Source organism: Phalangium opilio, unplaced genomic scaffold, assembly GCF_054372755.1.
Source record: "Phalangium opilio isolate 3A_F unplaced genomic scaffold, DU_Popi_V2 ptg000042l_1, whole genome shotgun sequence".
Lineage (NCBI taxonomy): Eukaryota > Metazoa > Arthropoda > Arachnida > Opiliones > Phalangiidae > Phalangium > Phalangium opilio.
Genome location: NW_028324166.1, coordinates 4,924,192 through 4,996,280, shown reverse-complemented (window position 1 = coordinate 4,996,280; position 72,089 = coordinate 4,924,192). Strand labels below are relative to the sequence as shown.

At 35.6% G+C, this 72,089-nt stretch overlaps 4 protein-coding genes across 4 annotated transcripts; 1 reads left to right on the top strand and 3 right to left on the bottom strand.

Moving 5' to 3' along the window:
• Window positions 1–25,643: 25,643 nt before the first annotated feature.
• Window positions 25,644–26,717, bottom strand: LOC149678591 (cholesterol 7-desaturase nvd-like; the record flags this gene model as incomplete). The annotated part of the gene is made up of 3 exons (XM_089835894.1): window positions 26,690–26,717; window positions 26,313–26,504; window positions 25,644–25,822 (listed from the first exon to the last, which is right to left on the bottom strand). Coding segments are annotated over exons 1-3 (399 nt in total), but the record flags the coding sequence as incomplete, so codon positions are not given.
• Window positions 26,718–34,733: 8,016 nt separating this feature from the next.
• Window positions 34,734–53,817, bottom strand: LOC149678590 (cubilin-like). Its single transcript, XM_089835893.1, has 25 exons — window positions 53,796–53,817; window positions 52,227–52,538; window positions 52,036–52,161; window positions 51,120–51,377; window positions 50,930–51,046; window positions 50,181–50,432; window positions 49,432–49,557; window positions 49,088–49,366; window positions 48,199–48,579; window positions 46,879–47,307; window positions 46,066–46,228; window positions 45,718–46,001; window positions 45,528–45,653; window positions 45,194–45,457; window positions 44,997–45,116; window positions 44,038–44,319; window positions 43,691–43,819; window positions 43,102–43,626; window positions 37,979–38,152; window positions 37,787–37,918; window positions 37,558–37,718; window positions 37,225–37,417; window positions 37,014–37,154; window positions 36,082–36,402; window positions 34,734–35,965 (listed from the first exon to the last, which is right to left on the bottom strand). The coding sequence occupies exons 1-25, from the start codon at window positions 53,815–53,817 to the stop codon at window positions 35,712–35,714; spliced, it is 5,571 nt and encodes a 1,856-aa protein (XP_089692019.1). The 3' UTR covers window positions 34,734–35,711.
• Window positions 53,818–57,535: 3,718 nt separating this feature from the next.
• LOC149678589 (uncharacterized) lies at window positions 57,536–59,767 on the top strand. The gene is made up of 2 exons (XM_089837182.1): window positions 57,536–57,948; window positions 58,028–59,767. The coding sequence occupies exon 2, from the start codon at window positions 58,446–58,448 to the stop codon at window positions 59,673–59,675; it is 1,230 nt and encodes a 409-aa protein (XP_089693308.1). The 5' UTR covers window positions 57,536–57,948; window positions 58,028–58,445; the 3' UTR covers window positions 59,676–59,767.
• Window positions 59,768–59,852: 85 nt separating this feature from the next.
• LOC149678588 (uncharacterized) lies at window positions 59,853–70,443 on the bottom strand. The gene is made up of 3 exons (XM_089836954.1): window positions 70,304–70,443; window positions 64,400–64,718; window positions 59,853–59,890 (listed from the first exon to the last, which is right to left on the bottom strand). Exons 1-3 carry the CDS (start codon window positions 70,421–70,423, stop codon window positions 59,853–59,855), a joined length of 477 nt encoding a protein of 158 aa, XP_089693080.1. The 5' UTR covers window positions 70,424–70,443.
• Window positions 70,444–72,089: the final 1,646 nt, after the last annotated feature.

Below are 72,089 nucleotides of genomic sequence, written 5' to 3'. Positions count from 1 at the left end.
CAGGCGTCTCTTTACGAGAATCTGTGACGTTTCTTGCACGTCACTTCATGACAAGCTATCAGTAACCAGTGACAAATTTATGAAACATAACATATGAACTTATGTGAATCTGCAATTTCTGCAAATTTCAATTTCAGTTTTCGAAATATATTTGGTTAACAAAACTTACTACTCGTATTTAAAGCTAACAAAGTCTCTTATTATTGTAGCCATAATTAAACGCTATTATCCCTTAAAAAGATTAACAATTGATAAAGACTTGGTTAACACTGAACCAAGAATTTATTTACTATAAGAATGCCTAAAAAGGCGTCCGGCGCGCGCGTGATAGTCGACAATCCCCCCTCATGGGTGGGGGGAGGCTAGAAACGGAGGCGGGACTTAATATTTTATCTTACTAGATGTTTTCCACCATCTATCTCTTTTACCTTTTCGTTAAGCCTTGGTTTGGTTTTTGGAACTCACGAAATCATAAGCATAGTACACTTGATTCGATTTAGAAACAATCATAGAACTAACGATTTTCACATAGAGACACGTATTCAAAATCCATTAAGTTAGGTTCAAAACCTTTAACTAACTTGTTAATGGCAATTAAAAACCATTCCCTAACCGTTTCAGCACCGCTGGTAGTCTCCATTTTTTGTTTACTTTGTTCGAGGTTTTTTTTTCTCTATTCGGAATACCGTGTGTATGACCTATCCCCACGGGATCCAATAGAAAAGCGCAGAGCAATGACGGACATGAAAGGGGTGGGGCTTATTTGTCCACTAACACCGGCGTAAGAGTAGAAGCGTAAAATCTCGCTACTTAGGCATTCTTATAGTAAATAAATTCTTGACTGAACATTATCTTTCTGGATTTTAAGATAATTTGATTGAGAAACTTTTACCGAGTTATTAAATATTTGCTAGGAGAGTACAATTTTACCAGTCCTATTAAGACTAGTGCTTTGGATAGAAATAGGGCTTTCCGAGAATTATCTACCAAAGTCTGTTTTCGTTCAGTCGATATTAGGTACATTTAGCAAAGCACACTATACTCCATTGTTATTATTACATTAATTATTTATTTATAATAGCAACCCATTTTTACCTCTACGGGTGAAGTAATATACGTAGAGGCTGTGTATGTGTGTGTGTTGTCCCCAGGGGACTGCGTTTGCAGCAGCGAGAATTTATAATAGGGAGTAGAAACTGAGGAATATTATGTAGCTCAAAAATCACGTGATCTACAAAACTGGCCAGGTACTATTTTTTGTGGCCCCTCCCTCTAGGGTGGGTCTAGAATGTTGCGGGAGGTTCTAGGGGAGATGGACACTACCTTTTTAGGGAAAGGGAAACGTCTAACTTAAATTAACTCCAAATGGCGCCAGTCGCACTCGAAATCGCAAACCCTTATTGGCTAATTGTACAACCAACAGTGATTGAGGGAAAACTTTAAAATTAAAGGAGAGTCATGTGACCGGAAATTTACCTGGCCAGTTTTAGCGTCGCATCCTACTTGTTTGAGCTACATTGTATATAGCACTGTCAAGGGCAAGAGCTTCTACTCCCTATTATAAATTCTCTGTTTGCAGTTTGCGAAACGGAGCAAACGTGTTCGCAATTTCAGGGCCTCATTGAAAGTTCACGGAAATTTGGGAATTGTATTTCAGTACGTTAGATATTCCACCTTATTCCAACTCACAGTTTTACTTTACACAAGCACTCTACAGCGGCATTTAAGAGGACAATCATGATGAAAGATGAAGTTTCATCCTTCGGTTGGAATTAGTCCATTTAAAGAACGTTTTCTTTCATAGTTCAAAAAGTGAAACCTTTGAAAATAGCCTCTAACCAAAGCTCTGATATTTATTCTAATACTTTTCATGCTAACACTGTTAATACTAAAGAGTAATTTAAAACGAATACTATATCCTTGCACCTCCATCATCCTAGCAAAAATAATGCAAAATTTCACGATAAAATATTTTGGACAAATGTAATTTTCGTGAAAAAACGAAGATTTATATTAAAATAATTGTTTTATAATCATGTCTTTAACCTGAAAAATTATAATATCTGGTACTTCAGTCATTCCGTTTTGTTTTCTTATCATTTACTTTGGGGTTGGACATTTCGCCATCCTACTGATGGTATCTCAAAGTGTACGAAAAACACCATGATGGGTCCCTTTGCTGCCCGTTTCAAATAACGCATAATATAATAGAAAAACATACGAGTACATATATTGTTTAGCTTTCGAAATAATTTATATTCGCTTGAATTTTCAACAACGACTTGTTCTGACATATTTATTTTTCATAAAAACGAAGATTAATAACAAATTTCGAATAACAATACGTTTTTTGAATTAAAATGTCTGACAAATGCTAGCTCGAGATTAAACAAGACGGCCCAAGGGCTCGTAATAGTAGGCTCATCGTACGAGTGAATAGCCCCTCTATACCCTACCCTAATGAGTGGATAACCCCTCTATAACTTACCCTAATGAGTGAATAGCGCTATCTTTTACAATGCTTAAATGATTTACCGTGTATAAAATCAGAGTTAATAGCCCCTCGATGCCCTACTCTAAACAGTGATAAAATTATAACCGTATAAACTTACTTACGCTGTAATTCTAATATTCCGGCGAATCGAAGAACAGATATTTATGCCCAGAAACGTTTGAAAGCGAAAGTTTAGTTATAGTGAGTATCCCCTCAAATTACCTTTAGCAATGCTAAAATGATCAAACGCGTAACGCTCATTTAACACTATGCTAGCTCTATCTAAACCCATACCCCAAAGATACAAGTTCAGAAGTATCCGACCCCAAAGATACAAGTTCAGAAGCATCCGACCCCAAAGATACAAGTTCAGAAGTATCCGACCCCAAAGATACAAGTTCAGAAGTATCCGACCCCAAAGATACAAGTTCAGAAGTATCCGACCCCAAAGATACAAGTTCAGAAGTATCCGACCCCAAAGATACAAGTTCAGAAGTATCCGACCCCAAAGATACAAGTTCAGAAGTATCCGACCCCAAAGATACAAGTTCAGAAGTATCCGACCCCAAAGATACAAGTTCAGAAGTATCCGACCCCAAAGATACAAGTTCAGAAGTATCCGACCCCAAAGATACAAGTTCAGAAGTATCCGACCCCAAAGATACAAGTTCAGAAGTATCCGACCCCAAAGATCCAAGTTCAGAAGTATCCGACCCCAAAGATCCAAGTTCAGAAGTATCCGACCCCAAAGATTCAAGTTCAGAAGTATCCGACCCCAAAGATTCAAGTTCAGAAGTATCCGACCCCAAAGATTCAAGTTCAGAAGTATCCGACCCCAAAGATTCAAGTTCAGAAGTATCCAACCCCAAAGATACAAGTTCAGAAGTATCCGACCCCAAAGATACAAGTTCAGAAGTATCCGACCCCAAAGATTCAAGTTCAGAAGTATCCGACCCCAAAGATACAAGTTCAGAAGTATCCGACCCCAAAGATACAAGTTCAGAAGTATCCGACCCCAAAGATACAAGTTCAGAAGTATCCGACCCCAAAGATACAAGTTCAGAAGTATCCGACCCCAAAGATACAAGTTCAGAAGTATCCGACCCCAAAGATACAAGTTCAGAAGTATCCGACCCCAAAGATAAAAGTTCAGAAGTATCCGACCCCAAAGATAAAAGTTCAGAAGTACCCCACCCCAAAGATACAGGTTCAGAAGTATCCGACCCCAAAGATACAAGTTCATTATAGTGATTACCCATTTTAGTGATTATCCCCTCGAATTACCTTTAGCAATGCTAAAATGATCAAACGCATTACGCTCATTTAACACTGTTAGCTCTATCTAAACCCACATTAGAATTAACCGCCAAAACGATCCAGTCAATCATAACATAGATGGCGATAGCTACCGAACGAGAACGAAACGGGGAAAATCGTTATCTATTTAATTAGCACATAAATAAAAAGAAAATAAATATAAAAACTCCAAACATACAAATTCATAAGTATCCGACCCCACAGATTAAGAGGTACCCCACCCCACATCACCCCGACATTTTAGAGATAAAAATAAATAATAAAAAACTCGGGGTTTCTGTAAAGTCTCTATGGCTCAATGGTAGAATCTTTGTTTACCACGCCAACGACCCGGGTTCGATTCCCGGCTGCGATCCGAAAGAAATTTTAATTAAAATTAAATCTCTAACCGAGCCCAGTTACCCCTATGGGTGGGTTGTGGTAATGTGGAGTTCCTTTTAAGCCAAAAAATAACGATAACGAAAGCGAAAACTCCGGCCACATGTACTACTACTACTACTACGGCTCGGGTCAAACTAAGAGCCTCATCGTATACTACGATGTGGCTAAAAATGGAAGAGTGCACGAGTCGACAATTTTTCAACGGCATAGTAGCGTTACATAAAAAGTGACGGTGAAGCATCTTCGAATCATTTTCAAAAGAAAAATTATACTCGGATTTGGTAAACAGATCGTATATTCTATAATATATGTATTTTATATTTGGTGATTTTAATATTATTATTTTCGAGAAGAAAACACGCCCTCTATCATCAGCTCAGATTCTATTTTATCTTCTCATACAGTTAATTTGAAAAGAAACTCTTTCAGAAAACATACTGTGTCCTGATGAAACTCCCCTGATAGACGGAGTGTGTTTTTGCAAAACGAGAGAGGATTGTAAGAACATAAGTTAATTATGCCTCTAAGTACACAAATCGCTTCCACTTCTATGGCAATAGTGTTTGTCTGGCTCCCTTTAATGAAACCCTATACTCTCTCCGTATCATTTATCACCTCAACTTCAATACAAAATTGTACCGCCTAGCCTAGCGTTTCTTTTATCCCTTTTAGAATGTTTCATGACTGAAACCGCCTCTATCTCACCAGTAACGTAAAAATCTCCTTTATTCCACTGGATGATTTTTTTTCGTCTCGACCGCTTGGTGGCTGCACCGCGACAGAAATTTCAAAATTTTCTCTCTTCGGATCTTAGCGCTATACGAGTTCTGACGTCACAGAAGCCTGCAGAAGATGCCCAGTTTTAACCCGTATTTGTGTACTTAGAGGCATTATTAACTTATGGTAAGAATTATCCGTGCGACAGAAAACGATCCGACCCATCCTGCGGCTCAGGCGTAAAACCGGTGGGGTGTTTCTGCTGGTCTAAAGCTGGTAGAATCCAACCCGAGGATTCTTAAAGAATTCCAATCATTTTAATATATTCTATGTAAACAAAGAATTATATTATTAAGAATTATTAAATAAAGCATTGCATTTATTATTATGTTTAACATGCAGTATTAAGTTATTCCATTTTGTTTTCCTATAGTTTTATTTCTCTAGTCTTTGTCCACAAAGACATTCTAAATTAATTTATTAATTTATTTTGGGGTTGGACATTTCGACATCTTATAAATGGTATCCCAAAGTGTAATAACTGTAACCATGATGGGCAACTTCGTGTCCCTTTGCTACCCGTTTCAAATAAGGCATAATATAATGGATAAACATAAGAGTACACATATTGTTTTGCTTTCGGAATAATTTATATTCGCTTGAATTTTCTACACCGACTTGTTATGACATTTTTATTTTTCATTAAAACGAAGATTAATCAAAAACGTTTTTTGAATTAAAATTTCTGACAAATGCTAGCTCGAGATTATAAAATGAAAGAGTACACGAGTCGACAATTTTTCAAAGGCATACTAGCGTAATATAGAAAGTGACTGTAAAAAAATAATACTTGGAATTGTTATACAGGTCGTATATTCTATAAAATGTGTATTTTTCATTTCGCGATTTAAATAATCGTTGACGCCATCTTGTTAAAACTTACACCGTTATAACGTCGTCCGGTTGCTTTCTGCTATAGTTTGGGCTCACACAAGACAAGCCAGATTTACGAAAAAGTCAGGTACAAGCTAAATGTTCTCTTCATTACAAGGTGAAAACGTTGTGACATTATGCCTAATCAGGTTTACGCCTTGAAAATTCTTTGATTTTTCTACTAACAAGCCAAATTTGTTCACTGTTTAAATTTTTACATTTTCAAATTCTTATAACTATCAAAACCTCAATCAAAATTAAACGCAACTTGCCCTTTAAAATCAAAAATTTCTTTTAAAAAATACCACAAGATAATAATTCAAATCCAGGGGACCACCTTTCTCTTGCATTAACTACTTCTGATAAATTTATTGTAGAGGTTGCAGCAATCCTATAGAGAATTTTATGAATGTCAATTTGGAAAATTGTTGATTTTAATTAATATTTTCGAGGAGAAAACACGTCCTCTTTTATCAGCTCGGATTCTATTTTATCTTCTCATACAGTTAATTTGAAAAAACTCTTTCAGATCTCAAACTGTGTCCTGCTGAAACTCCTGTGATAGACGGAAGGTGTCATTGCAAAACGACAGAGGATTGTAAGAATTATCCGTGCGACAGAAGATATTACTTACCATCCTGTGGCACAGCCGTAAAACCGGTGGGGTGTTTCTGCTGGCCTAAATACCAAGCCAACGATTATTAACGAATCTCAATCATCTTAATATATTCTGTGCAAACCAAGAATTATGTTATTAAGAATTATTAAATAAAGCATTATATTTATTATTATGTGTAACATGCATCATTTTATTTTTACAAACAAATAGAACCGGAAGTATATCCTAAATCCTTACTAATGTTATAAAGAGGTATAATGTGTTTGTTTATTTGCATGTATAGGTTTGGTTGCGCTAGGGTAATGTATGGGTTAGGGTTTGTTTTGCTTAAAGGGAGGGTGAAGTAGAAAATCAAGAGATTTTTAATCGATTCTTCTACAAATTATAAGACCAGTCTGCATAGTGAAACATTCAGGAAATACTTCTGAATTATTTTAAAATTCGAATTAGGTTCAGATTTTAAGGATAATATTTAAGAAGGACCTCCGACCAATCGTGTAACGCCCTGCCTTTTTATTAACAAAATTCTCGTTGCAAAATATCATGATAAATATTGCAAAATATCATGATAAAATATTGCAAAATATCATGATAAATATTGCAAAATATCATGATAAAATATAGCAAAATATCATGATAAAATATAGCAAAATATCATGATAAAATATTGAAAAATATCATGATAAAATATAGCAAAATATCATGATAAAATATTTTGGGCAAATATCGTTTTCGAGGAAAAACGAATATAAGTATTTTATAAAATAATTTATGATTTATAATCATGTCGTTAAAGTGAAATTTTTAATATCTGTTACTTCACTTATTCCATTTTGTTCTCTTATCATTTACTTTCTCTAGTCTTCGTCCATTAAGACATTTTAAATTAATTTATTAATTTATTTGGGGTTGGACATTTCGTAATCTTGTAAATGGTATCCCAAAGTGTAAAAAGAACACCTTGATGGGTAACTTCGGGTCCCATTGCTCTCCGTTTCAAATAAGGCATAATATTATGGATAAACATACGAGTACACATATTGTTTGGCTTTCGAAATGATTTATGTTCGTTTGAATTTTTAACAACGACTTGTTATGACATTTTTATTTTTCATTAAAACGAAGATTAATCATAAATTTCGAAAAACAATACGTTTTTTGAATTAAAATTTCTGACAAATGCTAGCTCGAGAATATAAAATGAAAGAGTACACGAGTCGACAATTTTTCAAAGGCATAGTAGCGTAATATAATTAGTGACTGTAAAAAAATAATACTTGGAATTGCTATACAGGTCTGATATTCAATAACATATGTATTTTACGTTTCGCGATTTGAATAATCGTTGACGTCATCTTGTTAAAACTTACACCTTTATAACGTCGCCCGGTTGCTGCTGCTATAGTTAGGGGTCGCAAAAGACAAGCCAGATTTACGAAAAAGTCAGGTACAAGCTAAATGTCTTCTTCATTACAAGACGAAAACGTTGTGACATCATACCTAATCAGGTTTACGTCTTGAAAATTCTTTTCATTTTCAACTAAAAAAACTAATTTGTTCATTGCTTAATTTTTACATTTTCAAATATTTAAAACTATCAAAACCTCACTGGAAATTAAACGCAACTAGCCCTTTAATATAAAATACTTCATTTAAAAAATACCACAAGGTAATAATTCAAATCCAAGGGACCACCTTTCTCTTTCATAAACTACTTATGATATACTTATAGTGGAGTTTATAAAAAATTAAGTCAAAAACAATGCGAAAATTTTTAAATAACGCTCGATATTCTCCTTGCTACGTCACTCCCGGCATCTCGCAGAAAAGCCAAGCGCGTGCGCCCGAGACTCGCGAGTATACCAATGCCGCGCGAATTTGAATAAAATAGGCTTAACGCGGCGCTGAGACACTTACAGGCGTCACGTGAGCGACATCAAGAGAGAAAATTTCTCCTTACTACGTCATCAAGCGAAACAAAATTTTAACTAGGCCTTTTCCAAACACAAAACTTTGATTGCAATTTTATAAATTTCTACGAAACCAAATACAAAAGTATTTTTTTCGTATTTTAAGTTTGTGGATGACAAAAATTATGGCACTAACTCTTTAATTTATTTGTTTAATGTATGTATGGGTTTGTTACGCCAGTCTAATTTAGTTTAGGTTTAGTTATGCTTATGCTTAAAATAAGGTTAGACTTTCTAAGCAAAATTTAGATTAATTTTTAAAAATTACACTTGTTACTTCCTCAGTAATTGAACGCCTTTTCCAAAATAATGATGGTTACATTTAATTACTTTCTTAATAACTTGACGCCTAGGTTAGTTAAGGTTGGGTTGATAAACTAGAAGGCTGGTATAGACGGACTATATTCTAAGAAAGCGGTAGTTTAGACCGCAGAACCAAAGCACAATACAGCGACGTTTGAAAGGACAATATTGATGAAAGACGAAGATTCAGCCTTCGGTTGCAATTAGACAATTGAAACAACGTTTTCTTTCATAGTTAAAAAAGTGAAAACTTTGAAAATAGCCCCTAACCAAAGCTCAGATATTTATAGTAATACTTTTCATGCTAGCTCGAGATTAACACTAAATCGCAATTTGCCTGACAAAAACGCGATTCAAATGGTGAAGCAAAACTTCTGCAAAAGCGAAACTCTTCGTCAGTTTTCAAATTCACTTCTCGCACCTCTTCACGCTCTTATACTTATAAATATCCTTAAAATCCTGATAAATAAATAAATTATTCCAAATTATCAGAATATATTCTGTATTATAATAATATAAATAATTATAATATTAAAAATAATTAAATGTACATTGCATTCATTATTTTGTTTTTAATGGATCATTTTATTTTTACAAACAAAGCGAAACGGAGGTATATCCTAAACCTTTACAAATGTTATAAAGATGTAAAACTTGTTTTGTTTGTATGTATTAGGTAATCTCAGGAAGGTACTGAACCGATTCTAAAAATTATCTAACTAATAAAAAGATACTACGGTAAAATAGGCTTATTTTAGCTATTTAACAGGCATTGATGAAGAAGAAACAGTTTAACACCCGCTAGCTGGAAATAGGTACCATTTCTGGTGCAACGTTCCACTGCAAGGATATTGAGTAATCGGATTGCCGTACTTGTTCAAGTTTCCGTACACCTCTAAACACTGACCACTATGTTTTGCCCGTATAGTTAACAGACCGGAACCGTTCTCGTATTCGAGACGCCACAGTTGATGATCGGCTCCATTTCGTCCCCAGATGACTGCACCTACATCTGGTGATAGTGAGGCTCGGATAATATCCATTACTAGTTGCGATTGGTAGTGACGAATTTGGTAGTATCCATTATACTCTCTGTAAAACTGCCATTTCTGCCAATTGCTTTTCTTGTAAGGCCAGGTCTGTACGTTGGCTCCATGGTGAGTCTGATAACCACCAACTTCCATGACTTTACCATTTGAGGCGGAGTAAATGAAGTATGGCGTTCCTTCACTTGGATTGTAGAACGCAGCGCCGGGAGATCTGGGTGGTGTTAAAACTAGCTGATTTTTCTCGTGCAAAGAAGTGTCGTTTTGATTTCTGAAAAGATAGATTATTGCTACTTCTCTACATTATTTATGGAAGGGTTGAAGTAGCTCCAAATTGCCAACAGCCGAAGTGTCTAATTTTAGCATTATGAAATCCGAAATTTGAAACAAAAACATGTTATTTTGAAATTCCTGTTTAGCCATAACGAAACTCATTGTGGGTGGAGTTTTAAACTCCTTACGTGATAATCTAAACGCTCCTGATTGGCTGACACAAAGAATAATAAACTCTCAAATTTAAGACTAAAGGCTCTTTCAGACAATCCAACTAAATGAGTCATGTAGATGAGTCAAAAAGTTGTATCAACTTGTCCAACTTGGGAAGCCAAAATTTCCTTTTTTTAAACACTTTGATTGGCTGAAAAGTTGAGTTCGCAAAAATTGGATCAGTGATCCAATTTTTCCACGCCAACGTTTTTGGTGACGTAACTTATCCAGCTTCTATTCGAACGATCCAACTAGTTGATTCAACTCGAGTTGACCCATCAAGATCAGTCAAAAACTTGGATCGTCTGAACGAGCCTTAAGATATCTTTGTCAAAACTTTTATTCACAAAAAATATCTTCTTCGAGACAACCATAAAGACTGTACGCAATTTAGATGTACATTTTAATTATATTGTAACATAATACTTACATAAACCGTAACTTTCTTGGATCTGGAACTGCACAAATACACTCTATGAGAAGATAGAAAATGAAGACGACTACGAAATTTCGTAGACACTGCAAGTTAAAGATAACAACACGCAGAAATTTGAAAGTTTACATCAAAGTGCACGTAAAACGTCCCTCTCTTATTAGAAAAACAAAAATCAAAAGTAACATATAATCTTACCATTTCCAGATTTTAAATGAAATCTGTATTTAAAAGAATTGAAGAGCTTCCACTATTTTCCCATAAAATTAATCCTTTCCATAAAAATGTATCTGATCGTCTTCACAGAAAAGAATAAATCCATTTATCATAATACTTGTTTAAAACAATTTTAATCTAATCTTACCTTGATAATGAAATATATTACCCTTCAATTTATGGATTAAAATCAAAATCTTTTGTTTTATAATCTGATTTTATTCAAAAAGTACGTTTAAGCTCGTTATTCAATGCTGTCATTATTGATGCAAAAACGCAATAGTTCCTGGTGTCATATAACCAAAAGTACATATATTAAAACAAATAGTTTCGATGAAGCAGGTACAATAGGGTTTCAGGTCATACCTTAAATACTCATTTCCAAATTCCCTATCCCCTTTTATGCCCTACCGCAAATTGATAACCCGTCACCGTCTGTACAAACCTTACTCCTACCCAGATTCATTAAATAATACTTAGCACTTCGTTCGCTGACACTCAGTACTGGTCTGCATTGGATTTCGGGCTACACATTCATCCTGTAGTACAAAGCCTCACGGCTATACGCTCTAGCAGAAGTAAGATGAGACTAGAAGTAAAGACCACTAGTGAACAAGTTTGAGGATTTTATGCCGCTTCCATCGCGCCTACACTAGAGAGAAAAAATTGGTAGAGTTCCAAAAAAATTTCCTACCCCCTTCCCCTCAACCTAAAGCCGCAAAACACGGACGCGGGTGCTTGAATCTAGTTCGGCCGTCTACCGCCGTGAGCGTCTCACGTTTTGCAGGGAAAATTCAGAAACCGCTACCAGAGGGCCAACCGTTGGTGTGTTATCAAGAATATTCACTTTCGCCAAGTGAAGAATTTGGTTAGCTCTGTAGTCCTAGTCTCATCTTACTTCTGGCTCTAGTGGTCAATTGGTAAAAAAACTGTTTGTTATAATATATAAACTTTTGATATAACTTAGTGGAATTAATAGTTACTTTTTGATAAATGAAGTGGTTAATCAGTAAATTTAATAAAACTGATAATAAAAAGAAAGGGTGGCTCTCCTTTTGACGAAGTTTCATTGTGTATATTTTTATCCTTATCTCAATACTTATTTAATTTTTGAATCAAGAGTATTATACTAGAAGACAGAACGCAATGAAACAACTCCATCATTTTAAGGTAAATGTGATATTATTTGTATAAATCTTTGCTATTTCTATTTTCCATTGGTAACACCAAATAAACATCCGGGATGTCGATCCAAATACGTTAAATATGGCTTCAAATAAAAGCACTTTGGTGGACTGGTAAGTTTGTAGCTCTGTCTAACGTCTTTGGATCCACCTACCGCATAATCCGGCTTAACCATACATAACGATACTGCGACCGAACTTTTTAAAAGGTTATTTTGGGTAATTTATTAAAAATTCATATTTTTTTAAATATAGAGGTTTGTGCATCTATTTTTTGGCATCGTTTGTGTTGCACGTTTGACATGTGGATCACAATTACCCGACCAAACCTTTAATAAATTTCATCCACTTGAAAGAAAATCTGCTTATTCACCATTTACTAATTCAACTTCCCAATCAAACAACTACCAGCAACTTAATGAAGGCGAGGTTATAGTGGCGCTTTACAAAGGCATTGAGTTCGGAGCTTTTGGAGCTGAATCCTTGGAAATAATTCTGCAAAATACTGATGAATTTAAGTCATCTCACAATGAAATTGAATTCAGAGTCGATACCTCTAACGGAGAACCATTTGCTCGAGCCAAATTTGAACCACGGGCCACCAACTTTAGCATTCCCATTACTAAAGCAATTGACGGAACCCACGACCTGTATTTAACAGCCCCGAGGAATGTACACACCAACATGGAATTCTATTTTAACGAGAACAATCCTAGACCCGACGTATCGTACGCTATCATGTCCCTTATGCACGGCAAAGTATTAACAACTGAACGTCGTTTTGCTGGTAACGGTATCAAGATTCGAATGAGAACTTTTAAGAACGAAACAGATCAGTTGTTCAACATTGTTCCGCTGGATAATTCCCCAACGACTTACAAAATTTTAGTCAAGGATACAGGTAGGGCCCTGACTATTCCAAACAATATTTTGGGTCTCGAACCAGTTGTGATTTCGGATTATTTTGGCACGAGGAATCAACAATGGATTGTGAATAAAAACCACAATGATAATTTCGTAATTAGCGCCAGACACAGTGGTAAATGTCTTGAGGTTCAACATTCTGATGAGTCAGATAATGTTTTACTTAATCAAAATACTTGTAGTCAACACAAAGATAATAATCAAGAATGGTTGCTAATGAATCACGTTTGTTAACCATAATAAAATTTAACTTGGATGTAATGTATGTATTTCTAAATGAATAAAGTAAAAGCTGTATTTGAATAGGTGATAGTATTATTTGCTTGCGTAAAGATGGCAGTAGACGTACCTTTCCAACCGTTTATCGAAACGTTTCATTAAAAATCAGTTTCTATTAACAGATGATCGTTGTCACGGGTGTGACCTTGGCACCCGAATTCTCCCCTACTTTTTCGCCGCAGATTGAGAGAGAAACCACAAAAAAAGTTTGATCAGTGGAAGGAAGTGCCTTTAATTGGCCTGCCTCTCTATGACAATTTACAAAAAGAATGAGAAAAATTTCACTTTTTAAAATTACCTACACCATAAGCTATTTGAGTAGCGCCTAAAAGTTACCTGTCAGTTTGAAAAACGGTGTTCGTCATTCTTCCGTTTGTTCAGGTATTGTTGTTGCAATTTTATTAAAAATTTAAATTAATAACAATAAAGCTGTTACTGATCTTTTATACGAGAGAAAGTTGTTTCATTGCTTTGCTTGTTTTGACGCATAATGATAATTTGTGGCCGAATTTGGGCAATTACATGGTTGAAATCTTGAACATTAGGGGGAGCTTTTAGAAGTGGCTTGGTCGTTGAGTTCATTAAGGTTAATTAATTAATCTAAGCTTGGTCTATGATTTCCTCACTAAGCCTGTGGATTGTTTACAGGTGGGACCAGAGAACCGCTACCCACTAAGCCTGTAAAAAACATCTTATTCTAAATCCATAACATTTTAGTTTTATGATCAATCCCTAATTTAACATGGGTTTTAATTTTTTTATAAGTATTTATAGTGAATAAACATCACCATACAGATAGGCAGATGGGCCTAATGACTCTTTATTGTTAAGTGCTTGCACAGACTGGAAACTCTTAATCCCTTAAACCACCAATGCAACGCTTGAATAGAGCTCGGCATTTCCTATCCATTATCCAGAAATTGGTATTTATAAACAAAGTTGTGGATTATAATACGATTTAACATGTACGTTCTGTGGATAATTTTCGAGTATGGATAAATATAAAATAACGTGGATAATGGATAGATAATGCCGAGCTCTACGCTTTAATCTAAAATTTTATAAACCAGGACTAGATGTTAAATATTATTATTTAAAAATTTTCAAGACTACTAGAATGTAGTCTTAAAATGTACTAAAATCTTAATTCAAAATCAGTAGTGGTGTTAAAAAGTAATACATACAAGCATCAGTTAACGTTCTGACTGACGAATAATCAATGTTTAATTTAGAAAATTGAACTACTTTTGCATGCATATCCCTCTTGAAAAATAATATATTTTTGAACTTAAGTACATCTTATGCTCAAAACATTTATTGTTTGGCAAAATGTGCTTCTTGTTATTTCAGTTTAAAATGAAGTCTCCCAATAGAAATGTTTCGACATCTGCACCTTATGACAATTTATTTATTTTTCAGGTTTTAGATTCTTGATATGAAAGACATTTTTTATAATAATTTTTTTTTCCTTATCAGTTTTAATTACAAGTTCATTTAAATACAAACCACTTTTTATAGTAACAAAAGTTTTCAAATTCCTATAAATAATTGGAGTTTTTAAAAGCTCCCGTCATTACTAACGAAGGTGAAGTAATATTATCCAGCTTTTAAGAACCTTGATTTTAAGAATATAATAAAGCTGTCTATCTCTAAAGATTATCAGAGGAGCGAGATTGAATTTTAATTAATAAAGATTAAACGCTATTTTTAAAAAATGTTAAGAAAACCTTTACGAAGAAATCCCGAGTCTGGCATGGTGCCTGTTTAGTCGTATGTTCGATAATTTCGATTGATTGGATATTGCAATTACATTTTGAGTTTCATGTGTATTCAAAGGCTTTTATGAACAAGATTTGGTAAATTTGGCAGAATTGAAGGTGATATCTAGATATCGGGAGAAACTACCTTTCGAAGCTGTAATAATTTGAAATTAGCAATAGACAGGCGCTCAATAACTGCGCCTGTTTAAATATTATTAATATCTGTTACTTCCGGCATTGCCCGGTGTTTTAAAGGAGTGAAAATCGGGAAGAGTTAGTTTCCTGTCTATGTTGACATTAAACACTGAATAGTTTTGAAAGCAATCCTATAAAATAGCTGCATGATGCAATTTTTCTTTTAAATCTAGTGATTTTTTACACATTTCAAATTTAACGAAACTATGCTTGTTCAGGGATCAATTATAAAGGTAATAAAAGGCAATCTTTGCAGGTTTAGTGGCTAAGGGTTCGCGAACCCAATTTCGAGTAACTCAACCGAACTGCATCTAAAATCTTCGCGAACGTGCATGCGCACAACAGAAATCCAAAGTTTCGTAGCAATCGAATGAATGATATAGGAACGCATAAAGAACAAACAAAGATACAAACATTAGTTTTTACATATAAATAGATAAATAAAGCGTAGAAGTCAATTTTGATAAACCATCGACTTTTAATAGAACGTCATAAACGTTTAACGCAACGATAATTAGAATAGTATGGAAATTAATTTCTTGTGGAATATTAAGGTAAAAACAAAAATACTATACAGGATGTTTCTAATAAGACTGCCATAAATTGAGGGGATGTTCTTTGGACGATTTTGAGTCGAAAATGTTCAATCACATTTTGCCGTCCGCACCACTGTTTTCGAGTTATGATTTGAGTGTTTTAGGGATGACTCCTAAATTAAATTAGAAATCACTGTCTTTCAGTTTCTAAATTAAATTTAAGAATTAATCGGTAAAATATTACAATCTTAACGTGAAAACAGTCAAAATGTTTTAGAAAATTTTCGACTCAAAATCGACCAATTTATGCCAGACAGAAACACCCTGAAAATCATGTGATAACACTAACTATTAAAAATTTAGATTTAATTGTTTTTTACAAAAATTTCAAAATAATTTTTAACTTCATTAATTTTTTTACAGTTATAGAAAAACTTCTGCCCTTGAAGCAATTAACGAAAAAATCGACATTATCTCGATTCTCGAGGAAAGAAAAACTATTTGACTATGGGTGAATATATTAATGGTATGAAACTACTTGAAAATTGCTTCCCACCTAGCCACCCTGGAACGTGTATTGAATTTAATACTAGGGGCAGGCAGATAACGAACGAAGTGGCTAGTAACAGCTAGCAGAAATACATAGATTTCTTCAACCAGGAATCTATAACGGGTCATTTTCTGAGCCTTTCTGCTTGAATCAAAGGGGAAGACGTATAGGAACCGTCATAACTGACGTCATGCATAATGTATTTGAACATAGAAACCACGTGATATTGCCGTAGCTAGTGACCTGTGCCTCGACCCCCGACCTATGAACGTCGAACCGAACCCGAATGCAAACAAATTATTTTTGCTTGTTCGATGGTTGTCCAATATATGTGAATAGCCAATTAATGAGACGCGAGGAAGGAGGAGCTGGCTGACTAACAACGTTTTAAGCCCTTCCCCTTAACTTCAATCAGATATTAGCATGGGTTCTAGGGCTTCTTATAGATTCCGAAGGGAAGAAATCTATCCATTCCTGCAGCTTGGAGGCTAATAAGAAGTTACGATGCTGATTAAAGAGAAAAAAAAATCTAATTTGATGAATTCCTTAATTATGATAAGCTCTGCATTTTAATAGAAACGCTTTAAATGAATCAGTTTGTTCACTTCAACAGATAATAGTTAAAAATTTACTATAATATTTTATTTACTTGAATTTGAGGTATTAATTTTACACGATTACGGTTGAGATTGAACTTCAATTACATCATACGTAATGAAGATTATTTTTCCGATATTAAAATAGAACTACAATGTCTGATTTATTTAGGCCGTCACCGTACAAGTTACATTTTTTATAAAGTTCAGTATGGAACCAGAAGTCCATTAAATTAGCCTAGGAAGTGAACAATTACAATGGCTGGTATAGCGTACGTCTCTGCTGGGATAAAAACTCCTTCTAGCTCCATGGATAGGGGGTTAAATTTTTCCCCCTTTCTTAACACAGTTAGAAATCTCAAGCTCCTCTCTAGGAAGTCTTTTTTGACGTGAGCGGGGCGTGACTTCTTCAGCCCATGAACGCTGGATCTTTAAAGGGTAGATTGTTTGCTTTATAAAAAAATTAAAAAAAGGAACGGCCACGGTTGTTAAAGGGAGGGTGAAGTAGAAAACCAAGTGGTTTTTTATCAATTCTTCTACTAATTATAAAAAGCCAGGGGGTTACGCGATTGGTCGGACGTCCTTATTTAAAATTATCCTTTAAATCTGAACCTTATTTGAATTTTAAAATAATTCGGAAGTATTTCCTGAATGTTTGGCTATGCAGACTGGTCTTGTAATTAGTAGAAGAATCGATAAAAAATCACTTGATTTTCTACTTCACCCTCCCTTTAAATAGTTTTTTTTCAATAGGTTTATGAAGAGTCATAAAAAAAACTGAATGACCTTGACTGTTCCAAAATTCACACCCCATCCCTTCTCCTATGCTAAAGAGAGCTCGGTTTTACAGTGGAAGGGGGCGTTTTCGGCCAATAGTTTTTTCTCTCTCGATAGGGCAAATTTTGGCGTACGAGTCGCACTTAAACCGGAGATATGAGAAAAATTACCGCGAGGTGGCGAAGGTGTCGCCCTTCTTCAGTATTGCTACACAAGAGAGAGGAGTCCCAAACCCCGCTTTTGGTTACTTCCTAGGCTAATTTAATGGACTTCTGATGGAACTTATGTCTCTTCGTTTAGGTGCATGTTCTTCTTTGGAAAATGGTCACGAATCCTTGAGCGGATCATCGAGTGATGCTCGTTTTGCCGTGAGCACCAAAGGCGCGTATTTCTCCTACGATAGATCAAGAAAAAATGCTGTCCTCCAGGGAACAAATATTACCATTCCATCGCGAGTAATGTACGCCTAAATTCCACATTCGTAAGGCAGAATATTAAATTTAACCAGAAGGGGATAATAGATGAAGGATGACACTACCTGTATCCTCTTAATACTTTAGTTGTGTTACTGATTCTTCCCAGGCTCACCCTTTTTGTTTGCTATCCTGCTCTTCAAACTAAGTTCATATGGGAATCGCACCGTGCTAGGGTGAATTCTATAACAGTTTGGTACTAAATTCTCAGCAATCAACCCACAAACCCTGATTGTCTTGACGTGGGGCAAAAATCCACATGCGCATGTGCCTTGGAAAATAGTTAAACACTAATAGTGTAATTTTGAGTGAATTATTTATCGCGTATGTGATTCGGTTTAGTAACCTTGGTCCATATGTGAAATGATGTTGGGAAGAATCATGTTACAATTACCACGCTTTGTGCAGCACACTTCTCTCGAAGAGAAGTATCATATACTTCTGATTGAACACATTTTGCTTTTCTAGATACGGCCTTCTAGGACCAAGTGGATGCGGTAAGACGACTCTGTTAAAGGCTTTGGCCAACCTGATTAAACTAGACGAAGGAGAAATAACTGTTTTTGGAGAAACACCTGGAAGCAAAAATTCCACGATACCTGGATCAGGCCTTGGATATATGCCACAGGTAAACTATTTTTTGTTGAAAGGCTTTCTATCTTCAAATAAAATGCGTTTATGTCAAAAGTATGCTTCATTTCACGGTTCCAAGTTTTTGGTTGTGAACTTCTTGTAAATTGTTTAACAAATGACCCTCGTTGCAGTTTAAATTATGGCAATTTTAAAAATAACTTTGACGTAGGTGCAGAATGAAATTTATTAAAATATTACACTTTGTAGTAAATATGTCAACAATATTTCTCTCCAAAAACCTTAAGGCAGCTAATAACAACTAAATCTACTTATAATAATAATGATAATAATAATGATTAGTGCAGTTATGCCATAACCTTCAATATTATTTCCCAGATTAAAATTTTAGCCATTATTAATAATAAGTGATTAATCGGATTTCTTAGTAACTGCGAAACACATTTTCTTCTGAAAAAACGATAAGGAGATTGCGAATGCTAACACAGCGTTATAGAAAAACGCCCCGATAACTAAATTTATAAGGAAGAATAGAACAATTTTGCCCATTGAAAAGTCGTTATACTTCTGATGCAAAAGAAATATCCCGGCATTAATATCGTGAGCGATAATCAGGCCCGTTAAAGTTAAAAAAATTCCATTTTGAAATTTAAAATCCGAAAATAAGGTAATTAGTAGTGAAATTAGATAAAACAATTGTCCATTTGTAATGAAATGAGTTAATTGAAACATTACCCAATATTTACCACGTAAACTTTGATTCTCCCCGAAGTATTTCAATCCCATATATACTCTAGTCATTTGATTTAGAAAATCTTTCACAGTTAGGGTTCCCTGTTCGATAACATGACCTTCGATGAAACCTTTTCGATAACCCTTACTATGCATGTTATTACAAAAATCAGGAGCAGATGACAATGGAGTCTCGGACGCTAGCTTCCATAATGTAGAGGGAAATGGGATACGCGAACGTCACGGTTATTAACCAAAATCATTACGCCAGTGCCACCTCTCGTAGGAAATTTGAGCTTTATTTTCCAACCAATAGCGTGGCTGCAAAGTCTCGAAAGGAGATCTGGGAAATCGCGTCTGGAGCCTCTCTTTAAAAATACGTATCGTCTGCTTATAATTAGCCTAGGCTTAACGAGTATTAGAGTTAAAAAATGGATTTCAACGACTTTTTAGACTAAAATTGATAATGAAAAGCCCAGCGAGTAACGTATGTACACTATTAAAAAACTAAAATGTGTTTCAGTGCCAAATTTTTCTAAATTTCTTCTTGAATTAAATGATAGCTACAAGAGGTTGGGAAAAGAAATCACTCACGATCTTTCAAAACACAAAAAGTAAGAGGCAGTGATTTCGTTTCCAACCTCTTGTAGCAGTCAATAAATTCCTACCTTTAAGGTCACAAAATGTAGTCCTATCTTTTATCTTAATACCAACGATTACAGCTGTTTGAATAAAGTAATTATATTGTGTATATTTATGTTCGGATCGGGTAAGAGAACCTCAGCAGCCACAAAAAAAAAAAATTCCCAGCAGACTTTGGTGCCAGATATAATCCACCAAAAGCATCGTCTGCTATAATGTCTGATAGCGCCTCTATGGCAAACGATACCGCTACAGCTGTGACGTACGCGGGTCCCATTGCCCTCTATATTGTGGAAGCTAGCGTCCGAGACTCCTTTGTCATCTGCTCCTGTTTTTATCAAGTGGGTTCTTCATAAAACCCGTGGGTGTTTGGGCTGGGTTTATTTAATTCGAACCTTGGTTGAAAAGTAGATGAAAATAGACATACCTTTGAAGATTGTTCCATTTTTCGTTCTGTAAGATTGGGGAACTACAATTTGCACCAAGTCTGACGGTAAATCCATGGCTTTCTCCGTTACTATCTCAATCACAAAATTCTTCAACTCTATTTCTGAGCAAATGCTTTTCATCAACTTGGCATTTTTAGTAACTAATTTTGGATAATCGCCACGAGTCACGATTCTAATTGAAATGCGCGGTAATTTCGATACATCAGCCTTCACTTGAACCGGTCCCGGGAAAGCTTCGTAAAATATTAAACCAGCTAAAGCAATGATGACCATGAAAAGCCTCTGAATAACTCCCAAATAGCTCAATAATAACAATAAGTAGTAGACATAATTTGATGAGAGATTGGGAAAGAATAATCCATGATATTTCATCTTGAAGAAAAAAACCGACTGTACTGACAGATAACAAAGAGTCCATAAGACTAAGCAATGAAGTATGTGTTTCAAAGAATACATCTGGAATTAAGGGAACCTTAACCATTTTCACAAGTTACAAATATAACGAAAATTTTATTACTTACAATTGTACAATTTTGACTAACGCAAAGGAAATTTGACGTTAAACAACGGTGGGTTTTCGTCTTTCTATTTCTAAATTTACAGGAATCGCCACGAAATGGGCGCGAATATTTTGATTTTACTCGCAGATTTTTCGTGTTTTGTCTATAGGGATTGAAACCGCAATAGCCAAAAATATGCCAGCGAATTTTATTTTGATAGATTTATTTTCCACCCGAATTCACCGTACTAGTTGAAATAAACAACTGCTTCTCAAAAACCTTGCTCCATAGCAACAGCATCTACGCTGTTAGAAAAATAAGGTTCTATCATGGCTTTTAATAGAACTCTTACTAAGCATTCAGGGTTCATGATAGAGCATTCAGGGTTCGTGCTAGAACATTCTGGGTTCATGCTAGAACGTTCAGGGTTCGTGCTAGAACATTCACGGTTCGTGCTAGAACATTCACGGTTCGTGCTAGAACATTCAGGGTTCGTGCTTCAACATTCAGGGTTCGTGCATCTATCCACGCCAAAAGGTCCTTTATGCATTTGATGAATGATGCTATTTGACAATTTTCCTTGAAATAGGAATGTGCTCTTTATGGCCAATTGACTATTCACGAAGCCATATTTCTGTTCGGCAAATTACACGCTGCTAAAAGAGAAGTTATGATCGAAAGGCAAGAAACGCTATGCAAGATGTTGAAATTACCACCAAAATGGAAACTAATTTCCAAATTGAGGTATGACAAACCCTTCTGGGTATCTCTTCTTGCAAACACGGTGTATTGTAACATTTATCGACAGTGAAGGGCAGAAACGCCGTGTGTCACTAGCATGTGCTCTCATCAACAATCCAAGGCTCTTGATATTAGACGAACCAACTGTTGGTGTAGATCCACTTTTAAGGAAAGCAATTTGGAACATCATGGTCGGTCTTACTCAGACAGAGGGAACTACTATAATCATTACCACTCATTACATTGAAGAAGCCAAAGGAGCTGATTTGGTTAGTATATACACAGAAAAAAATGTGTTAGGAAATTGAACACAATCCCTGAACATCTTCATGCAACACTCTCCTATACATGTTCAAAAATGAGAACATGTTCAAATAGAAATCTGTTCTTTTTTCTAATGCATTCAAGCCATTTTGTGTTTGATTTTGAACGTGTTTTTATTTAAGTGTTCTGCCTCTGAACATGTTAATTATGCAGAAAATGTGTTCAGGAGCTGAACACAATCCCTGAACACCTTCATGCGACTCTTTCTACTATACATGTTCAAAAATGAGCACATGTTCAAGTGAAAATATGTTCACTTTCTAATGTGTTCAAGACGATTTTTGTTTCGGTTTTGAACGTCTTTTACGTGTTAAGCATACACTCTAAGAAAATGGGGCGCGTTTTAACACCTTTAAAAGTAGTTTGGGGCCAAATTTGACATCATTACAGGTGTTCATTTACACCCCTGAAAGGGTTTAATAACACTTATGGAGCAATTGGTGCTATAAAATGGTGCAACAGAGGTGCAGTTTAACACCTTTTTAACTCTTATATCGAACTAAAACTTAATTTTTACTCTCACATGAGTGTTGTGCAATTCTTTAAAGGGTGCGGCATAGCACCTTTCAGAGTGTCGCATAACACCTTTCAGAGTGTCGCATAACACCTTTCAAAGTGTCGCATATCACCTTTCAGAGTGTCTCATAACACCTTAAAGAGTGGGTGATTTATTAGCAATCAGTGCTATATTCACAGCAAGGTTCCACTTTGAGTTAAATTAAGAGGAAAGTTCTTACATGCAGAACTATACCGCTTTAAGCAATGCTTGCAGGGCCGGATTAAGAGGGGGGCGAGGGGGCACTGGCCCCCGGGCGCAAGTCTTGTTGGGGGCGCATAGAGTTAAACTATTCCCTCTTAGGGACATTTGCTGTTCTGTTTTTTCCGACTAAAGGGGGCGGCCCCCGGTGCAAAATTGCTTAATCCGGCCCTGAATGCTAGTTCTAGCTAGCATTCAGTGTGAAACTGCATAAAAGTTGGTAATTTTTACCGACTTAATAGCCTCTGAAAAAGGCAGAAAGTTTTAAATTACTATAATTTCATCGGGTATTAAGTTGGTTTTGGAGGCCATAATATCCAAGCAGTAGATATAAACGTTCTTGTTAAATTTAATAATCTCTTTTCACTAAGAATTTTTCGAGCACCAGAAACGCGTTTGACCTAATCTACTCTACAATATTTAAAAAAAATTTCATTTTCTACTCTAATGATTCTCAAAATAAAGATAAGACATGTCACAAAAGTTGGCGTCTGTAGTCGCCCTACTAACATAGTCTCGTTTTTTTGTGTCGCACAATACTTTTAAGAGTATCGCTTAACACTTTCAAGAGTGCAGTAGCGTTGCTAGGGTTTGAAATTTGGGGGGGGTGGGGGGGGTTTAAGTTTATTATTCGTATATTAAAGATTTACAAACTTTTATTAATAAAGAGTACGGAACCGATCAGTTAGTGACTATGAGACAATTGTGGATGAAAGAATTTCACTCGTCTTTTATAAGTTCAGTTTCCGTTTGCTTTTAGTCCCCACTACTGTTTGATATTGAAATTCATCTCTACAAAGATGAAACTGAACGAAATTATCATAATAATTTTTTACACTATATTGCTACAAAATTTTAGGGGATACGAGCAATTTTTTGGTAGAATTTACGGATTATTTTAAGGGGGCTAACTTTGAAATTTTAGGGGCGCTAAAGCCCCCAAAAAGACTTAGCGACCCCACTGCAAGAGTGTCGCATGACGCTTTTAAGAGTGTCACCTAACACGTTTCAGAGTGTCGCCTAACACGTTTAGCAGTGTTTTACAAAAGTACAATACCCTCTGATTACGAATTTCTTTGTTAATTTTATTTAAAGGATAAAAATATATTCTTTCATGAATAACATGTTTAAAAAATGCTTAACAATCAAGTTTTTCAATAATTTTTTACTGTTTGTATTGACTTTAATATTAAAACATTAATGAAAATGAAAGACCTTATTTAAGAAACCCGCAGTACTATAATTTTCCATTTTTAATTTCAAAACGGTTTTAAAAAGTTTTATTTTACACCGAATTTACACCTTAAATTGGCCCCACAAAAACTCAAGGTAATGAAACTCTCTTTGGGTGTTTTTAAGGTGTAAAAAAAGTGTTTTCTTAAATTACACTTCCCTTTCTTAGAGTGTACGAACATGTTAAGTACAGTCGCCGCAATTAAAAACTTTCTCTCTCGCGACGTCTTGTTTCAACAATAAGCCGCAAATTATTGATCTGATACAATTGATAAAAAAAACTTATCGTATATTGTTGTTTTAATAAAGATTTGCGGCTTATTGTTGAAACAAGACGTCGCGAGAAAAAAGGTTTTAATTGCGGCGACTGTACCTCTCTCATTCTAGAGTCCAAGAGAGATATGTACGAGAATTTCTTACTTGTAATTAATAATTAATAGGTATTACTGTACTGAGGTTTAAGTTATTTTGCTAGTAAAAGGACTATTAAGTATTGAAATATATTTTTGTCTTGTAATAGTTACTTAAAACTTACCCACAAAAAGGATTACACCTTTAATATTCTGAAGGGCCAAGGCTTAAAAATCCTGCCCAAAACTTATGTGCTGTTACTTTCGGGATCGGTTTTCTTATTAGCACATTAGCAGCAGTAAAGGTTGCAGACGAATTTTAGGGAATATTAAAATTTCCAAAACATAAGTAAATGCAATTGCAAAATTGCTTTGTCAGAGAGTTCGTCTCATCGTCTGGGCTTTGGCAAGAAACGTTTTCAAGGCGTATAGTTAAATTAAATTCGCATTCCAAATATTTATTATTTAAAAATATGCTTACCAGTCTGGTGATTATTTTAGAGGGGTCTAAGTTTGAAATTTGCGGGGGGGGAATAGGGAGCTTTACCCCCTCCCCCCCCCGAAAAAAAGGCCTAGCGACGCCACTGAATCATTGAATTGTATAATTACTTCAAGTTTAAATTCATTCCTGGGCGACAAAGAAAAACCATGGATATAAAGAATGCGCGTGAAGAAATAGGTTTTCACGCTATATGATAAGCAACTTCCTATCTCCGACGGGACCTTATTCGGTGTATACTCTGTTCCAGCTTTAGTCGTCAGCACGCACAAAGCTACGTTACATAGAGATCTAGCTTAGAGTGTGCTGAGAACCAAAGCTGGAACAGAGTATATATCGAATAAGCTTCGACGAAGTACGCCTTCAACTACAAGGTTTACAGAACATGAAAACAAATGATCGCGTTCGCTGTTCCTAAATTTTTAATGCGTTCATTGTGAAAGTGTTAAGATTTTGTGTTCAACTGTTACAATTTTTCCAAATAGAAACAAAAATTAGAAGTTGAACGCCAAAATTAAGCGAAGTGTTCAATAAATTACACTTTTTCATCACTTAAACATATCAAGAAACCAAAATCTGATTTTTGAACACAAAAATGTGTTCAAATCATTAACACACTTTTTTCTGTGTACTTACCTGCATCAGACAAAACGCTGTAGATTCTGAAGTTCCCTTTTCGTTCCATTCACCACTGACTATCTCATCAATTTCCGGTATTTCCCAACTGGGTTGTTCTCCTTCGGCGTGGTGCCAAATGAAAATAAACCCCGTTTTTTCACACGTTGTCCATGATTTAATCTTTGCATTTGGTGGAACTAATTTTTCAAAATAGACATGCGTTACCGTTTGTGCAATAATTATGGAAGAATAATACTTAAACTGAATATCAAACTACATCTCCCATATTAAATTCAATAGAATTGTACCCTTAACAAGTAATGCACTATCAAAGCTAATAATGAGTTCCCAGGTCTGTAAGCTCTATTCCCCTTAAAATACACTTAGCTATTGGCAGTCTTAGCTGCAAGTGTCATCAACAGACCATTATGAAACAAACTTCCAGGGGTACGCCTCCATATTGATAATTTCACGCCACGATACACCACTAGAGGCAGGCCAAGCTCACTACATGTGAGGCTAGCAGACTCTGTCCTGCCTCTAGCAGTGTACCCTGGTGCGAAGGAAATTATCCAGTATGGAGTGTTGCGTATTGATCTTTATTAAGATGAGAGAAACTTTAGATGGTAGACTGAGGGTACTTACTGTTATATGTACAAAGGTAATAAACATGTGAAAAATGCCTACCGTTTTCACTGTACGGGATGGATGTACATAAACCATTTTCACCACTGAACCTCCAACCGTGAAATGGGCACTCTATACAGTTGATGTCTTCAACTTTGCCCCCTACTCCTAAGTTAGCACCCAGATGTGGACAATAAGCATCTACCACGTATGCTTTGCCGTCTGATCCACGGAAAACAGCCAGGTCCTGTCCTAAACGAAAATTAACCTAAGTATTAAAAAGAGCCGGTGGGCCCCAGTAGATAAGATCTTATGGCAGTTTGTAAGGCTAATGGAAAAAAATCACTCTATATAGGGTTGTTTAGCTTCTCATAGAAAAGCATTACATTTTTCATGAGAAATGAGACAAACAATACTGAAAAATTACAGTGAGTTACTTTTCGGAACACTTTTAAATTCGAGCATTTAAAAGTAATAAACGGAAAATTGCAATAGTTTAACTTCAGTTTAACCTCACGTTCTTCGTTTTGTTTGTCAGTCCTAATTAGGGCTCGGGGTTTTTTGGTCGATTTTTTCGAAAAATACGATTAACTACAAATAATCGAAAACTATTCAGAAGTTTATTCGTTTAAACAATTCAACAATTTTAGATGATATTTTTTGACATTGAATAATCTTAGTAAGATTTTAACCGACAAATGTATTCAATCGACAAAATTATTCGAAAAAAAGTGATGTAGAAAAAAGGGTCTTACTCTACATTCGGTTAAATTAAAAATATTTTCTATTATAAAATCCACATACTTTGAAGTCTAACTTTTAGCGTAATATTTTGTAATTTAAGCTTTGCAAAAAATATCCAAATCATTTTTTTGGAGTAGACTTTCGTCTGGAATATTGTCACTAATATTTTTTATTAGAATTTAACATGTATACGTTTTTTTCCGTATCAGTTATTTATGATCAGATCGCCAAACTCAATTATTGTTACAATCTTTTCGATAAAACCCAATTCCAAAAAGCCCTAGTTATTACGTTAGTGGACTCTATGGCAAAATACTTTCCTCCAAGCGCCAAAAGTGTATATCTGTGATATTTTTGCCAGGGATCTCGCGATACCGCTTACCGTATCGTCGAAATGGCGATACAAGCAACAACTATTAATGTTTAACATCAGAAGGGGATAATAGATAATGCTAGCTTTAATTCTAAAATGGATGTCTTCGATTCTTGGTGCGAAACCCATCCATATTATCTCAACATAAACGCCCTAGACTCGAACAAAGAAGTTTTAGTGTAATATAAAAGGGTTAAGGTAAAATGGGGAAGTGAAATAAAAAAATATTTTTGAATCACCAACATACCTATTTACCTAGATATGCAATAATTTCTCTTTATTGATAAACAATTGCAGAAGTTAAAACAAAACACAGACAGACACTTCAGGCACAAAGCCTATCTCTCAGGAGAAGTAAAAATCCACTGGTTCCTACCGCCAACTATATTTCAGAAAGTCACACTCGAAACATATTTTGATCATTTACTTGAAAACGACTTCTCTATTCCGTTTTTATAAACTAACGATATCAATACTCACCCTATATTAACTTTGGAGATAGTTTCGTGGTACAGTGAAGTAAAGACTCAGTATCTCGCTTTATAAAAGTATTAAATGTATCCAGTCTTTCGACTTCATACCCAATCTTCGTTACTCGTCCTTTATAAACTTTGACTACAGATTTTTCAGTTAAGAGAGGTTTTTCTCAAATAATTTATCAAAATTATATGATATTAATTATTTTTATCTGAAGTTACTTATTATTCTTCTAGTTGTATCGTTTTAAGAGACGTTTTTCCTAGAGTATGCCTCTTTCGCGAGTGTCTGAAAGACCATAAAATGGTGTAGTTAGATTGTTGATGTCAGTTAATAGAATAGTGGTCAGTACAGTTTTTCAGATATCCGTCAACTGTGAATACGATTCGGAAATTGAGAACCCTTTTGTTCAGATTAGAAAACTGCGAACGCGATCCCCTGAGGTGTAACAACAGGCAGACAGACTAACAAACACACAGGCAGATGAACACGTCGTGAACAGAACGTTCCAAAACAATCATCACTCGATGAAATAAAAATCTAGCCTCTATATTGGCTTCATGTGACTCCAATATTGTTCGACAGTTGTCCACTGTCGGTTAGATATTACACCAATATGCGCTTGATATTAGTCCAATATCGGTTAGAAATTGTCCAATGAGGGTTTGATTGATGTGTGAATAAAATCTTGACCATTTCTGGGTAATAATCGATCCCTTAATAGATGATTCTGGATCCAATTTTGGAAGAGGCTTCAAATCTGGCTTTTCGTTCGACCCTCCCTTTTTGGACACTAGTTACGTTATCCAAAAATAGATTAAAAACTGTGCTGTCTCAGAGTCAGCCGTTTGGATCCATTTACATCCGATTTTGGACAATATTTTTTAACAGTGCACGTCTTAGGAAATAGTCAAGTGCTAATAGAGTAGTGATGAGGGTACTATTTTTCGCGTATGTGATTCGGTTTAGTTTGTTTTCAAGTTCTCATGTTACCACACTTTGTGGTACACTTCTCTCGAAGAGAAGTATTATATACTTCTGATAGTATTGACAATCACAATGTTTTTATTGATAGTTCTTACCATTATCAGGTTTTTAAATACAATCATTTTTCAATGATTTAAACTTTGCGTTTTTTCGTTAATATATAGCTATAACAATTTAAAAATGATCAAAGTTTATCGTAAAAAATAATAATGGCGGTTACTCGTCCAAATACTAATCGATAAAAGAAACCAAAACCACATTTGTATCAAGAAACGTATGGATCATAATTTTTTATTCGAAATCGAATAAAAGGTATCGCAAAAAAGGTTTTTGGACTAAAATTCTTCTGATTATGTTAAAAATTTTAGTTTTTCGGAAAAAATACTTACGATTAATAATTGCATCACTCTACCTTTTTCCGAAAAAAATCGAGACGAAATACTTTTATATAATCTTCGTTTTACAAATTTTGGTATGTGAATATATTTGAATAATAGTTAACCGATCCCCGAGCCCTAGTCCTAATCAAGAATTTTATAATTATTGATAATTAGCCCACCAACAGACAATACAGACAACATGATGCTACCTAAATACCAATGCTTCATATAAAATACCACTAGAAACCTATTAATGGAATAGTTCCACTTAGCGGTGTATTTACCACTGAAATAGTGCTCATTACCCTTGCTTCAAGAAAAGAGTTCACTCACCTAGTACAGTTACAGCGACGCTTTGCCCTATGTGTAATTTTTTCGACGCTAGTATCGGTATCCATGCATTTGGAAAAAGCGGAGTTGAGGATTCTCCTAAGCGAGTTCTTCTTCTCATGATATCGATTGCCATTTGACGTTTTGACATTTTGCGACCATTATTGACGTCGTGCAAATGATGAAATCCAGTTTCATATGGATTCTATAAGGAAATTTATGCCAGTCAAGCTAAGTAAGAACACCAAAGAGATAGCAAAACTTAGGAATGGTAATCATCGTTAAAATGTTTCAAATAAAAAAGTACGACGGATGAAGCCTATAGTCCCCTTCAAATTGCCCCTCTATTTCTCTTTAATGTGTTAGCCAATCAGGAGCTTTTAGATTATTACGTGTTTGCCCAAATTTAAATAAAAAACACTAATATTATAACCATATTCTTAATTTCTGCCTTTGTTCGTGAATACTATGCTATTTGAATGTCAGAGGAGCACCTGATAGAAAGCTAGCCAATAATGTATCTTTTCAATTAGGTAATCCATTACCAAAATTTGTGCTCGCCCGAAAGGCACGGGGGATGGGATTCGATAACTAATAGCTTCCCGCTCTCGGGAAAATATTTATTTAATAATAAGTCTCTGCTCCAAATTATTTCAATTTATCAATTTCCTATTTGAGTGAATTTTCCGTGGATGACTTGTGTACAATTAAGATAGAAACACACTTACCCTAATGATGTCATATGGCTTGTATAAAAGCCAAATAGTTGTCAGTATTATAAGAACAAGTGAAGTTAAAACCCATAATTCTGTATAGTCTTGGAATATTTGACGCAAATTGGCAAAAACGGATGTTGTGTCCATTGTTCAACTTGACTTTGATATTTTCTAGCCTAAGTGGAATATTTAGTTAGAAACGTTCTTAGATTAATATTCCGAATCCTAGTTATGCAATTTTAAAATTCACCCATAAAAAGGATTTCAATTGTTATAAACCCATTTTAAAAAAACCATAATTCTCATTATTATTAAAACGTCGGTTTAAAAGTATGATTTTAATGGGTATTAGCGATTAAAATTTCATTTATTTAGATTCATGCTTGTTTGGCCCCAAAGGTAATTGTTATTCCGTTAAAAGGAAATTAACCAATAATAATTTTTTTCTCATAAATATTTGTCAACAAAAATCGATATGCTGCAAGATAACTATGTTCAAAATTGTCATGATTGTTCATATGAATTAAAAATTACATTTACTTGATCCTAAAAGTTTATAGTGATCATACAGCAGTTAAAAATGAGACTTACTTGTTCTTAAAAGTTTCAAGGGATTTGCTCATAATCGACAAAATTTGCTATCACTGATACATTCGATTAAACTTTGAAGTTATAATGAACATACGAAGTATCGAAAAAAAAATTAATTGTAGCTACGTTCAGACTCGCATGGAAAGCGAGTAGCTGGCCTTGGTTTTGTGTTTTTTGTTCGTATTGATTCCAACAGCCTAATAGTTGGAGACGTTTCCGTTAGGGCTGGGTGCTAACCCTAGAAATGGTGGTGATTATGGTGTTTCAAATGCTGTAGTTATGTTCACATTCGTTAAGGCTCATAACCAATGAAAGGGAATCGGCGTACACGGTTGCACCTTTGACTGTTCTAAAGGGATTACACGTTTTCTTTAAAAGTATTTCCCTTGAAAAGACTGATGATACTGGTTATTCCAAGAGGTATCTAATGTCTACATAGACATAAAACTCATCACTGTTTAAAAACTAATAAATCTCCACGTGCAACTCCGGGTTGTTCATCTACATTTCATTAAAACCAACTAAAAAGTAAACGTGTACTTTCGAGTTATGCAACTTAAATTAAACTACGCCTCCTGAGTCCTGAGTCCCAACTTGCTTGAAAGATATATTTGTATGTACATTTTCCGTTGTTAGTTGTATTCACAATTGACTTTCAAAGCGTTCGAAGTCGGTTCAAACCGACTTCCCATTTAAGTGTGAACGTCGTTAAAGTTTTTGTCTTAATTTCAGTAGGTTTCTGGAAATTTTCTCTTATCTGTATGTAATTGGCAATAAACCTTTGATCGTGATTGAAATTTTTAAATACTTCGAGAACATTTTTTAATTTAATACTTTTAATAGATATAATGAAAGTTGAGCTGATTTTCAAAGTTGATACGTTTATAATTTTTCTAAAACCAAATTGAGAGAAAAAATATGAAAAACTGTAGAAAACGAAGTTGAGGTTTTTTTTCAGCGGGCGACATCACGTAAAGCAATTTTCTGTTCGTGCCTCGAATAAAAATTGAAATTTTAATTGACCGTTCAAGGGAGTTTTCTTCTCTCTAATTAACCAGTCGTCACTTTAGGGCCGAATTTTTTAATGCTAGTCAGTTTTTATTTAATAATAGCAACAAAGGCACCCACCTGGCGTTGCCCGTCAGCCTGACACGGGACATTATTATTTTTTTATTTATTTATTACTTTTCAGGCCGCCATTAAAAAAATGGCAAATCTTTTAACCCCAAAAGTTCAGTGTACTAAATATTACAGTTATCACTCGAAACGCGCGGTCGTTTTTCCGTGAAGATAGGTTTTATATTTCTGGCCACCATTTTACAATATGACGGCAATTCAAAGTCAAAAAGTCACATGGCGACGTTATTCACGCTGTAAAACGCAAACCCTACCCATCGCTTCAAAAGGGGCTGATTTTAGGAATGCCAACCATCGCACAAACATTTAATATAAAAGAAGCATAATGGGCGGAGTCTTAATTGTCCCATTTGTATTTGCCCCTACATTTCTTTTAACTCGTAGGCAATCAGGATGTTTTATATTATCTTGTAATCACAATGAAATCACGTGTTTGCCCCAATTTTATATCTACACACAATTCTTATTATCATTTGTAGAAACAATCTTTGGCAAACTTGGATTCCTAATACTAACTCGTACTGTCCGTAAATTTCTGGCATTCAAACTGTTGAGAATCTTCTCGAACCTTTCACAAAAGGGTCGAACTTCCCTCAAAATTGTTTAAATAATCGCTTTAATCAATAATATTAAGCGTTTATCGACAATGAAGTATAATTCGAATTTATAGTAATACGGAATTTCGGAAGAATTTAATTACTTTCTTCACGTGTTGTAATTAATTTCAATAAAAATAATGATGCTCTTACTTGCCTATTCTGGAATCTCGACTATAAAAGTTCAATATTAACGCTGATGACGGTTAGCTGCTGAGTTATTAATGGGATAGAATCGATGTTTTGGCTACTAATGAAAAGATTTCATATTTTAAAATCAGATAGAACCTAAAATTACGTTTTCAAAAATATATATATATTGATACTTTTAATAACTTAACTATTTTTAATTAATTTTTAAAAGTATTGTTTTTTGGGACTGCTCCGATCACTACCCCCTCCTGCGTCGTTTGGCAAAAACACGGTTGAAACATTTACCCACCCCTCCATACGCTCCTCTTATTTGAAGATATGGTAGCTTTACGACTAACAGTAGTTTTCATACTATTTCACTTGTGGATCACAAATAAACTTGGCCTTAACTTTTATTTCTATTTACGTGTTTTGAGAGGCGTGAAAGAAGCTAAATAGTTTCGTAGCAATTAAATCGTTTAAGTAAGGGGTTTAGCACATTTAATTTGAAAAATAAATCTTAAAAGCTTGAATTTAGGGCCACTTAGAATAAAAAAATCGATCATGGAAACTAAGCCTTTGCCAAAATGTCGTAGAAACTTAAAAGTGCGTTGTTTTTGACTGTACCAATACAGACTCGGACAAATCTCTGTCATTTCATAGTCTACCAAGTAACGAATTATCCGAATTTGAATTTTCCTCACTTAACTCACGAATTTCGAAAGATTCAAACGAGTCCAAACTATCGGATTCTACTACAGAGTCAGGCCCGTCTGATATTTCGGATTCCGAGCTACGACTCGACGTCGACGATGACATTTTCTATTTGGCTTCTGTAGCAGACGACGGAAAAAAACCTACTATCCTCAACTTGAGTTCCCCTACATTTTCCTATTTCCAAACAACCAATGAATCAAGAGACATTTACAACGTCATAGTGTGAAAAACAAGTTGGGCAGTATTTCGCGGCTAGTTTGAATTTCAAAATATCTAACGTACTTTTCTTAATTTTAAACGTTTTAATTCGATTTTTTTTTGGCACACATAATTTTAGGCACATTTTTTTTACCTAAAACTGCCCTCATCTTGTACTAGTCGGAAAACGTTGATCCTATCCCTTTAAATTATAGACATAAATCAGTTGTGTGATTCAACGGCGCTCCTTTTCGGTGTATATTTGTACCTGAATGGCTTCCAAATAATATCGGCTGTAATGCAGTGATCGCTCCAGCAAAGCAAACTTCCTAATGATTTAGTGCTAAATAGGCAGCTTTTTCGCGAATTTTCAATTTTTCTTTATCGTTAGTTTATACGAATGAGGCCCGTATATACCATATTCCACATGTTAGTTGGCTTGTATACTCGCTTTCATCAGTTTCTTTCCGGTATTTAGCAACTGGGTTTTTATTCCTAAGCGTAGATGGTATGAAATTAAAATAAACCCACAAGGTCCGTGATCAAATATTGCATTTGATGAAACTTGATATACAAAATAGGACCATTTTAATTTGCTATTCCTTTTCCTTTTAATGTATCGGGCGATCAAGAACTTTTAGATCATCATTTAACGGAAATAAAGTGTATTCCATAACGTAGTACCTACCTATCAAAAAGGGATTCACATCATTTGGAGCTAGATCCTCTGGCAAGTAATGCATACTTAAAATGCACTATCTTTAACTCGCTGACTACACACACAATATGAGGTGTTATTTGTGTAAGAATGCGTTGTATAATAATTCTTAGCCTTCTTTTGAATTTTTGCAGCAATTCGTCCTAAAGTCATGCTTACTTACATGATTAAATCAAAGATTTGTCAAGGCTCTGCTTATCGAATTCTGAAATTCCACTTGCTTCAGTAATTGATACCGTTATCTCATATGATTAGAGAATGAGGTGGATCATTCGGTTTGATAATATGAAAAAGCTTTTATGAAAATTATGAAAATGTTCAATAATTGTATTAATACGTCTGTATTTGTTAATATACAATATCGAAATTTTTATTATTCCGAAGTAGCTTAAAAAAATGTAAAAAAGTAACAATGTTAGATTCGGCATATCTTCATTGAAAGGTAAAGGCACAATAATAATGAACTGAAATCTTAATCTATTTTCTAAAGCTAAAATTTATAAATCAACAGATTTCGTTTTCTGTTTTCTAAAGCTACATTTTCCCTCACTCATCACGTTTAATATTAGTGCTGCCATGCCTCACAAGTAACATAATAACGATAAGTAATGGCTCTTCCAATTTCTTATTCGACATAGGCACAAATATAATGCACTCTCTTCTTATTGCAATTTCTAAAGCTAAATTTGTCCTCACTTGGTTTAAGCGATATGATAAACGTTCTGACTTCATTGAATCACATAATACACTTTAACAATCCAAAAACTTGTAAACATTAAAAGTGTAGTACTACTACTACTACTATTATTATCCACTGATCAGGATTAGGTGAAATGGTGATGCAAATTTTCGATTTCGGTGTAAAACAGCACTTCAAATTATAATTACGAGGAATACATATAGCTAATTTAAACGGTTGTGCCTCTATGTATCAGATGTTAATTTCTATGCGGGTTTTGTGGGCTGGGCTTGAGTACTATCCGTCACATAATTCTAACGTTTTTCTAACAAAGATTTCATTGGTTGGTCGCAACGAAAGGCCAGACGCGCGCTAGTTGCAATATTATCCGTCATTCATAATGATTTGTTTAGCAGGTCCCACAAAATCCGCCTATGGCTACACCACGATTCATATGAGCTGTGTGTATTCCTGTAATTATTTATATACTTAAAGGATATAATTTTAAAATTTCACGATCCTTAAAAACACTCTCAAGCACTCCAGCAAAGTTTCTGATTGCACCGCTTTTAAAAAAAAATTCAATAATGCCTTCAGTTCAACGGTTTCTTTTCTAATAGTTAACCGATATGAATGCGTAGTTCATAGTGTAATGTACAAGAAGTAACAAAGCGATTCAATATTTTAACTATTCCTTGGGCGAATTTCCGGATATGTCGTGTTATTCGTATTGCCATTTTCTTTCAAAACTAGTTTTTCATTTGGTTTCGCGACAAGAGAAGCGGTTGTTCCCGTGTGGGTGTTGTCAGCTGTTGCCCGAGTGTCTCTGCATGGCAATTGCTTGTATTCAGCTTGGAATCCTCTTCCTCCAACCAACTGATCAGTTGCTAGGATTAACTTTACTTGTGATAGTTCTCCGGGTGGGAATGGTAGAATCTCTATATTAAGCAAGAACAAAACTATTTAGCAAATAATTTCTCCAAACCGATATAACACTCATGTAAACTGAGCCAAAATAAAAATGAACAAGGATATATAAGAATTTTAAACTTACTTGTAACTCCATTTAGCATGAACCCACAGAAGCGTCTACCTTCTATTTCTAAGTAGTCACCAACACAAGGAGCTGTTGGATCTAATGATCGTTTGGGTTCATCTTTTTCAATTTGAAAGTCGGTGAAAATCAATTCGATAGCGCAGAAACCGGGTAGTCTTTCCAGATGATATTCGCAATGAATGTTGTTTGGGTATTTGGCAGGATAATGAGGAGATTCTATTTTTCCTTCCAATTGACGCCGACAAACTTCACACGGAAGTCTACTTGGGACTCTCGGTTCATCAATTGGAAAGCTTCTTGGTGGGAATCTTTGAGGAACTGCAAAAAAAGGTTTTGTAGTGAATTTTATGAAAATTGTAATATAATTTAACTAGAAGCAAAGGCATAAAGCGTCGCCCGTCAGCCCATCTTGACATTTATATTAGTTTTCGAGCAGACATTTTTAAATACGACGAAAAACGGAGATCAAAAGCAATAAGGCCCTTCTTTAGGATTTAGGAAACCAATGTGTAAAATATTAGTGAAATCGGTTGAGGGGTTTTGCTTTTCGGGCAGCCATTTTAAAAAATGGGGGCAAATCGAACCTCAAAAGGAATTCTATTGGATAGAGGAAACCAGTGTACCAAATATTAGTGAAATCGGTAGAGAAGGATTTTGCACATCTGTCAGCCATTTAAATATATGGCGGCAAATCGAAACCCAAAAGCTGTAAAGTCTGTTTATAGGATATGGGAAACAAATGTACTGAATATTGAAAGAAATCTGTTTTGCAATGCATGGAAGATTTCTGGCCGCCATTTTTCAAAATGGCAGCCGATTGTAAAAATCTTTCTTTGTGCGTGCCTAATACTTAAGAGTAACGTGGGTTGGGCAATGTTAATCAGTCATTCAGAACTTTTGACTTAGGTAGGTATTTAGTTATTTCTTACTTAGGGGCATCCATAAATTGTCTTGAGGCCCGCAATCTGAACTTTGATGGACCCTTATAGCGAATCCTTTACCGACTAGAGCTCGATCAGTATGAAAAATAAATATCTTCTCCGTTTCGGGCAAAATAAATTCAATACGACCTATATGAAGAGATTATTTAAGTATACATGAAAGTTTCAAATTAAGGTAATTTTTAAGCATCGTAGTTACGGAAAGCAAAGTTGGTCATTCGCCCACATAATCGGAATGGTGGTCTCCCGTTTCTTCTGTTAAACTGTCCACCGGCTAACGCGTCGGAAGAAATCTCGAGGTAATCGCTTCGGCATAGAGGCATGTCGTCTTCCATGTCGAATTTAATAAATGTCAAGTCAAGAGCACAAACGTTGTTGTTCAGTCTTCGTACCTGCGGGTTATTTTATCTAAGTACTTAATTTTTCAACTAGCAATTATTATATTAATAATAGCGCATAAATCAAACTTCGAAACAAAAGTGTGCTTGAAATAGTATTGAGATTACACGCTACAATTTGTTAAAAACCTTACACCAAATCTGCAATGCATATCACGTGGAAAATTATTGTCTGAAATTGTGGGAGTTTCGATAACAAATTCTTCTTCGATGAAAAATCTGTCGCAACTGGGACGGCGAAATGGTTCCGGAGGTTTTTCAGGAAACACTGGAGTGCTCGGAAGATGAGGGGTATCTAAAGAAATGTAATATTTCAGTTAATATTGAAATAAATGTAAAACTGTTAATTTAGGAATGACGTACTGCCAGACGTTGGTTGAACGAAAGGACTTCTGCAGAACACTTGTCGACCTTCGATAAAGAAACCAGGACCGTTAATATCACTGTCCGATCTGAAGTACAGCAATTTCTCGTGGTCAAAAAAGTCGTAAGTTCCTGTAAATGATCGGCAATGAATATATTGTAGACAACAAAGAGATGTAAATAATCCCTAACTTGTAGTGTGAGGAGCTAAAGTGCCACATATTTTTCTATCTTCAATGCTGAAGTAATCTCGCAAGCAATTATGCGAGTCTTGAATCTCGAATCGCACAAAATTGAGCTCCAAACCGCAAACGTTTTTGTCTTGTTTTTCGATAATATATCGGCAAAATTGAGTTTGAGGGTATCCTATATAAAATACACGAAGAAAATATTTCTCGCTGAAATTGAGGTTATATTTTGAAGCTTTCTAAAACGATAGTTAGAGCACTTTCATAACTACCATAAGTTCATAAAATATGTTTCATAAGTTTGTGGCGAGATAAAAAACTGTGTAATTTTAAATTAGAAGTTCAAATGTTTTTTATGTAAAAAATTAACTCCTAGCATTTTACTTTTTTACCTTGTATATATATAGCATAACAAAAGATAATAAAGTTTAGTTGATTCGTGACGCTAACATGTTTTTCTGTCTCTCCGACTTACCTACCCACAATTGGTGACCCGGATAGTTTATTTTTTACACAAGCCTAAAGCAATACACGGAGAACGATATGCAAGGGAACGACGACGACGACGAGGAAACTTCTCTAACTGAACAAATTAAGTACCTAAGCGAGAAACTTAATCAAGTGATGTCTACTAAGGACTTCAACAAGGAGGAGAAGCCCGAAAGCCATGAAATTTCGCGTCTCTCAGTCAAGCTTCCTCTATTTTGGAAAGACAATCCTGACCTCTGGTTCTCCACAATAGAATCCCAATTCCGAATTAGCAGAATCACTACTGAACAAACAAGATTCGACTACGTATTACAATCCCTGGACCAAACCATCATTCCTTATGTCGCTGACATCGTCAAGGTGCCTCCGGAAAATCCTTACACAGCATTAAAGGCACGAATAATCTCTTCATTCTGCGATACGGACGAAAAAAGGCTACGCAAACTACTAAGCGGAATGCAAATCGGCGACCAGAAGCCTTCACTCTTCCTGCAAACGATGCGTCTTCAAGCTGGTTCACAAGCCAATGATGCTATACTAAAATCACTGTTCATGGACCAACTTCCTGAGCAAGTCCGAGGTATATTAGTCATGAGCAACGAAAGTAACCTAGACAAGATTGCCGCTCAAGCTGACAAGATCGTCGAGACCATCCGCCCAACCACAATATCAGCTGTTACTGCAAATAACCCAGAGGCCGACGATCCACCATCTGTTCGGCGCCTTGCTCAAGAAATCGAGGAATTGAACCAAAGGTTTGATTCATTCACCAGAGGTCGTGCTCAGTATCGTGACAGGGATCGTCGTGGCAGAGGACAAAACCGTTCACGATCTAGAGGCCGTATTTTCAATCCAAGAGGGAAGCTCTGTTTTTACCACTTCCGATTTGGGGAAAAAGCAAACAAATGTCAAGATCCTTGCGCATGGCTTCGGAACCAATCCCCACACAAGCGAATGGACCCGGAAAACTAGCAGGCCGATCGGATATGGCGACGACCGATTTCAATGGCCGGAATTCACATCGCCTTTTCATATACGACAAAACCTCGAAACGTAATTACTTAATCGACACCGGCGCTGACATATCAGTCATTCCACCCACCAAACAAGAGCGACACAATTCGAAATGCCATTTCAAGATATTTGCTGCAAACGGGACACAAATAAATACCTACGGAACCAAAATTCTTCATCTTGACCTGGGACTTAGAAGAAATTTCAAATGGACATTCGTCATCGCAGATATCCGCAAACCAATCATAGGAGCAGATTTTATATCTACTTTCCATCTATTACCCGACCTAAAAACGAGGAAATTAGTGGACAGTAAAACGTTACTGTCAGCTTACTGCAAAGTTATCCGCCATCCTGCAACCAACATAACCACAATTTTCGGAACTACAGAATTTCATAAAATTCTCGCTGAATTTCCGGAGATCGTTCGCCCATCCGGACCGTTACAAGAGCCAAAGCACAATGTCTTTCATCATATAGAGACTACCGGACCTCCAGTGGTGGAACGTGTCCGAAACCTCGACCCGAAGAGACTCGCCATAGCCAAGAAAGAATTCCAATTAATGGCGGAACAAGGCATCTGTCGACCATCTAAAAGCAACTTCGCCAGTCCACTCCACATGCAACCCAAAGGAAACGGAAATTGGCGGCCTTGTGGTGATTACCGTGCATTGAACCGACGGACTCGTCCAGACCGATATCCATTGGCATTATTGAGCAACTTTACAGCTAATTTCGCAGGCTGTAAAATTTTCTCTAAATTTGACCTGGAAAAAGCTTTCCATCAGATACCGGTACACCCACCTGACGTGCATAAAACTGCTGTTATTACTCCATTTGGACTCTGGGAATTTCTGCGCATGCCGTTTGGTCTGTGTAATTCAGCCCAGACATTCCAACGATTTATGGACGAAGTTTGCAGAAGCTTGGATTTCGTATTTGTTTACGTGGATGACGTGGTCGTAGCTTCACCTGATCGAGAGACTCACAAGAAACATCTTCGATCCCTATTTGAGCGCTTCAAAGAATATGGCATCCTTATTCATCCATCAAAATCGCAACTTGGAGTAGAAGAACTCGAATTCCTTGGATATCTCGTAAATTCAAAAGGGATTTCACCACTACCGAGCAAGGTTAAAGCCATCGTCGACTACCCGAAACCCATAACTATCGCGGACCTTCGTCGATTTTTGTGCATGGGCAATTTCTATCGTCGATGTATCAAGGACGCAGCAAGACTTCAAGCCCCTCTGAACGAATATCTTAAAGGAGCCAAAAAGAATGACAAAACAAGAATAAGCTGGACACCAGCAGCAGAGGAAGCATTCGAAGCTTGCAAGAGGGCTCTACGGGACGCTACAACGCTTTCCCACCCTAAGCATGACGCAAAACTCGCGCTTAAAGTGGACGCATCAGATTTTGCTATCGGTGCGGCACTGGAACACGACCACGGAAGCTATTCGGAACCGCTCTCTTTCTTTTCCCGCAAACTATCCATAACTCAACAAAAGTATAGCGCCTACGATCGAGAGCTTCTCGCTGCTTACTCGGCGATAAAATACTTCAAACATATGCTCGAAGGACGACAATTCACTTTGTACACGGACCACAAGCCACTCACCTTCGCGTTCAATCAGAAGCTTGACAAAGCCAGTCCAAGACAAGCCAGACATTTGGATTACATTGGTCAATTTACTACGGACATCCGACATATCGAAGGCATAAAGAATACTGTCGCAGACGCTCTCTCGCGCATAGAAATTAACTACACGGACGTCGAATCATTGGACTTCCAAAAGCTCGCAGAGGCCCAGGCATCCGACGAAGAATTAAGAGGCTTACTTGAAACGGAGACCGTATTGAAACTTAAAGCGCTCGAACTCCCAGATACACGCGCTAGTATTTGGTGTGACGTCGGAACGGAAAGAGCTAGACCATTCATCCCAGTACCTTTCCGGAAACGGGTTTTCAACAACGTTCATGGTTTATCTCATCCCGGCGTTAACCCGACCAGAAAACTTATAGCACAGCGTTTTGTATGGCCATCCATGAACTCCGATATATCAAAATGGACTCGGGAATGCATACCCTGTCAGAGGAACAAAGTTGGACGACACACAATCAGTCCACATGGTCATTTCTTAGGACCTACGCAGCGATTCTCAGACGTCCATGTCGACCTGGTCGGACCTCTGCCTCCTTCGGAAGGATATTCTTATCTGCTCACCTGCATAGATCGTTTTACTCGATGGCCCGAGGCACTCCCGATTACGAGTATCACCGCCGAGAGTGTCTGCAGAGCTTTTTACGATGGTTGGGTTTCACGTTACGGATGTCCAAATACCATATATTCTGATCGAGGACGACAGTTTACTTCCTGCCTTTTTAAGGAGCTTGCAGACCACCTGGGGGCGAAACACCAGCAAGTAACCGCTTTCCATCCCCAGTCAAACGGAATGATCGAACGCCTGCATCGACCACTTAAAGCCGCACTCGCCGCACATGGAAATAACCAGTGGACCAAGACATTACCTTCGGTTCTATTGGGGCTTCGCACGGCAGTTAAAGAGGATCTACAATCTTCTGCTGCCGAAATGCTCTACGGCGAAACACTCAGGCTGCCTGGAGATTTTTTCCACCAAGTTCCGCAGCGACAAAACCCTGACGACTTTCTTAGCTCCTTGCGCACAATCATGGAATCTGTCCGACCTAAACCTGCTTCAAATCACGCTACACAACATGTCTTCGTCAACAAAGACCTTTCAGACTGCTCGCACGTCTGGATTCGCAGCGATATGGTTCGTAAACCATTACAACCAAAATACGACGGTCCCTATCAAGTGCTCGACCGTTACGAAAAATATTTCAAGCTACGCATTAAAGGCAGAACGGACACCGTAACCATCGACCGCTTGAAACCGGCTTTTCTTGAGCAAGAAGTTCAGTTACCAGCCCTCCCGGTGGTGACGACCCTACCAACTATACCCAAGGTCTTAAAGAAAGTTACATTTGCGGACAACGAATCCTCAGATAACCATCGTACCCGTTCGGGAAAACCTTTCAAACCACGTCGTTAGCACTGGAAGGGGAATAATGTGGCGAGATAAAAAACTGTGTAATTTTAAATTAGAAGTTCAAATGTTTTTTTATGTAAAAAATTAACTCCTAGCATTTTACTTTTTTACCTTGTATATATATAGCATAACAAAAGATAATAAAGTTTAGTTGATTCGTGACGCTAACATGTTTTTCTGTCTCTCCGACTTACCTACCCACAAGTTTGTCGCTGATTACTGAGAGCTTGTCATGAAGGGACCTAAGTGAAACTTCATAGATTTTCGTAAAGCGACTCCTGGTGATCCATTGTCAAAGGCTAGGTACAGACTAAGTAGGAAGATGGATTGCTAAACCGCGTGTTGTAAATTGTCGCTTGTCGTTCTCGAACTAGCTCTCAGTAAGTCTCTAGCATTACGAAGTATATGGAACATACCTTATGATACTACCAATCTACTTCATCTAGTTATAAGTGTTCTAACTATAAAATTGCTACATTTATTATTGCAAATTGTAAAAATATCCAAACCCACGAATAATTTATTTTGAACACTGAACATAATTCCTCACCATTTGGATAGTTAAAGGAAGAGATCTCAAATTCAGTCGAAGATATTTTTCTATCACAATTTCCAGGAGGTGGTGTTTCAGTGGGAAGATACGGAGGTATACTCGGTGTTTTAGTTGGATACACCGTACAATCAACTTGTTCTCCGTCTATCTTAAATCTCGAACTGTATGGGTTCTCGGTATGGTATCTGATAAGCACTTGCGCGTTACTGAAGTCGTATTCTCTAACAGTTGTCGAAGGAAGTCTACCGCACAGCCTCTGTTCGTTAATTTCAAGAAAATCGTACTCGCATCCATTGTCAGTTGCAATATCGAACAACTGGAACCTTAGACGTAATTTACAAAATCTATTTGATATTTGTGGAACAGTATAACGGCAGTCGATGACATTGTCAACTTCATCTTCGTTTCTAGCACTTGATGGAAGTTCGGGGTTGGTAAATACAAACGTTTGGCTTCCAAGAAAACGATCGCAGTAAATTTCTGGTATGTCTGGTGTTGGTGATCTCGTTGAGACTTCGTATGCTGTAGAAAACTGTGGATTAGCAGAGAATATTTTATGCATGGTGAATTTTGGTATAATATTTACGTGGCGTTGTTTTGTAACTGTTGCAAGGAATTTGGCGATACGTAGCGTCAAAGCCTCTACCCTCGTCGTAATTATCGCTGACCATTTGAATGACAACTGCATTCCATTTGTCCTCAAATACCACAGTTTCTGAAATTTATTTAATAATTGTAAGAGAAAGGTTGTAAATTTTTTTGCTGGAGACTTATTGCTGTATTATCATTTTAAGAACGTAAAGGAGCTGTTCAACACGTCTTCTTTTTTATCCATTCGTTTGAAGAAGCTCTCTGTTCCACTTCCCAAGCAGTACAATTATATGCATTGCAAATGCAACTTCAACGCAAAGAAAAAACATTTCGGTAACTTACTAGTGTGTCCTTGAAGTTGTTCTCCACAGTATCGAACGCCGTTAATTTCAACGTAATCTTCATAGCAAACGAGATTAGATCCTCCTGATGGTTTCAGTTGAAATGTTGGGAATGATAATTCTACGTTGCAAAAACCCGGTAATGCCTCGATCTTGAATTTGCACATCGAATTTCTAGGGTAAGGGTTAGGATAGTTGAGACTGTTGAAACGACCGCTTATGTCTTTGAATGAATATACGCATGGAGATCTTGGAATGTCGGGAATAGATGGCTGAGGAATAACTGAATGGCAAAAGAAAATGTTGTCAACCATCAATGCAATGTAATACATTTTCCATTATTTATGGTCTAAATTCTTTGGAAATTTCTATTAACATGAACCATGAGTTAATAGATATATACTTATAAATGTAGAACCTAAATAGTGCATTATCGTCAATATGAAAAAATGTTGTATTCTAGAGCGTCTTCGCCTTAACCCCACAGTCTGTATCTCTAACGTTAATACGTCTTACCTCGTGATTGGCTTAAGGCCAGGGCACTTAATATTTGACAGTGAGGTCAACACTTTAATATCATAATGTTCCCAATTCGTGCTTAAACATGAAATATCGATTTAAAATATCGTAAAGGATACCCTATTTTCCCATTGTCTAATAGTCTAATAGCTAAACATGGCCCTATCTTTTCTAATGTTTATATTCAATTTTGGATAAAATACTTGAGGTTAACAATTTTAATATTTTAGGTTTTATTTTTTTCATTCATCAGAAGACTGATAATACTATTCCATTTAGTCTGAACTGCAAGTAACACTCAACTACATAATCTCACAAATTGTTTGCCCCACATAATATTAAGAGCCAGAGTTTTGTTGCTTCTAATGTTAGAGTCGTCGCTAATTTTTTTAGTATTTCAAAATGGTAACTAGTTATCGAAATATTCATAAAATACTTTACCGGGTGTAGTCAAAGTACCACAGTCAATTTGTCGAACACGAAGTAAATATCCTGGTCCGCTTTGTCTATTATTCGATTTAAATCGGATTACTTTCTCAAATGGCAAAAAGTCGAATGTTCCTGTTGAAGAAGCTCACTCATTAAAATCAATGTATCGATAACGTTCTCTTTGTGCCTAAACTAAACTAGGACATTACTTTTGGCAGTGCGTGGAAGTGTTCCGCAAAATCTCTTATTATCTATTTCAAGATAGTCGTTTGTGCAACGGTCACTACTTTCTATGGCAAATGCTGCAAACTCTACTTCCAAGGCACATACGTTAGACGAATACTTTCTTATAGTGTATCTACAATCCAAGTTTCGTTCGTAGTTTTTAGGATAGCCTTCGCTTCTGATCGCAAAACGACGACCCGTGTAAACTCTGTCACATTTGTTGGATATTGGTGAAGTCACTGGGTAATCTAAGGAATAAATGTTGTTTAATAATGTATTTGAGTTAAACAAAGGTTCGAATTATCTTTTTGACTATACCTGTAGATCCCGATGAGGTTCCTCTGCAAGGAAGTTGTTTCAATTTAATTCTAAAACCCGTTCTGGACGAAGCAGCGTCAGAATTGAATCTTATTATTTTTTGGCGATTACGAAAATCATAAATCCCTGAAACACGGTGAAAAATATTTTTAGCCGACGCCTCTTGAAAATTTACTTGATGTAATCGTACTTGTCATGTTGGTTGGTAAAGTTCCGCATAGCCTTTCTCCTTCAATCAGCAGATAATCATATTCACAACCAGAGCTTGATTCAACATCGAAATTCAAGACTTGTACTTTCAATTCACAAATATTTGCCGACGCCTTGACCACGACATAGCTGCAATTGAGGTTGTTAGGGTATTTGTTGGGGTAAGACGGACTCTTCACTACAGAGTCTTTTTCTCTGATGTATTGGCGACAAACTTTTGCTGGAGGCTTAGTGTAATACGTGGGTGTAGTCGGGTATGTTGGCCTACGATAAAAAATAGTTTCATATTTGCAATCTAATCAACTAGCATAAAAGGTTTATGCGTTACCTAGGTCTTTGCGTTGTAGTTGTCGGTCTTCTCGTTGGCCTTGTCGTTGGCTCCTCTTCCTCACAGTCAATCTGCCTAGCAATCACTTTAAAACCGAAATCGTAATGCATAGAATCAGAATGAAAGTAAATGGTCTTCGTGGCTGTGTCAAAAGTAAATGTTCCTGAAAATGGAAGACAAATTGTAATTTTAGTTGCTGGTCATTGCATATCCTTATAATACTGAATATAAGTTTGGGTCTGCCTTAGGCAATTTTAGCTTCATGTGTGAAAGATTTAAGACACTACTGCGCTTTTTTCGTTTAAAGGGATTCCAAAGAATGAAGCGGCGGGTGGGTAAATATTATTTGAAATATGTCAGAGGCACGTGACCGAGGACAGGCGTGGCCCGATGAAACTTGGTTTGGTTTATTTCGAAAACTAACACTTCAAAAAAATGGAATTGCAATATCGAGAAAACAAGGACTAGGTCGCTTTTTATACGAAGTCTTTTGATCTTGGCGTCAAGTGGTACCTGTGACGTATTTCAAATACTTTTTACCAACCCACTGCTGCCTTATTTGGAGTCCCTTTCAAGGTACATCCTGCAAACATGAATAAAGTGCACTACTGTGATTTTTCTTCCTTGATTAATTCTGATTACTGATAGACATAACAGTGGGCGTTGGTTTAGTTTTTTGCCAAATCCGCCAATAAGTGACGCCACTCTACCCTTTTCAAATTATTCTTTGACCCATACTTATGTATAGTTTTCTAGGACTGTGGCCCCAGTTAGATATAGCGGTTCAAGGGTAAATAGCAATATTGTACTAACTTCTAGCTCTACTTGGCAATTTTCCACAAAACCTATTATTATCAACTTCGAAATAATCCGCTACGCAATTTTCATCTTCTTCAAGTTTAAAGTCGACGAAAGTTAACTCCAAGGCGCAAACATTCGGCGAATTTTTAAGGATTAGGTACCGACAATCAACTCCTTCGGGGTAACTGTCAGGGTAAGAGGAACTTTTCAACATGAACTCTTTCTCTGTAAATACTGCGTCGCATGACTCGGGAACTCTGATTCCAGAGGGAAGTGTTGTCGTTAACGGTGCCACGGTTGTAGTTGAGGTAGTAGAGATGGAAGGAACAGTTGGACTTTGGCATGGAATTTGGCGAATTGTTATGTGAAATCCTTTATTGGTTTCATTGGCGTCGGTGTGGAAAAGCATTCTCAATTCACTGCCTCGGAAATCGTACGATCCTTGGGCGAGAATGATAAAAAAGCAGATGAAAATGTTATTATGGTATTATGTTATTTTAATAACATCAAAGGTACGGTATGTGCCGTTCTGCTAGACGGGGAACATGCAACTTGAGAAGTCATATATGACACTTAATAAAAATCATTACTAATTGTTTGTTTCAGGGTAAACTAATAATTAGTCATTCAACGAAAATGTTTTGTTGAAACGCTGGTAATAAGAATGGAAGATTCTGAGATAAAGATAGTGGATGCTATCATTCGGTACACATCTAGTCTATCTTCCCATGGATTAACTAACGCTAGGGATTGTTCACTAACCGTGTTTCCCATGTATTTCTATCGCCAACTTCATGTTCCGAATTATTCCTTGATTCTCCTCTTCATTCCCCCAACTTATTGGACCAAAACGGATGTAGATATAGCGCCATCTCTAGGCAAAATAAATAGTTTTTGCGGATTTTAAAGATGGCGGCGCCCAATTTTAGGTGGGATTTTAATTTTGACGTCATAGGACACGTGATATTTGGTCCAATTTTCTTGTAACTTCCGGTTAGGGATAGTAGCTGCTGCTAGGGGGTGTTTGGAACATGCATACTTAGTCTTTTAGGGGAACGAACAATCCCTAGCGTTAGTTAACCCATGATCTCCCTGACACACCTTCAATATAGGAAATATGAAGCCCCCTTTTCGTTGAAACATTTTCAGCATCCTTTGTTGGATTTGTATCGTCAGTAATGACTTGGGGATCATTCTTACATAATCTCTAGTTAGTGGATTTTTGGTTTAAAGGTTCTCTATACATGTAGCATTAGGCTTTATATTTCTTCTCAGAAATTATTCTTATTATAGAGGTGTAATGCATGCACTCATCTATAAAGAATAACTTACTTTGGGTGCCTTCGGGTGTGCTTCCACATAGCTTAAAATTGTCAACTTGCAGGAAGTCGTATTGGCATACATCTCCTGTTTGTATGGAGAAATCTCTGAAAGTAATTTGCAGCCGACAAATATCAATAGCAGAGTCTTTTCTTATGGTGTAGCGACAGTCTAATCCGTTCTCGTATTGAGTTGGATATCCTGGACTGAATATATCCGCTTGTAAATCTTCAATAGTCTGGTCACATTCCGTTAAGCTGCCTGTGTCACTTGGTTCTTTGGTTTCTTTAGAGCATTCCACTTGTTCTACTCTTGCCAGAAATCCAGGGCGACCTGTAGCGCTATCTGAGTGAAACTGAATCGTCTTTTCGGGTGTATCAAAATTATAAGTCTCTGAAAATTTAATCGTACATTTTAATGAGCATTGAAAGATACTTTTATGCTGCTTTTTAGTATGAGGCTTTAGGAGTAATTGAGAGTAAGGCTATCCTAGCGACTAGCATAATTGGCCGCAGGTTGCAGAAACTTTGTATGGAAGGATGATCAAGCACCTCTAAACAATAGTTTGCCCTTTCAATCTCTCTGATATTCAGAGAAGTGCATTGTGGGTTAGACACATTGCAGCTAGTCGACATAAAAAACCCTGATTGACTATGAAATGTCTAGCTATTTTATTTGTGGACTTTGATCACTTGTGAATTTATTCCGTTAATATAAGTTTCTTACAAGCACTATCAACCCGAATTCCCTTTTTCTACCAGCAGAATTGCAGAACTCTGATAGAATTTTAAATATAGTTTAGCTCTTTCCACGATTTTGTTGCTCAAGAGATATGCTCAAGGATGTGGTTTATTGACACTCCTAAAGTCTTTATTATACACTTGTTAAAATGTAAACGTACTTGTAAAATCCGCTGGAAGATTCCCGCACAACTTATCATTTTCGCCTTGAACTAACAAGTAGTCATTCTGGCAAGTTCCTCCTGTGTCATTATCCACATTGTCTTCAACGTCAAATGTGACGAATGTTACTTTAAGTTGGCAAACGTTATCCGAAGACTTGGTTATTTTGTATTTGCAATCCAAATCATTTGGATACATTTCGGGATGTTCTGGGCTTTCCATCGTAAAAATTCGATCTTTGAAGTCCATATCACAAGATGCCCTTGACGAAGAACTTTCTGCAATTTGAAATAATATAATGAGTGTAAAGAAAAATGCATAAATCATGTTATGAAATGCCAACCAGTGGGTTCCAAAGGCTCGAAACATGGAAGTTGCCGATAGCGTAAATGGAATCCTTTTCGAACAGTGCTTCCGTCAGTTTTGAATACAAAAACCAAAGAACCCTTATTTCCGAAATTCAGAAGTTCTGGGATAAAAATGCATATTGTTTATTAAAATAAAGTCGAATCGTAACTCTTCAATGTATCTGCATGGGACTGCAGCAGAGCCTATATAATCCACACGAACAACGTGCTATCTTCGTTCCATAAGTGAGCACATATAAGGAGAGACAGAGGGAATAGGGAAGGTAACTATATCGGTACAGCCCGATATCTCTCTCACGCGCAATTATCTCGGCGCACAACCGATGAGCCAGACGTCATGTCATCCTTGAGAATACTAGCCATAAACCAACTTCTCTGATTTTTTTCCTCTCTGTGGCGACGATTACGCATGTGCGGAACTCTGATACAAAGCCACAGCTCGGTACCGGTTTTGAAGGGGGGGTAACGGAGAATTTGGTTCTATCATAGATGTTCCTCCTAACAGGGACACACTAAAGCCTTGCTCTACTGTGATTTATATCCTTCGTCGAGTTGAGTTGTGGTTAGAGATAGAAATCACAGTAGGCAATGGTTTCTATCAATAGGAAGCGCCCTTTTGCCGTTTTGTTAAGATTGCGTGCTCGTACGCAAATATTATTTATAACCCATACATATAGGGAGAGTATTACTGGTCTATGGTTCAAATTATTTTCAACGAACTTACGTCTCTCTCCTAAATGCTGACTTCCGCATAATCGCCTTCCGTCTATCATCAAGTAATCCGCGTCACAATCGGGAGTGTAATGAACATCAAAATCGATGAAATCCAGTTGCAGGCGACACATCTGAGGGCTGAATCTGTCAACCGTGTATGTGCACAGTAAATTGTTCCTGTAATCATCGGGATACCCGTAACTGCTGATATCGCCTTCGGGCCGATCAGAACAAATGGCGCAATTTGGCGGAGGAGGTAGTTCTAAAGAGTGCTTAGTAAGTTATTGTACCACAAAATATGAAAGGCCTTTCACACCAGCCATATTTAACCTACAACTAGTTTGAGACGAATGAATAACAATTGGCCCAGTTTCTAAAATTAATACCTTGCAAGATAAAAGGGGTTGAAGACTTGACAATTTGTCGCGCCAACAAGAGTAAATTATACCCCACGTGATAGTCAGTAGTGTTTGGACTTTTTTCAGTGTTGTGGAAATCTACATAACGGACTGAACATCCCTTTTATTGCAGGCTTTTACTGAGAATTAAGCTTAATATTTCTGAGAGAGGCTAAAAATTATTTTTAATGACTTTTAAATTAAAGACACGTTAAATTTATTTACATTCATAACATAATGCACGGTAATTGAACCTCGATTAAAATTGGACATTGGATTCTATATAGAATGTGAAGAACTAATGGTACTTGGTAATTAGGCTGGTTTGACATATGCCCTTAAGGGCAGTGGTATTACTCACCATTTTGAGGATGACAATCAGTTATCTGTCGAGTTCTTAGACTAAAACCCGAACGAGTAGTTTGCCGGTCAGTGACAAAACGAACCAGCTTTTCGTATTCGTTAAACATAAATACTTCTGTAAATACAAGTCACGTTTAATTTTAAGAGAAAAATGGATTTTAACGAGTGAACAAGAATGGTGTCCTTACTAATTGCATTTGGAGGTAGTGATCCACAAATCCGTTCCCCATTAATCTCTAAGAAATCGTAAATGCAACCGTCACTTTGTTCAACGTCAAATCGAAGAAACGTGATTTCCAGACCGCAAACATCAGGAGAGACTTGTCTGAAGACATAACGACAGTCAACATCATCACCGTAGTCCTCCGGAAAATTGGGGCTCGTTAATATACTTTCTTTGTCCAGAAAGTCCGTTGGCCCGCATGATTCAGCAGATGGTGATTTTTCTACAAAAATGTTGAATTTAGTTTTAGTTATAGATTAGTGGTTTTCGTGCAGGCCTACGTCCTAAATGTAATTAACCAACTTGTAAAGAAGATTTTAGTATATCGAAAAAAAAAATAAAATACTAAATGAAGTATTGTTGAGAAATAAGTAAAATTATATTACACAGGATGTTTCTGATAAGTCTGCAATTTAAAAGGGTCACACTGGTTGGAAAGGGTCAAAGAACATTTAGTTGCGGATATATGGGCTCGAAAACATTGACCACTAAAACCTGAAACGGTTTAAATGAGGAGGAAAAAATATCAGCCTGCCCATCTTGTTTAACAATAATGACGATTTCAATAGCATTCAATTTAAGAATAACATTGAACCTTCATCTAGCTGATGTTTACTATTAAATGGGTAGAATTTTGTTTACTATGGTAGTACACTTCTGCCATGAAAATTGTCTAATACTTCTAAACAAGATGAGCGGATTTATTTGTCTTACTCCTCATGAGTAACGTGCCCATTTGTAGAGTCATCGCTCATGGGCAAGGTACGAACAAATGCCACCCTATCAGACCCAGCGGTTTAAATTCTAAAATCCTTTACTGCTAACTTCACTATGAGACGTTGAAAATCTTTGTATTTGCACACAAAAACACAAATACTGACCATTGGCTGGCGGACATGAACCTGGGCGCCGTCTAACTTCGATCCAAAATCCTTTACCCGAAACTTGGCGATCAGAGTGAAAATTAAACGTGATCTCGGAAAGTGAACGTTCAAATGGCACCACCTCTGAAATTTCGATCTTTATGTAAGTTTCAGTCAAACATTTATTGTCGAAATGACGTGTATTTTACCAGATCGTCCCTGATGATCACGACCGCAAAATCGTCGACCAGCTACAGCCAAGAAATCATGATTACAGGTGTCCGAAGCCACATCACCACGGCCTCTCAGATCGCTTATTTCATCGCCTTGTAAATCGAAAACGTGGAAAATGATTTCTAATTGGCATTCATCGTCGCTAACTCTCTTAACCCGATAAGTGCAGTCTAGTTCTGCTCTGTACGGAAGCGGGTATCCGTAACTAGTGAAATTTCCTTCCCCTTCATAAAGACAGAAGTCACAAATGGGTCCTCTTGGGCTGATAATAGATGTTGCGACTCGTCCTGAAAAGACATAAAATTTTAATGTCAAAAATTTAGTCTCAAATTTTATGCACGAATTGTGGCAAATGCTTAGCGGTTTTAAGACATTTTAGTACTGCCGTATGAAAGTTTCTAGAGAATACTAACTCAAGAAACCTTAAGCAAATATAAGTGAATTTCAAAGTTTTAAGCTGTTTTAAAACTTTGAAAAAAGAATTGAAGTTATTAATACCGTCTGCCGGATTTTACCTCTGTCATAAAATAGATTAAAATATAATACTTCAAATCCTCTTTCAATTGAAAAGGGAAAGGTTTAGAGTGTGATTCCCTTAAGGCCTAGCATTTCGATCTTTTAAAACACCATAAAGATCAATGTTTCTAATAGGTCATTCCAAAAAATACTTGAAGAGAAACCCACGCACTGGCTCGGGACCGCCATCGGAATCTATTTCCTTTGCTCCAAGAGACAACTCCAGATGGAGCTCGCATTCACTATACTTGGGAGGCTGTGCCTCTTGCAATGCTTCTTGCGGCGAGAAAAATAGCCTCCGATGGCGGCCCTGCCCCCTCTGGTGTTTGCTTCTCTTATATCATTAATGGATTGGTCTATTTATGTAGCAGCAAATTTTTCCCGAAGTCTACTTGTTGAAATCTTTTATGTTAATGATATTTACATTCTGCGTTCAAACTATATTATCCACCCACAAATGGTTTGTTAGTTCCAAGTTCTTAAGTTTTTCAAAGTAAACTGTGTTATCGAGAACATAAAATCTCTATGTCAACTCTCGACCTTTCGGTTTCCGCTTAAACTATACTTAATTAAGGCCGTGGTTGTTAAGATGCTCATTTAATTTTAAGATGACACTGAAGTTTATAGACCTCTGATTTTAACAAGAGATGGTGAGGCGTATCGCTTTGAAGGAAAAATATCAAGATGATAAAATTTCTAAAGTGTAATTGTCGAAAGCATTTCCGTTTTTAGAAAGTATAATAGAAATAAAACACCATTGTTAAAAAAATATTAACAAGGTAAACTTATTCCGGGCTGTTTCATTATAAAGAAACATAAAAAGAAGAACGATAAAGTTTGGGGGTTGCGAAAATGAAAAGGGTTGTGATATGCCTTCTTGAAACTGAAGCTTTTATTCTTCTCCTCGGAACCATGACCCGCTTAGTTTCAGAATATATTCTAGTTAAAATAAAACTATGCGTTGGCATTTTATCATATCAACTAAGTGATATAATCATTATGAGAAATTTATAATTGCTAGCACTTACGAATGACCAGCTTAGCATACATCCTAACAGTCTTGTTGTGTTTACGTAAATGTTTTGAACTAGCTAAAGGTCTGGAAACCCTGATGAGGTTTCTGTCTATGTAGACGCCATTACTAAAAAGTCTTTGGACCCACCAAAGTGAAAAGGATGATGTTGTTTTATAGAAACAAATATCTTTTTCAACCTTCAAATTCAATAAACCGATGAGTAATTTGGGGTTAAGCATAATGGTAAAATGTTTCAGTTATTGAATGCGATAGGACAATCTTAAAAGGGTTTATGGCTAGGGGCTCCCGGACCCAAATTTGAGTAACTCAACCAAGTCACTTCTAAAGCTTTCCCCTGGTGTCACTGATATTGACTATAAAGTTTGGTCAATTTCGGTGACGTATTGTGTCTATGAGTAAACAATAAATATACAAATTATTTACTGAAAGATATATATATAAGCAGGAATACATAGATTTTGTTTACTTAGACCCTTTAAGTGGTCATCTGATTTAAGGTAAGGGGAAGGGCTTAAATCTTTGTTAAACCGTCCGCTCCACCTTCCTAGGACAACCGTCGACCCAAGGTTTACTGGTTCAGGTTATGCAAAGAGAACTCGTTTACACTTGGGTTCGACACTCATAGGTCATATGAGTCTCGGCGTGGGTCGTTTGCTATGTCGATGTCACGTGGATACTAAGTTCAGGGGTGACGGTTTCTACACCTCCCTTTATTTTCAAGCATAAAGGTCCAGAAAATGACATGTTAAAGATTACAAGTAGAACAAATCTATGTGTTCCTCACATAGGGTATAACTGAATGGTTTCTATGAGTGTTGAATTGAATTTGACCCGCTGACATGTTTAACGCCCCTGGTTTATATTGAACACTCATCACACAACCGCAGACAGGAAGCTTACAATATTTGATAGTTGAAAATTAATTGAAAAAATAATTAAGCTCTATATAACCATATTTAAGTAGTTTACTTCCGTCATATTATAATTCAATTCAGTTCCATTTAATCGTACTTAAATTAAGCTCATCCTATTCTTCGTGTTATTTCGATCACCTTTTCGATTAGAGCGATGGGAAAAGTACGACCTTGAATGATTCACCGATAACGAAAGATAAACACCGGACAATGTTAACTCAAGGCTAATGATCCGCGTACGACACGCTTCAATAACCTACTACCATATTACGATACTTGAACAATGTGTGAAATGTCAGGTTCAGATGGATAAGACAAGCCGAATTGCATTCAGAATTTTAAAATTTCAGCCCTTAGAAGAATTTTCACTGCCATTTTAACTTTCTTAATTTTTTATATTAAAATTTTACATTTTGAAACCCTTTTTTTTTAGGAAAAAATAAACACGGTTTGTTGAATATTTACATTATGCAACAGAGTAGGATAATATTATTCAAATGCCATGTAATTTGTTACCAATTATATTTAAATCTCACTTTTATGGATATACTTAGGCCTATATGATTTTGGTGACAAGTATTTTATCGTGAGGATTTTTGTAAAATATTCACTTCTAGTCGATGTCGCTAATAGGTTAGTGCATCAAATTTTAAACTTTGATTTTTTTATGGTACGTTTAGCTTAAGCGATTAAAAATGCTTGTCTGCGTATTTCAATCCTACTTCAGATGTTGTAAGCACTAACACGAAAAGTAATTCTTAATACAACGAAGTAATTGCGTGTTAAATTTGTGAAACTTTAGGCCTACAGAATTTTAAATTTTCAAGGAATATCTGTACCTTTATTTGCTCTGACTGAAATTATCTTGTATTTGCAGTAGTTAGGTTTATCAGTTTCGTTCCTTATAAGTAATTCACATTGCTTTTTAACGATGTCGTTTTATAACGGTCGTTATCTTTTCAAGTTGCTTTGAACGAAACAGTTATCAAAAACCACTGCAGTTAAGTTCTGTTTAGGTCCAATTGATTGTTTTTATAAGTGTATTCTTATTGTTGTCCAGTGCGTATGAACTTGAGTGTAGTCTAAAACGTGTCGTTAAACTTAGGTTTGTTTCAAACTTAAACAAGAAAGCGTGCTGTTACGAAATATTAAATCTTCGTGTGTGGAAGAGTAACAGATATTTTGTTGAAATTTCGGTGATAAAAATTGCCATCGCACCAAAACTAGTCGAGTTAACACTTAACAGTGGAGAAAGTTCTTGAATAGCCAAGACATAAGCGAAGACACAAAAGCTGACGTTAGCCCTATTATTGAACCAAGTCTTTATTTATCTGTCAATGGATATTTTATAAAAGGTGGAAGTCTAATTTAAAATGCACTTTTTAAATCCAATTTACTGAGGTAAGGTGTATTTTTATCTTTAAAATTAGACAAATTTCGCTAAAATGCCTTAAAATTTCACCAAGATGGAAATTTTTGAAATAGTTTAATAACAAGGCTAAACTAGGCTTAGCAATAACATTGTGTATAGGACTGTTCACGAGCCGAGCTGAGCGAGCTTTTTAAAAGCTCGGCTCGGCTCGAGTCAAAAAAACGGCGGCTCGGCTCGACTCGAGCCGAGCTGGGTCTTGGCTCGGCTCTAGCTCGGCTCGGCTCGAAAATGATCGAGCCGAGCCGAGCTGGCTCGATTAATATACACATGTTTAAAAAAATTGCTACTATCAACGTCAAACTTGAGAACGACTATAAATGCCATCTCATGTTTAGTAATGTAGTGGTTCAGTAAAATCCACTCGGTAAAATATGCTCAAGGTTAGAGACGATAGATTTTTCCCACGCTTTGTTTTATGTAAAAATACATCGGAAAGCTATTGGAGGAGAGAATAAAGACAAAAAAGAAAGCACTATATTAGTGACCAAGCTCGCGAGCCGGCTCGCGAGTCGGCTCGGCTCGATGCCTGTCGGCTCGGCTCGGCTCGACCATAAAAAAGCTCGCTCGTTAATTAATCGAGCCGCAAAAGTGGCGGCTCGGCTCGGCTCGAACTCGGCTCGCTCGTCACGAGCCCGAGCTGGCTCGAGCTCGTGAACAGTCCTAATTGTGTATAAGATTAGGCTTAAGCCTGGGGCTTATTTCTTGTATGCTGTTCACCTTCTACGTCACAGAGACGTAATTAGACATGTTTACGATTTAAATTAGAACTGCTGTTTTACAAGTTGCTCACCAAATGTGTATTTCGTGCCTACATTTTCCACTAACAGACAAACACCTTCGTGTTCACCCTCAACTCAGTTTCATAAATATACGTAGATAAAAATTGTAACAAAAGAAAAATGTCCGAAACCGTGCACAATGTGAAACAAAAGAGATTCTATTATATTGAATATTTTGCCTTCACTGTTTATTCTATTGTTTCTAAATAAAGAGTAGATAAAACTAACAGCCTATTTGAAATTATAAATTGATACCCATATGCTGGTTTTCCCCTGATGTTGAGTGAAAACCGATAACTTCAACAGTTACCGAAAGGGAAATATTTTATTTTAAGGTATAATAATAAAACAAATTATAATGGTTCGGTTAACCATACAAAGATATTATAGAGGAGACATACGGAATTCTTAATGTAACTCAACATTACTCGAACATAGATACGGGATTAGCTAGAATTTGTGACTATACTCATTTATACACAGTAGAGGCGCAGATATAGGTATTCTCTATGTCACCTCTATAATGTGCTGGTAACGCCGTTAAAAATCGAGATCACGATTAATATTTAACTATGTTCTGTATTCAACCCAAACCAAAGAGGATAAAGTATCGGAGTAGAAATCTGAATACGAAAAGAGAGAAACAATCTGTGGGGAGTAAATTTGAGTTCAGTGGGCATGTACAAGAGTCACAAAGCTGTATCGTTGCTTTGAACTGAGGGCCTAAACTACGCATTGTACAAATGTGGAAGTGAAGTTGGATTCGCCAAAAACAAAGGCCAACAAACTTTACACTAAGGACGATTTGGAGTAACTAAGACTCTTGAAAATTTTCCACTCCAGGACTGCTAACGTTTTGTGCGTAAAAAACCATTTGCCTTCAGTTTATGATCTCGTGTTCTTTCAACATACGTTTATCACCGATAAGTTTCCATTCCTCAAAGTAATAATACCTATAAAGCTTGTCTAAAAATTCTGTAATTAATTTTCGAATCTCCTTTTAAACCCATATCTCAGCAGGTAAAAATTTCATACAATTAAAGCTTTTATAATAACTTCAGACTAATCATCATGCATTTATGATTTTACCTTGTAACAGAAAATCGATGCTAAACCTACAAAATAGATTTTAAGCCCATTGTTTGTATGGTTTCAAAGAAAAAGAAAATCCCTTGGCAAGATATTTGCGTATATTTTTAGTGTTGTACAGAAAAAATGCAGTCTAGTAAGTCAAATCATTGAAGAACGTCTCACAAGAAAGTGTCATAAATAATGAAGGCGAAAGAATTTTCTCTGTTGAGTCTGACCCTTTAAAGACTTCCGGTTGAAGTCTTCAATCTTTCTTGTACTAAGATCCACAAACTGGACAAGGATGATAGTAGTTTTGAAGTTTTCTATCAAGAAGTAGTGATAAATACCCGCACAGAATTTCTTGTTAACTACAATGCAACGACAAATTAAACTGTGACAATTTAAAACAAAATTACTGCCACCACAGTGATCAAAACTTAACCATCATGTTATCGAGAATTCGTGCAAAAATCGGCGCATTACTTTTAAACAAAAACAATTGCTTGCTGAGCATAATTTTAAAAGTGTTAAACAAACTTGGACTATTTCGCAGAGAAAGACGTTTCAACATCGGTGCTTGGTTCACGCTAATTTTCGTCAATCTAGTAACGTTATATTTTACCATTTGGGCCATCGAAATTAACATCGCCGGTAGATTTAGCGGCAAGAAATCTACCTTAATCGAAACACTTATGCATGTGTTTAAAATTCTGGGTATCGCGTATCAAGTTAATTTGTGTTTGCTTGACAAGAGCTTCTCAAAAAATTACAATAAAATGATGAAGAAATTAGTCAAAATTGAAAAGGGATCACGCAACGTTACTTCACTCGCTAACCGAGTATTCGTTATTATATTCGTCAAAGTTATATTAATAACAACTACACTAAATTTCATAAGAGTCTATTACCTATCCGTGAAAGAAGTTAACTATTTTATTGAATACTTTTTGTTCGGTGGTATTTACATTAAGCAAAATTCGATGTTAACCCACATTCTAATTCAAACCGTGAATACTTCTTACGACTTACTCCAAGCCTTGGAATATTTAATCCAATCTGTAGTTTTACTAATCTTGGACGATGTCCGGTTGAGAATTCGTAATTTATCTTTAAAAATATCAAAGGTATCACGTGATGCGAAAGAATTGGGTATCGAACACACTGATCTATTTGAAATAATGGTTATGTTGGACGAAGCTTTCGGTGTTGTTATATCAATTTGGTTAATTCAAGGGGTGGCCAATATGAGTTTTGATATGGCACATTTTTTGGTTCGAATACTCGCCTCGGATATTAGCGTTTTAAACGCGTTAGATTTGATTTCTTCCTATTTTTTACCCTTTCTGTTTAAAGGGTTTTTCTTTCTGACTTTGTCAATCGTAGCAGAATCGAAGAATTCATTAATTTCGGCTAGTCATGTTCGAGTTAGGCGCGTTTGTACACTCGATTGCGTTCCAATGGAATTGAGTCTTACTACAAGGATATCTACGGCTTTGATGAATGTTAATTTCATGAAATGTGTAAATATAGACGCGGCATTTTTGGGAAGTGTCTCAATGGCCGCTATTTCGTATCTCTTGTTTGTGCTCGGTATTGTAAAACCGCAATCCAATGAAAATATCATGTTGAATAGCCAGTGTAATTGTACGTCAAATGTAAACTTTACGAACCAGTGACAATTTTTTACCATGAAAATATAAATAAAGAGACACTGCCTCTGAGTTAACGAAAGAACCATTGACTGCCATCGTCTCATGCCAGGAGAAAACTCGAGTACAAGTACCAAGGCAAACCTAGAGTGTGACAAGTACTGGCATGTACATTAATTTCAGGAATTCATAAGCTAATAATAGTCACTGCTTAGCCATTTTCTTGCCGTCTCTAGTCGGACCTAAGGGAGGAGCCAAACTTATCATTATGTATGATAAATTTTGTGTCACGAATAATTTATCTCTTTGCTCGTTGAACATTGCTTTGTTCAGTAAATAAGAACCTCGCCTTGCAACGTCACAATCGTATCCGCCGGGAATATAAACAGACGACAAACCAATGAAATCATAGTTAGAAAGACGTCAGAATTATGACGCGAGACGGAGAGCACTCAAGCCCCGCCCATAAAACCCGCACAGAAATTATCATGGAAGATATGGGGCACAGTGATTTCTATAACCCTATGGATTCCAAAGCATAAATATTCGTCAACTTTGAAATTTTGCTCGATTTAACCAATAAAGAATAATGGATTTAAACAATTCGACCCGAGTAAGTCACAAGTTTCAATTCACTTTTAGCGATGAAAGACTAGAATATTAAATAAATTCAACATTATCTCCACGAATAACCATTTAGATTTGAGAGGTTTCGAACCATTTTAAATATTTTTGAGTAAAGGTAAATTAACAATATAGAAGAGCCGATAAAAATAATTCCATTTTGTAGCTTACTCTTCATCTCTAAGTTTAAAAAAAAAATAAACTTCGCTCATGCTTTGTTGCAGTAAAATTTGGAAACAGAAGTTTTTAATAGTTTTCATAACTCTTTTCTGCAAATACTGTCAAAAAGACTTGGACAATAATAACTTTTAGTGACTTCTGAATGTTTACTGTAAATGTCATGTCATCAAATTCGAGCCTAACCTCTTTAGTTTTAATATTAAAGTACTTCCTGAACCAATTTGTTGGTTTCTTAATATTATTTTTGGTTCACAGAAGAAAATTCTTGTCCAAAGCAATTTCAGACTCAAGACAAAAGCTCGGGTCACAATCGTATGCCGCTTTGTTCTAGACCTTTAACTTAGATAAGCCAACGTATATAACCTAACCCATTTTTGGGTGCTTGTTAACAACGACTTTTCTAATTAAAAAATATGTAAGAATAGTCTTGACGATGAAAACATTTGTTTTTTGGAGTGCAACGGGCTTCCGGAAGCCCGGTCAACATCATTTTCTAAATTTCAATTGTTTTACTTTTTCATTTTCACTGATTTCGGAAGACAAGGGGGGGGGAAGCTTTGTTTCTATATTTTAAAAAAAGAATATCATCTCAAGCGAGAAATGACTTTCTGGTGCGTTTAATAATTTGAGTTCATTCTACCGTTTAGCCATGACGACTAAAAACACTTTCTTGGTAAAAAGATCCTTTTTCGCATTTGGAAGAAAAAAAGGAGATTTCGATATCACGTTTTTAAACGAGTGTATATTAAAATTCTGACTGATTAATATTCAGCTCTTAGACTAAATCTTACTCCTAAAGATGCTGAAATAAATTTTGTAAGGGCATTATTCTAATATTTTGACGTTTTATATTGTCAAAATGACTTTATATTCATTAATAGAACTTGCCGAATGATTACGTTATAAACAGAATGTATAATTTTATTACTTTATTTATTGGTTTTATAAGCAAATATAAAATAAGAAAAAACAATAAATGAAGTAAAATAAATAGTTAAAAAATAAAGTAAAATGGAAATGGAATGAAATAAAAATAAAATAAATAAAAAATAAAATAAATAAATAAAAAATTAAATGAAATAAATAAAAGTAAAAATAAAAAAATAAAAATAAAATAAATAAAAATAAAATAAAAAAATAAAATGAATAAAAATAAAATAAAAAATAAAATAAATAAAAATAAAATAAATAAAAATAAAATAAATAAAAATAAAATAATTAAAAATAAATAAATAAAATATAAAAGTAAAAGTCCTGAATGATAATCAATTCCTACCCAAATCGCTTTCCCTAGAAGGCTAAAGTTTTCAAGGACGTTACTTCAAAGTAGTAGATGCAAAATAAAAAAGTTTTGTCAATTCAGTGCCCATCTTAAAAATGGCAATCATGAATTTAAAAAATCTGATCTATGGAATAATGCCCGCATGTTTCAAACAATTTCATTAATATTTATTATACTGTTCGCTCTAATCTATAGACGAGCTTCATGGATTTTGGGGTAAAACACTACGTCCGCCATTTCTTAAAATGGCGGGCCGAATAATAAAACAAAATATCCTGACGGGCAAGCCCGATTAATTTCTGATAGTTTTTTTTTATAAATTATTAAAATTAAAATGTTTCAAAATTTTTAAAACCCAGAGATATAAGTCGTCCTTGAAAGCTCTTTACGTGGGAAAATCCCTGAAATAAGTTTGTATATATATTTTTGTTTACTATTCTTCCAATGGTTGAATTTTTACGCGGTCGTCAGCTTTCGATACGCTGACTGATTTCAAGGTCGGAAATTTCGCAAATGGAAAGACTCCCTATAGTGTCTTTGCTTTCGTTAGGTTGTGGTCTGGGAATTTCGGTTGTTACCTTCGTTAGCATAATTTTAACGCAATCTCGAAATATTATACAAGTAGTTAGATATGTTAACATATTTTAACTACATTTTTAAATTGAGAAATTTTGTTTGTGGGAGGGTTTGAAACAATGTCAATGAAAGATAGTGTTATGAAGGTCGTCTGTAGCGTTATGTCAAGCCAAACATCCTTCTAAATAATTGCAGCATGAGTAAACGGTTTAATCTAAAGAAAGTTTATCAATTGGTAAATTTGTATCTTAATTCTGAGATATAAATACCAAAAATTTTAATGAATCAACTAATCACCTATAGTTACTACTATGATCTACCTTTATGTTGTCATTTAGAACTTGCTAGTTCGTTTGACTTTAGGAAGCTTCATATTTGAGATCTAGACCTGTTGAAATAATTGTTTTGAAGGCTAGAGTGCGAAGTAGCATCAGGACTAATAGTTAGTAAAACCTCAAAGGGGGTATTTTACTATAGTTTATTTTTTATTAGTTAAGTAGTAATGTTTTAGAAAAGCGTTATTTTTAAGTGAAAATTATATTCTAATTATACTGCAGAACTACTTAATTTTTTTTCCTGCTAATTGAGATTCGACTCAATTTTTTGATAGTTGTAAATAATACTGAATTTTTATTTCAACCCAACTTTTAAAGTGGAGTCCATCTTATACATAAAAACAAAATCTGGCTAAGAAAATTGATATATAATATAATACGTTTTTTCTTGTTCTTTCAAATACATTGTTTTTAGACTAGGAGCATAGATACCATATACACCAGGAGGCCAGGCTGCTTGTCGTATATTGTATCAACCCTCCTTTCTTGGAAGTTTCATGAATGTTATATTTTATTATTGACTCATTTCCAAGGACCAGTTCTCTACCTTCGCCTTGAAAGTCACGAAAATAGATATAATAGTGTTTTTGGTTACTCATTTCGATAAAGTGGTTCGCGGAAAAAAATGGAGTACTTCCATTCCAGCGGTTCCTAATAATAATCGTGCTAGCAATGCGTGTATATTTGTTCCACACAAATCCTTTTACTTTTCGAGGAACCATGCAGTAAACAACTTTTGTATTTGTTCAAGATCGCACGAAAATCGTTTAAGAAATGCTTTTTTATTCCGATGAAATGATGACACATAATTTTGAAGGATTGTGTTTTTGAATTTTCATTTTGAGGTTTAAGCGAAAGCTTGAATATAAGGAATGTTATTATTGTCGTTCTGTAGGATTCCCAGTTTTTGTTTGGGTTTAATTGAATTTGCGTTCCTTTTCAACACAACACAACGAAATCAGTCGATTTCAGAAAGTTAAGAAAATTTCTATTTTATTAATCGTCAAGATGAAAAATTAAGTTGAAAAATTCCTCTTATAATAACGATTAATCTAAAAAAGAATCTATTGATTTGGTCGCAAAGCCAGTAATTTAAATTAAATTAATAAAAACAATTTAAAATCTTAAATCATAATATGAGATGAATCAAAAGTAATAATGAGAATGAAAATCAAAATGATTAGTTTAGAGCTTTTCGAAGTACTTATCAAATTTTCAATGTTTCCGGACTGATTTAATACTCGACTTATAGCAGATTTTTTCTATTAATCGAATAATTAATAGAAGTTTTATTCAATTAATCGATTAAATTAATAGAAATTTTATTATATTAATCGACTAAATTAATAGAAGTTTGTTCAATTAATATAATGAATTAACCGAAATATTATTCAAATGATCGATTAAATTAACCAATATATTTTTCAATAAACCTTTTGACTAATCACCAATTTGTAAAGATTCAAACAGACTAATAATATTAGAGTTCCCCAATAGACCACTCGATTAATTCTTTGAAAAGAAACCAACGCACCTTAGGCTATCCCCCCCCCCACCAAGAGTGAACGCCAGATGGAGCTAGAGTTCACCAGCCGACTCGCACTGCCCCTAGCGGTGCCTCTTGACGCTAGGAAAATAACCCAAGATGGAGACCCCCTCCTGTGTCATGTGTTTCTCTGCTGGTATTAATGGAATGGTCTATATTCCCACACTCATAGCTTTCACAAAGAAATTAAGTGGAATTGTATCCTTACCTTCCCCAAAAACTGGCACTTTCGAAGGTACTGTTATTGTATTGTTGATTGCTTTTCCACTACGTCTTGTGTCATTCATGAAATCGCGAACTACGCTTGATTTGGCAGTAGCCGTGACTGTTCCTATTATTGGTATCGTAACGGTTTCACCCGTATGTGTCACTATTGTTCTTTGCGATTCACTTTCAGAAATGTCATCAGTCGTTTGACTGTTAGGTGTGGATGCTAACAAAGATGTTGTTGTTTGTCGTGATGGCTCCGACGTTCTCGTTAGTTCCGTGGGCGTACTACTCGTTATCCCACTTATCGTCACATCGTTCTAAAATTAAAAACAATAGAAAGTTAGAAACTACATTGAAAGAAACCAATTGACTTATGATGCATAAAATATATAAAATATATGAATATACAAAGTATATAAAGTATAAATATATATATATATAAAGTATGAAAATATATAAAGTATAAAAATATATAAAGTATAAAAATATATATAAAGTATAAAAATAAATGAAAAGTATAAAAATATATGTAAAGTATAAATATATATAAAGTATAAATATATATATAAAGTATAAATATATATATAAAGTATAAATATATATATAAAGTATAAATATATATATAAAGTATAAAAATATATATAAAGTATAAAAATATATATAAGGTATAAATATATATATAAAGTATAAAAGTATATAATGTATAAAAATATACAAAATATTAACACTTAATAGTCTTTGGACCCATCTTTCCTACTTTCAAATTCAATAAAACCATGCTTAATTAAGGGTTATTCATGGAACAAAAATCTTAAGGGTTTAGAATAGGACTTCCTTACAGGCTCAATTAAACGACTTCTAAAACCTTCCTTAGTGTTACTAATATCAATCATGCGAACTGACAATCAAAGCCCAGCTCAAACCGATTTACGTAGATGGCTGAAAATTTTCAAGAAAAGGTTTTTCAATCAGCCACCATCTTTTGAAATGGTGGCCAGAAATGTTTAACCAATTTCACTACTATTCAGAACACTGGTTCGCTAATGCCTTTAGATGGGCCTTACGGTTTTTGTTGTCATCATTCAAAATGGCGGCTCAAAAAGTAATAAAAACATCCCCACGGGCAACGCTGCTAGTAATATATAATAACAAAATATATTACACTCATTAAAAAACCATTAAACAAATTACGGATGTATGTACAAAACAAAGTAAAGCTTTAATTAGGCTACATCCCCACCACGATCCTCATTAATTACTGAATTTTATACCTAAGACAGCTTTTAAGTCATTTATTATTCTACCATGTTCTACAATCCATTATACAATGTTTTTAAATTGGCATCAGTCACGATAACTAAGAAAATGCGTTATCACGTGTATTTAAAATACAGATTCGTTTATTAGAAGGGAAAGAACCTATTTTTTTTTTTTTTTTTTTTTTTTCTTGGTGTTATAGTAAAATTATGCTCGGTAATATTACATAATACGGGGTTTTCCAAAACCCAACTTATAAAAAAAGAACTAGAAAAGTAATTAAGTAGGCTTTCTCCTTAAGAAACGTTCAAGGATATATAAGCTAGGAATAAGAAACGGTAGTTATTTGGGCAGCTATGGAAAGGCGATCTTAGCACCTAACTCGCAAAGTTGGAATTTTCTCTCTCCGACTTCAATCCAATTAATATCATGTAACAACTAACCATTATTTGCATCTAATTTCTACAGATTAATCTTAATATTTTTTGAACACTAACATTTTGCAAAACTCGTCGAAAATTACACCATTATAACGGTTTTGGCAACGTTTGTCTTAGGTGTAATATTTGAAAGATGTTAAAAATAGTTAATGTTTCAGTCACAGCTAATTTATTCTTGCGTAAGACAAGTTTGGAAGGAAAGACCCAGTATATTTCTCGTTTGTGCGAGCTCTACTTCGAAAAATCCAAACTTTACTTGACTCTGTTCAGTCTGAAGAAATGTTTTACCAAAATCGAATAGATTTAGGTTATTTCCCTCGTGCTAGAACACAACGGCAGACGGAGCTCGAGTTCACTGCACGCGGGAATCTAGCCGACTCGTACTGCCTCTAGCGACGCTTCTTGGTGCAAGAGAAAAAACCCAAGGAGGTGGCCCCACCCCTGTGGTCTTTGTTTCTCTTCTGGATTTAATGGAATGAGATAGAGCGGTAGAATCCAAATTTCAAACGTCACTTGACCCATGGCTATGGTCATCCCAAACGTCACTTGACCCTTGGCTATGGTCATCCCAATGGAACCCCTTTGAGCCCTTGGGCAGTGAGCTACACGCATAGGATCCATAGACACGTTAGGATGGTCAGTCTCACTGACCCCAAAATTGAAGATACAGGTTGTCTTTTCATTCCAACTATATAAAGGCTGGACCCGGTTGGTCTAGCAGTAGTTAGGATCTTTCTCTCTCCTCACTGTCCAAATTAAGCTTAATTCTCGGTAATTAATTTAACATTAAGTACCTCTCATGCCGCCTATGTTCCCCACGTGTCTGTTTCTATTGTAATTTAAGTTCACTATGAGATGGATTGGAATATGAAACATAAACGGTTCGGGGCTGTTGCCAAAAACTAGGTTACATAAACTTGAAATCGATCATATTTGAAACTACATCGCTCTAAGGCCCGACTTCGGTTGTCTATCTAATAAACGTTTGGGGAAAACCTTGCTTGACAATAATTATACATGGTGAGTTTTTTAAACACAATAATTTGTCCGGTTCTTTACGTATACATTTATGTCTACATATCCGCAAAAATGTCACTACAGTAAACCGTCACCAAAATTTCCCTAAAATTTCAAGTTTAAAACTTGTGGTGTTAAAGAGATAGTAGAACCTAAAACCTAACATGTTCAAGAATCATATGAGCAACGCTTTTACAAAAATATATCTGGCCTGTTTGAATTAGTTTATCGTTGATATTTAGGTGTGTTTATAGCAGAAGGCATTTTTACTGAACTTTCTGGGTCGATTCCCAAAGTACGACGTCATATCCTTTCTCTCTGTAACCAATCATGGGTCTAGTTTGAATTGCTCTAAAAAAATCAATGTCAGAATCTACAGACGGCTTCAAGACTCCCCAACCCAAAATCCACGATGCCTCATTGGCTATTTCCAATAACCAGAAACTATGACGTCACTTCCGCTAAAGACCCACTTCTGTTAATTTCTAAAACTTGTTAAAATAAAAATTTCATTTAACTATAACAAAATAACTACTGCATCTAATGTTATGCCGTTTTCCTGAATGATAATATTTTCAGACTTCATTTTTCAAAACCACGAAAAAACTTTTGAAAACTTTTGCTACTATCCCTTTAATAAAAATCTTGGATATTTAATAATTACCAAGGTGTAACCTTGCATTTCTAAACGCGTAAGTTATAAAATAAAAAATGACTATATTAGAATACATTTCTTCAAAACTAAAATAAAAATAAAAAATAAACGTGGGAAATTAAATCGTTCCGGCTGAGTGATCTCAAAACCGCAATGTCAGTCAAATATAATGATCATAAAATCAAAGGGAACTTTTTCAAGATCACCCTCGAGGGAAACGAACACGTAATAAACCAAATGGATGCAACATAATTATGAAGTCTATAATATTACATAAACGAAGTATATTATAATTTTTAGGAGTGATTCGTGTGACAACGGGTTTTTCTATCAACGCGGTTTTCTTGGTACCAAATATAACGACTAAAATTAATATTTTATATCATAAGAGGTATAATTACGTTACATGTTAATTTGAATGAAAATTCTAATCTTTGGTGCACAAAATGTTATATAACCACGGTTGACAAAAATACAGGTTTTTTTAAAAAAGAAACCACGACAGTTTTAGTCAGTTTAAACCAATGCTAAAAACCACCAGTAATAAAGTTTGATAAAAGTCCAAATAAAGCCTTCATAAGATACTTCAACTTTTACGGATTTTTATCAGCAGGTGACATAGTTTTAGTTTCGTTTTGGCTTGTGAGTTGCATGGTTAATTTTATTACAAAGATGATTTGTAATGTTAAGTCAATGAAGATAAGCATTGAATGCGCTGCTGTTTATTAGCTAGTAAAGTGTCATGAATTATTTGGTCAAGCTCCGAATTAACTACCAAGCATCAAGAAAACATTGGCTGGTGTAGAGTTTTCTTTTTTATGATTTGAAAAAGCTTTTATAATTAAGAATATTTCAAATTAAAATTATCCGTCTCTCTACATTATTTAGAAAACGGAGTATTCACCTAGGTCTTAGGTAGATGATGTTTTAAATTTAGAGTGTCCAATCACGCACCTTACATAACATTACGTCATTATTTGGTTCACAGATAACCCTAAATTGTAAACGCGCATATGAAATCCTAATTGTTGGTATCTCCTCTACCATTGTTGATGGAAATATCCGTAAAACTCGAACCAAATATAAATTCTTACCATGAAGATAGAAAAATATTTATTTTTGTTCCAGATTGAAAAATATTTTTAGTTGTTGCAGATTTAAAAATATTTATAGTTGTTGCTGATTTAAAAATATTAATAGTTGTTGCTGATTTAAAAATATTTATAGTTGTTGCTGATTTAAAAATATTTATAGTTGTTGCGGTGTAGCAATATAAAAAACTTCCGTGAAAGAATTATAATCTACTCCTTTCTATATATATATTGAAGGCAGCACCTTTCATAGTAATTATTCTCTACGTATAACCGGTAATTTAACGTAATCGTAAAACGTTTTGACTACCTGGAAACCGTGTTATCACTTAGCCTAATATATCACATCCGTTAGACTTGATTTCAATTACTTCTTTTTTTGGTAGCTGGCACGAAATGTAATGATAGATTTACTTAAATTTTAAGGTCAATCTCCTAGTTACTCCTTCTTGTACCATTGACCCTGAATTCGTATTGGGAATCTTTAGATATTACTGAACACTTTATTATATTTTTTTAACCTATGCAGAACTTGTTTTAAAATTTCAAGGTAAAATAATTGTTTTTTTATTTTTCTTTAAAAATAAAGAATTTAAATGGAATAGAGATTAACTTAAAGAGTGTCTACAAACGCACGTGATGGGACATTTTTAATATAACTAATTGCCCTAAAATCTGTCAAATATGGAGGAGGAATCGTGAAGCTAAACCATGCAACTACCAGTCAAAGTTGTTATTCTTTTTAGTGGTTGAATTCAGTGGAATATAATTTAAATTTCATATTACTTTGGATGAAGATTTTTAAATTAATTTTATTTTTTTCTTATGCAAAGGAATCAAGAATATACAGGGTGTTTTTGATAAGGCTACCCTAAATTAAATGGTGTCTTCTTTGGGTCACACTAAGTGGAAAGTGTCAATGAACATGGGAACTACAATAAACGGACTACCAAACATTAAAATAGTCACATATTTGGAGTAAGACATATCAGCCTCCAATATTCTTCAATCTAAGAATGCCAATGAACCTTTATCTAGCAGAAGTGTAATATTAAATGGGTAGAAGTGTGCTTACGCTGGTAAAGTAAAGGCAATTCCTAAACATGGGTTGCTATTTAGGGGCCAATGTTTGGGGGCCCATACCTCCAAAACTAAATGTTGTAGACCCCATATTGTCTAACATTTTCTATTCAGTTTAACCCTAAGAAGAGATCCTTCAATTTATGGCAAACTTATCAGTAATGGTTTGGTAAAATGTCAAAATGTTTCCTAATATCATTGCTACCCTTTCCCACCGTTATTTATAAACTATTTTCAATGGCATACATAGTATTCGAAACAATGAATATATTATGAACACTAAACTGAATCAATATGATAGCACTAACATAATATTTAAATGAATTTAACTTATAATAATTAAATAATAAATGCATAATTACCTTTGTGGATTTCGTGACGTAGGACGTATATTGCGATTCTGTATGAGGATGAATTTGACTTAGAACTAACTGCAACAGTAGAACTACTCCAGTTAACGTTTGAAATAGTTTCGAAGTCATATTTTAATTGTTCAAATCAATTTTTATAATATTGGCGCCACGCATGCGCCTTTTAAACTCCTTTAACTCTAGATTATTTATTACTTTATATCGAATTTGAATAAAGCCTGGATTATTTACGTTGAAGATGCCTTAACAGAAAAGTACATTTATTTTTGTTGAGTTTCTTTATGTGCTCTCCATCTCGGAAGAACTCGTTGTGTAAGATCTTTCCAAAGCTGGCGCGGTCATCGCTTATATGTATATTTTTAAAAGGGGTAGCCTAGTAGATCTTGAGTCACGTGCGCATGGGAAAAAAGGTATTTCTGGTCCAACCCCTTCTGTCAACCCCTTTATGCCCCCTACAATATATTCGTCTCAGCAAAAATACCTCACGCGCTTCTCGAGCGGATCGGACCTATTATTTTTAACATTTTCCTCTCTTTTAACTCTTAGCAACTCTCCCGGGATGTTATGGAATTATTCATATGTATGTATGTATGTTCATAAATGAAAAATTCACTTGGTTTCATAGTAAAGTAGCTTAGATACCCGGCGTAGCCCAGGGTGTTTAATGGACTGGAGACCGGGATGGGTTTCCTGTCTCTGCATACACTAAATAGTCTTTAGAAACTAAAACTTTAATTAGGTAATATCATATGTTTGTAAGATATATTCCATAAGTATGAGCGACACTACCTATACTTTGTAATGCTAGAGACTTACTTAGAACAAGTTCGAGAACGACACGAGAAATGCCTACACTCTGCCTGTTTAGCCTGTACTAAGCCTTTGACAAGGTCTCACCAGGCGTCACTTTACGAGAATCTATGACCTACGTCACTTCATGACAAGCTCTCAGCAACCAATGACAAACTCATGAAATATATCTTAAAAACTTATGGGGGTATTCATAAAGTTGAACTGTTATTTTTCTAGAACAGGACATAATTAACCGGCTTAAAGTCTAGGAGCCTGCCACCGTTCCAAACTTCAGAAGTACTCAAATAAATCACCTAACCTTCCCCTAGTGTTACTGATATCAAACAAGCAGGGTGTTAGGGGCGTCACAAGTGCCGACATTTGCTTTAACTCTGAACATGGTCGTAACTGAACGTGAGGAAAACATTTAGTCTTTATCAGCTTGTTTCTACTTATAGTACCAGTTTTCTTTGATTGTAAATGATTCAAACTTCAAAGTGTAGGATAATGTGGAGTTCATTGTTAAAATATTAAAAAGAAAGGTTTGGGAGTTCAAGCAACCATAAATAGTATTAGTGAAACTGTATGGTAAGGCGAAAGGGCGTTCGTTCGTCGCGCATCAACGACTTGTCGTCTCTCTTCTCTAAATTAACAGAATCATAAACCGCCGATTTTATCATCAAATGATTGTGCTTCAATTATGGGCGTTGAAGATCCCTAGTCAAATTTTATATCCCACAAAAATTGTTCTTCCAAGTGATAAATGCGTTTTTTTAAGTGTGTTAGTAAGACACCAATATCTGAATTTGATTTTAAGGTTGTCGCATTATAACATATCAATAGGTTTTTATCTGTATTTCCGTATATTCAATCTCGTGAACTTTCAAACACACTTTCTTAAAGATGAATTGCTTGTTATCTGAGATAAAAAAAATTTATTGAAGTTCTGGGCATTCTTGGGTCATGAAAAGTATACTATAGTTCA

Bases quoted from the DNA above. Each gene is read 5' to 3' on its own strand.
- LOC149678590 (XM_089835893.1), bottom strand. From the start codon at position 53,817: ATGTATGCTAAGCTGGTCATTC. The intron at 52,539-53,795 runs GTAAGTGCTAGC...ATGTCTTTTCAG, and splicing joins GTATGCTAAGCTGGTCATTC to GACGAGTCGCAACATCTATT. The intron at 35,966-36,081 runs GTAAGTTTAAAA...TGCTTAATATAG, and splicing joins CATGCTAAATGGAGTTACAA to AGATTCTACCATTCCCACCC.
- LOC149678589 (XM_089837182.1), top strand. From the start codon at position 58,446: ATGTTATCGAGAATTCGTGCAAAAATCGGCGCATTACTTTTAAACAAA.
- LOC149678588 (XM_089836954.1), bottom strand. From the start codon at position 70,423: ATGACTTCGAAACTATTTCAAACGTTAACTGGAGTAGTTCTACTGTTG. The intron at 64,719-70,303 runs GTAATTATGCAT...TTTTAATTTTAG, and splicing joins ACGTCACGAAATCCACAAAG to AACGATGTGACGATAAGTGG. The intron at 59,891-64,399 runs GTAAGGATACAA...CTCCTCCCTTAG, and splicing joins AGTGCCAGTTTTTGGGGAAG to GTCCGACTAGAGACGGCAAG.